The 72,089-nt window shown below is 33.8% G+C and overlaps 3 protein-coding genes and 1 long non-coding RNA gene across 6 annotated transcripts in view; all 4 read right to left on the reverse strand.

The window, feature by feature from the left end:
- Positions 1-3,801, reverse strand: part of LOC107889164 (alcohol-forming fatty acyl-CoA reductase) — a 6,176-nt gene extending 2,375 nt beyond the window's left edge. The window contains exons 1-7 of one of the 3 annotated variants that reach the window (XM_016813516.2): positions 3,669-3,801; positions 1,935-2,021; positions 1,738-1,841; positions 1,240-1,442; positions 876-976; positions 543-714; positions 167-328 (exon numbers count right to left, since the gene is read on the reverse strand). In XM_016813516.2, the coding sequence (XP_016669005.1) occupies positions 167-328; positions 543-714; positions 876-976; positions 1,240-1,442; positions 1,738-1,841; positions 1,935-2,013 (821 nt within the window). In that variant the 5' untranslated portion in view covers positions 2,014-2,021; positions 3,669-3,801. The remainder of the gene's footprint in view (positions 1-166; positions 329-542; positions 715-875; positions 977-1,239; positions 1,443-1,737; positions 1,842-1,934; positions 2,022-3,668) is intronic. The other 2 variants (XM_016813517.2, XM_016813518.2) reach the window with 2 other exon arrangements.
- A 26,609-nt stretch (positions 3,802-30,410) lies between these two features.
- LOC121206133 (uncharacterized) lies at positions 30,411-33,556 on the reverse strand. The gene is made up of 2 exons (XR_005901113.1): positions 32,289-33,556; positions 30,411-30,748 (listed from the first exon to the last, which is right to left on the reverse strand). It is a non-coding gene; the product is annotated as an uncharacterized lncRNA (long non-coding RNA).
- Positions 33,557-36,291: 2,735 nt separating this feature from the next.
- LOC107890054 (subtilisin-like serine-protease S) lies at positions 36,292-40,314 on the reverse strand. The gene is made up of 11 exons (XM_041076188.1): positions 40,237-40,314; positions 40,055-40,146; positions 39,809-39,906; positions 39,468-39,634; positions 39,286-39,425; positions 38,649-39,186; positions 38,405-38,499; positions 37,769-38,008; positions 37,576-37,690; positions 37,240-37,444; positions 36,292-37,128 (listed from the first exon to the last, which is right to left on the reverse strand). Exons 1-11 carry the CDS (start codon positions 40,312-40,314, stop codon positions 36,581-36,583), a joined length of 2,316 nt encoding a protein of 771 aa, XP_040932122.1. The 3' UTR covers positions 36,292-36,580.
- A 969-nt stretch (positions 40,315-41,283) lies between these two features.
- On the reverse strand, positions 41,284-47,679 carry LOC107889165 (protein SUPPRESSOR OF K(+) TRANSPORT GROWTH DEFECT 1). Its single transcript, XM_016813519.2, has 8 exons — positions 46,881-47,679; positions 45,130-45,235; positions 43,433-43,631; positions 42,791-42,859; positions 42,626-42,700; positions 42,377-42,475; positions 41,912-42,067; positions 41,284-41,667 (listed from the first exon to the last, which is right to left on the reverse strand). Exons 1-8 carry the CDS (start codon positions 47,356-47,358, stop codon positions 41,542-41,544), a joined length of 1,308 nt encoding a protein of 435 aa, XP_016669008.2. The 5' UTR covers positions 47,359-47,679; the 3' UTR covers positions 41,284-41,541.
- Between the last annotated feature and the right edge of the window lie 24,410 nt (positions 47,680-72,089).

Consider the following 72,089-nt stretch of genomic DNA (forward strand, 5'->3'; position numbering starts at 1 on the left):
GTAAATTTAATGTTTTAAAAATTAGTGTCTTAAACAATTTCATCATAATATTTGTTATTTTGTAAAAAAATATTTTTTTAAACTTAATTAATGTTAAATTGACTAATAAGATCAAGGTAACCAGCAACTTAAATATAATAATACTAAATTGAATTAGTGTTAATACCTGACACCTTCAATCCAACCAGGGAAAGGTTGTTTGTAAGTGCTTGCAATTATTGTGGGGCGTATTATAACAAGAGGCAAATCCCCTTTGAATCTCTCTAAAAGCATCTCTCCCATTGCCTTTGTAAATACATACGTATTTGGCCACCCATTCAATTTTGCCCTGTATTAATATAAACAAAAACTTGTAATTCATTATTCTTAACCATTATGATTGAGTTAATCATTATTTTGTACTTAAGCAATATGTTATCATTTTTATTTATTACAATTGAGGGTTTTTTTTTCTCTCTTTTAGTTTGTGATCATAGGTTGAACTTATATTATAGGATTTCTGTTGTCATGCATATATATTTGAGGTAAATATAGAAAGAAACCTTTCAAGGCCGAATTCCTTCATTGACGATGTTATTGCTTTATCTGGGATGCACTGATTTTGTAGTTGGCTTAGTTGTTCCTCAGCAAGTCTCTTTTCTTCAAAAATGTTCATGTCATTTCTTCTTTTCAATTTCTCTAATATTATTCCTATCTCTTCGCCGCATACATAAGCTAAAACAATAACAAAAAAATTAATAAAATTAGTAATCAAATATATTTAAATTTATCTAACTAATATTAAAAAGAGTTACAATACCAATTTGCAAAAAAAAAAAATCTATTTTATCATTAAATTTTAGTTATTAAAATAAATTAAGAAAGATATACCATACCGGTTGAAATGTGGAGAAATAATTTTACTTTATCGCATTTCTTTCCAAAATTTAAAACATTGAAAGCTCCAAATGTATTGATGTCCAGCGCATCGTCATACCTTCAAAATGAAGATTAAAACAAGTTGGTAAATTACTAGCATCATTTATATGTTATTTTGTTGTAAATTTATTCATAACTCCAACGCCCTCTAATATTTAAAAGAAATTTTTGAGAACTATTAACGAGCTTTAATCAACATATATGGCATGTTTAAAATTTGGATGCAATAAAACTTAGCATAAAAACATATGAGATGAGGATGGTACCCATCGTTATACCTTTTTTCTTCGCTCCTCTAATTACAACATAATTTTAAAATACCTTTCACTGAAGTCTGTTGAGGCAGCCACATTTACTATAATTTGGATTTCCTTCTGCATTTCTTCTCTTAATTCTGAATCGTTCAATCCCAGGTTTTCAAAAGATATATCACCTGCTACTGCTTTCACCTTATTTGATATCAAAGCATCAAATTTCGAACCCCAATTATTGCAAAGAATCTTAAACAATTCTTTGCTTATGATCTACATGCAAATTTTAATACATGTTAGTTTTATTTTCATTAGGGGCGAAACAGGGCCCACCCTTTAAAATGAAATTTTTTTTATTTAAATCTTTTCAAAATTTTTAAAATTTTAAATTGGTAAATGTAAAATTACATTTTACCCCTTAAAACTGATAAAGTTTTCATTTAATTTTTTAAAAATAATATTTTTACTATCATAAAAACTACAATTTAATTTTGCCCCCCCTAAAAATTATTTTTAGCTTCTCCCCTAATTGGTTGAATAGGTAAAAATAGGTATATGTTTTATATACCTCATCATATAACCGTTGTTTGGCCGATTTGTTATTTGAAGCTCTCACAAGAAGATAAAGCTTATTGACATTCGGTTGAATCCTTAGTATCTTCTCGACAAAAACTAATAACCATGATAAACATTAAATCATTAAATATCAATTTTTTTTTCAATAAAATCACCTTTGGCATTGTAAAGAGGAAGTAAAAGTAATACCCTTGGCCAAAAATCCAGTTGCACCTGTGATTAATATGGTCTTGCCTTGAAAGAACTTGACTGCATTAACCAACTCCATTTCTGAGACTGACAACCGCAAAATTTAAGAGAATATATTACAATGGAAAGAATATATATACTAGTTTCAACGTCACTACATTTGTGATTATTGTAATATTTTAATATAATTAATTTAACAAGTTACATACAAATATTAATCAAGACAATAATATAAGGAAAATTTTAAAGCTGAATTAAAAATATAAATAAATAAAAAATATAATTTAATAGGAATTTAGTTAATTCAAAATATAAACATATAATTATGAAATAAAAATAAAATATGGTTCAAATGTAAATGTAGTAATATGGTAAACAATAAAATACTAATAGAAAATAAAATCTAAACAATGTATATCTTAAATTTTCTATTTAGATATCTTTTTTAAAATTGTCTAGTGTTAAATCATCTAATTTTTTTATATTTTAATATGACACATATTTCATACATTATTATTAATTAGTTTCAAATCATAGATCTCATTATTTATTGTATATTATTTTTAAACATGCGACTGCATTCTAAATACCATGCATATGCATGTAATAGAATTTTTAGTATATTTTAATTACTTACTACAATCTCAGTAGCCAATCAAGAAATTAAAGTCAGAATATTTCTATGATATTAAGTTAAAATAGCAATCATTTTTACAAATATTTTTTTTATCAAATTTCAAAAATTTTAAAATTTGTGAACTAAATACTTTTCTTAAAAAAATTAAGTAACCAAAAATAAATAAATAAATAAATTTATTTTTTAAAAATATTGTGTACATTGTCATGTGACGTGTTAAATAATATGATAATTGATATACACTATTTTGTTATGTAATCTAATCATTAGTGAATAACAACTGGGTGATCAAAAATTTCAATGCCATTAACTTTGGTACCTAAAAATTGACATTTTGATGGTTATATGGTCAAATCAAAACTTTCAAATGGTGGAATGGTCGTATTTATAATTTATCTTTTTGTTATAAATGATATACTACCATGTTCAATGATTACTACTATTATTATGGATTATTATTTAATAATTATTAATATTTAATTATAAAATTTACTACCTTAATTTTTCTATTAATTGCTAATTACAAAAGAAGTATAGTGATAAGTTTAGTTCTTAATGTTTATATTTTTTATCAATTTGAGTTTTGTTCTTTTTTTATAGTTAATTTTGACTCGTTGAATTTGACAATTAACTTTTCAAGAAAAGTTGAATTTGACTAACAACAAAAAAAATAATGATATATACTTGTGAGTTAAAAACTTTTTAAATGTATAAAACTTTTTATTCTTGGTAACCACTTAAGCAAATTTAGACAATTTAGTGATGAAATTTATAATTATGGTTATATCTATAATAGTTTACTAATTTGCAAATGTAAAAGTCTTTATTTTTTATTAATAACATATGTAATTATGCAATTTATCATCATGAAGTTAAGTATATTTAATATTGTTTTGAAATAATTAATGAAGTTCTTTTTATACAAAGCCCATTTATGCTCATAATCTCTCTCCGAAAGAAAGCATATGATTAAGCATAACGAAGTTATCACGGATTAAAAAAACAAAAAATTAAGTAAAAAATTAGTTGAATATAAAAGGAACGTACGTAATAGTAAGTAGGCGTAAAAATAGTATCAAAAGTGGAGAATCACATACCTTGATTGACAAAAAGGGCCGTGGAAGAAGTTATGTTGGTTTGGAAAGCTTAGTAACCTCACTCTTATCACAAGTACCGTGGGAGAGTTTCTAATTTATAGAAGACGGTAACAGGTGATGTGATAGGAAATTTATTCGGTGGCGGCTACATCTATGCTATCTATACCAATATACGTAAATGAAAGGGTAAACAAATTCTCTGGGAATTTGTAAATTTCGCAATTAACACTCCATTTTAATAAATTTTTCATTTTGGTTGCAGTCATTAATTTAATATTATTGTACATTTATTTTAGTCACTCATTTTATGTTCTTAAAAATTAAATTTATTTTTTTTAGAATTAATTTTAGTTTTTTTCTAGTAAAAGGGAAAATCATGAAGTTTTATAAGGAATTACTTGAGGTTTTATAGGAAAAACTTAGATTTTTACAAGAAAAATCATTTTATCTTTTTAATTTTTTTATTCTTTTCTTTTTTAGAATTAATTTTAGTAAAAAAGAAAAGAAAAGAGAAAAATATATGCTATTTTAAATATTTTTTCATTTTTAAAATTATTTTTAATATATTTATATATTTTTTAAAAATTTAAAATTTTTATAATATTTTAAAAGAAATTGATAGAAATGATCACATTTGTCACATAGCATAAACCTAGTGTGCCATTTGACAGAATTAACTGCATTAAAGAGCTTCCACAAAAGGTTAGGATGCGAGAGGTTAGTTGATCATTTAAATTCGTTCTGAATTAACAGCTCAAATAATTATTCAAGTAGGGTATATGGTTGATTGGAATATATATTAGACGCACATGAAAAAGAAGTAAAACATTATTTTATTCGTATAATCCATAATAGACGCATGTTAACCTTTTTTAACGTTAAGACTATTGTATTTAAAATAGTTTATTAATGTAATAGCTTGCAAGCTAATTTAAATTCTGTATCTTAAATGATAAAAATGTATTATGTGTGAAAAAAGTTTTTAAGCAAATGTAAAAATTCAATTAAATTTACATTTAATTAAGTCATTGTTAAAATAAATTGACTGGTTAATTAGATAGTGATATGTTTAATCTAATATTTCTCATAAAAATAATTAAAAATAATAAATAGAAATAGAGATTATTAAAAACAAAAAAATATTGAAATTGATATAAACTTATAAATATTATAAAATTAATAAAAACATATTTAATAATTTTAAAGTTTTATATCAAATTTTGTATTCAATAGTTTTCTTAAATTTTTAACTTTTATAATTATATTAATATTACTATCATTAAAATATAAAATAAGTGTTTAATTAAAATTTGTTAGCCCCGTTAATGCGGGGCAAAAATTATATTTTATGAGCAGTGATTAATAAAGTTATAGGTAAGTTTAAGAGTATAAATGAGATTAGCAACATATTCTAGTTTAATTTGAGAAAAAATCAAAATTGATTTGATAATTATGCAGTTAAATTGGATCTAAAATAATTCAAGTTATTAAGTGAGTTAAATTCAAACAGATTCGATGTATATTAAATATTTTATATTTTGACATTATCTTTTTACCTTTTGTATATATTAGGTGCATCATAGTCTTATTTATCGAATCAAAGTTTAGTTAGTAAAGAGACATCTCTATCTTTGTTTATTAATTGTTAACCAGGAAGATTAACGGAAAATGATGGTTATAGGGTGGACGTATGGAAAAGAGACCTTTTAGTGCGGGAGTTTAGGAATTGAGGAAGAAAAAATTTAAGCATGTAGTGTGTATGAGTTGTTTCTATGGTGTAATTTCAAAGATCAAGCGTCAAAGTGGACTAAAAATAAAAAATAAAAATATTGAAATAAACTTAGCTATCAATTTAAGAGGTTAAAAATTTTATTATCCCATTATTTTACATGGAAATTGGTTGGTATATGTTTATCTTTTTCTGTTGGGAAGCATGATATTTGTAAGATAATGTAGACAAATAATTAATTACAATCTTGGTACTTAACAAAATTATGAATTTTTAAAATTTCTAATTTTCAATAATTTTAAAGATTTTATGATATGAAGGTAAAATAATTAAAACACCAAATGGTATACAAACAATAAATAAATACAATATGATTGCATAAATACATAAAAATAATTATTAACGTGTTACATCTTAAATACATTTAAAGAAATGATACATGATATAAAATAGAAAATTAAAACGTTAATTAGGCTTGAAAATTCTAGAACAATATGACCATGAGAAATAAATAAAATATTAAGAAATAACTAAAAGTAATACTAAAAATATGAACATAGTACAAAAAAACTCATATAAGTATATAATAACTATTATTACATAAATAATAATAATACAAACATGATACAAATCGAATTTTTAATTCATTTAATTCTTAATTAAATGAACAAAGATAAAATTTATGGAATGACTTGAAGCATGACACGGAAGATATTTAAAATATTAAAATAGGTCATGTGAAGAAAAGTAAAATGAGCAGAACAAAAAACATATGCTAAAATTGACGTAAAATGAATTATTAACATATAAAATGTTATATAAATTTTTAATACTTTACACACTTGATACAAACAAAAAAAAATTGAATCATAATGAAATATTATACGCCAGAACATGAATACAACATGAACTATGAAAAATATATAAAGAAAACTAAAAATATGAAATAAATTGCATGGCACGATAATTATATGAAAAATAATTAAACGAAATTTGACAAAATAAAAATAAAACTACATAAATATATACAATTGTGTCAAAAAAATTTACATAAAGTGAACTATCAAAGTGTAAAAGTTTATTTAAATTCATTACATTTTAATATATATATATATATGATCCTATAAACACGCAAAACTAACATAAAAATAAAAATGATATAAAATAACATAAGTACACAAATATATTGAAATTAAGATAAAATAAATTATTAGCATGTATCAATATAATATTGTAATACCCAATATACATCAAACACATCATTTTTTATCCCAACAACTTTTTCTCCAAAAATACTCATATAACAAAATTAATTTTACTAATCCATAATTAACCCTCAAATTAATTTTAGTCCTTCATATTATGTGTCTCAAAATCAGCAAAGTATATCCTTAAATTGAGCTTTCTCATTACTTTTATCTATTCTTATCTATATTAACTTAAAAATTCTTTATATATAAAGTTTATTTTATATACAAATTTTATTGGAGTTCAAGCTTGGGTACTTAAATTCACTTATTGAGCATAATCAAGTGAGCTTGAATTATTTTATTACACCGTGAGGTGAATCCGAGCTTAAAAAATGATAATTGAGCTCAAGTAAAATATCAAACTTTAATTTTTGAATTCAATTTGAGTTCGAGCTTGTTACTATTTAATTTCACTTAATTTCATTACATCCCTAATGAATTGTATGTCCATATTAGAATAAATTCAAATCTAAAAATATATTTCAAAAACATGTACAAAATCGAATTTAATGCACAAAATTTACATATCAATAGGAAAGTGAAATGCTAGACATTGATGCAATCGGGTTCATATTTTCTACAATTTTTAAAGAGTTTGTCCATGCAAGTAAATGAGACTTTAATTATTTTACCTACACAACTACTCATAATAATATTAGTTTTTTATTTTTCTCTTGTCATGAGTTTTCTTTTTCTCTTGCATGAGTAAATAGTCCTCTCGTTCAACGAGTGATCTAGGTCGTAGTTTTCTAGTTTTTTTTTTGTCCATTTATCTCTTAGATTCATAGGGATAATCCTTGCGCATAGGTTTCTATTGCTGATTTTGTTTGTGGACCTGTATTTCTAAGGTGATTTAAATCTTTTAAGGCTTTTTTTTAGTTTTTGGAGTTGACGATTTTTTTTCTCTCGAATGCATTACTGTGTGTGGATATGCTCCTTCATAGAGAGATAGAAGGTAACCACTATGTAAATCTTTTATATGTTTGTTTCATCTTGATTTGATCTCTTGAGTATTGGTATTAATTTTAAATTGGGTATAAGACAAAAGGAAGTGGTGAAAGATGAACGTTGATTGGAAAATTGATTGCTGATAAACAAATTAATAGGAGAGTAGTGGTTAGTGTCATTCAAAATACATGGCCAACGAAAGATATAGTAGATGTGAAGGATTTAGGATGGAATATGTTTGAAATTTTGTTTAGGAGTGAAAAGGGAATGATGGATATTTTGAATAAAGGTCCTTGATTTGTAGTGGGATACATTTTAAGCCTAAAAATTTAGGAGAAGCATATGATTTTAAGGGAGATTGATTTCTCGAGAATTGCTTTCTGGACTTAGGTGCACAAGTTTCCTTTGAAATTGCAGACTCACTAAAATGTGGTGAAGATTAAGGGTGCTAGGGAGACATTTAGATGTGGAAGTTTTCATAAAGGGGAAAGGAATGGAGGTTTTTTTTTTTTTAGAATATTGGTGGACTATGATGTAACAAGACCTTTGATTGCTGGATTTTGGTTTCCTAGGAAAGGAGGTGATAGGTTATGGGCTGAAGTTAGGTATGAAAGGTTGTTTGACATGTGCTATTTGTAACATCCCAAAATAGGGCCTAGCCAGAATAGTGGTTTCGGGACCACAAATCCAACATCAAATATTTATTTTATGATTATTATGATGTTTAGAGTATGAGAATATGCATGTGTTAAAATTTCATGAAGAAATTCTTTGAGTAAGGTGTCCAATTGGAAATTAGGGACTAAATTGAATAAATTGCAAAACTTGGATTCTAGGAGCAATTTGTATGAAATTAATTTAGATTATAAATTAGAAGACCTTGGAGAGAAATTTTCCCAATTTTTAAGTTTTTGGACAAAAATAGGCTTGTATGGATGAAATTTTAAAGAAAGGGCTTAAGGGCATTTTGGTCATTTGGCATTTTAATGAAATAAAATGGGAAAAATGAACCAAAAATCAGCCATCTTCTCCCTTTTATGTAGCGACGTAAAAATTGGTTTCGGGGTCGCTAATTGTGGCGATCTAATGAAAAAGTTTGGAAACTGAAGTTCGATTTTGAAATAAAAGGGGAGTCGCCACCGATCCTTTTTATAGGTGTGATCGGACACCTTATAAATTTATTTTTGAAATGAAAAGAAATGAATTTAAGTCCACGTTAAAATCCAGAGAAAAAATAGGGTTCGGGAGTCAGTTACGCGCGAGGAAGGTATTAGCACCCTCGCGACGCCCAAAATTGGTATCTCATAAACACGTGTTGTCTTGATTTTTAAAAATACGAGTTCAATGTTAAAATTTAGTCGTGATCCAATTAAAAGAAGACGAGAGATTTTAGTTTATTCCGGTTTTTTGAGAAGGGTATATCGCTTTAACACGAGTCAATTGACGTTCACCCAACATAGCGATGAACTCGATGACTTAATGTTAAGTCGGTATATTGCTAGATTGTTGAAATTAATTAGAATGACATGGATAAGATTCTTGAAGTAATGCAAAACAAAATTGAGATGAAATAAAAATAAATAAATGGAAAAATTAAAAATATGCTGAAGTAAATAACATCTAGGGCAATAATGCAAAAATATTAAAAATATATAATATATATAACACATAGATGATATATGCATATACATTAGAAATAACAACAATATAAAAATGGACCTACTAACATACTACGTAGACATATACATTCATAGATATAAATAATAAGGATATTAGAAATACTAAGTATATAATGCTGGACTAAATACATAATATAAAAATTTGTAGAATGTAGTATTAAAATATGTGCCCGATATATATACTTATTTAAAAATAATAATAAAACTGTTGATAATATTTCTCAAATATATATATATACTAAAAATATACATAACGATATATAAAGTACAATATATTAAAAACGTATGTAAAGCATATAAAACGAAAATACATATGTTAAATAATATTAAAATATTTATATAATGCATACATATAGGGAACAAACAGCTAATAATACATGGATATGTACATAGGCATATTAAATATATACATATAATCGATATAGAAATATTAGAATAAAGTAATTAAAAAGTAATGCTATGCACAAATAGATATACACATATATAACAAAATATATACTATGGTTAATGATAATAACAATGACGATATAAAGATGTATACATACAACAACACATTCACTACATTAACAACCATAATAATAGTGGCATTAAAATACGAAGAACAACAATGTAACACAAAAATACTATATATATAAATCTATACACATAAATAGAAGATATACACAATTGTAATAAAGATAATAATAATATGTTATTAAAATATATAGAAGCAAGCATAACATTTAAATATTAAAATAAGGTAGCTAAAATACTAAACATAAATACATATATGTATATACATATAATAATAATGATGATAATCATAATAATAATAATAATAATAATAATATGAAAATACAAGAAAATCTAAATAAGAAATAAAGATAAACGAAAAAAGGACCAAAATTGGACTAAAATCGAAGTTTTGGGGCCAAATCTAAAATAAAAATAAGCCACGGGGTCGTATTGCAACATGCGCGAAACATGGGGGACTGAATCAGTAATATTCCCGTTCTATCAAAACGCAGCGCATCAACAGGGAGTAGATTGCAAGTCAGATTAAATTTGAGGGCCAGATTATAAACAAAAATAAACCTGATTTAAAACACTGAAAATGCGGAAGGATCTAATGCGCAAATATACCATTGAGTTAAAAACACGCGGATCTGACCTGGTGCGGGTCGGGTCGACCCGACCCACGTCCAAAACGGCATCGTTTTTAGTCGAAATGGAGGGGTCCAAAACGGTGCGTTTTGGACCCCTATATAAGTCAATTTTTTTTAAAAAAATTTCATTTTGTACCGTGGAGAGAAAAAAATGAGAGAAGGGGAGAGGGAAGAAAGAAGAGGGAAGAGCACCGGCCATGGGGGCCGGTCACCGGACGGCCACCGGAGGCTCGCCGGCGCCGGCGCCGGCCACAGCACGCGGTGGCCGGAAAAGGTAAAAAATATTTTTTTATTTTTATTTTTATTTTTTATGTTTATATGTATATGCGTATATATATATTCGTTCGTATAAGAAAATGAGAGAAAAAAGAAAAATAAAAAACCTAGAACTCAAAATATGGAGCGTCACCTTCTATTTCCGATTCTGATTCTTGTATTCTGATAGTCAATACTTTTGGTGTTTTTGATAACTGAGATCTATTGCTCAATATCGTTGAATGTCTTGTTTTTTACTTTGAAAAAAAAAATCCCCTCGCTTTTTTACAACCTTTCATTCGGGTTTTATAACCCTTTACATTTTATTTTTATATGATTTCTGTCTTGTCCGATTGCAGGAGATGGGCAAACGGTGGAGGTGACTTCAGACGGCATGGGCAATGGCTAAGTTGTCAGAGGCGTGCGTAGCAGAGTATGGGGCTAGGGTTTTTTTATTTTTTTGTTTCTTTTGATGTTGGGTTACTTTAGTTATTGGGCTGGTGGTATTTTGGGTTTGACGGGCTTTAGTGTAAATGGGTCATGTTGGGTTTGTGGGTTTTGGGCTATGAATGTAATGTATCTGGGTTTAATTTGTAATGGGTTCAGGTTAGTTGGGCTGACGGGTTATTGGGTTGTTTGGTTTAGTGGGTTGTTTGGTTTAGGGCCCAAAATTGGCCTGTACATTGTACCAACATAAATTCTCAAGCCCTCCATAGATAGGGTTTTCAAGCTTTTCAAGCTCATTAGTAAGTACTCTCAAGCCCCATTTTTAATGTTCTTTGCGTTTTTTAGATCCCGATAGCTTGCTCTCTCCATTTCTACCCATATTTCATGCTAGGGTTTAAGTTTAAAAATTTACCCATGCATGAGTTACTTGTATTTTGATGGTTTATGGAGGAATATGAAAGTTGGATATGTGTTAAACATCTTTTCCTAAGTGATTTTCATGAAAAACCCCTAAAGGGACCTTTTTACAAAAGTTGTTAAATGTGTGGTAGAAATGTGAAAATAATGGAAAATGTGGGCTGCCATAAGAGGAAAAAAATTGTTCGTCTAGGCTTGGGTAAGATAGAAATTTCATGTGTTTCATTATACGAGCCTAGGGACTAAATCGTAAAAATGTGAAAGGTTAGGAGCACAACGGTCATTTAAACCGAGCGTGGAATTTAGACTTGAAAAGTATAATGTAGAGTATTAATGATTTAATTCTGTTGTTATAGAGCCCGAGGAACAAATTCCAGAGGTCGATCGAGGAAAATGAAAGGTTTCGAAATAACCGAAACACGACACCGAAACTAATACCATGTAAGTTCGGATAACTTAAAGTAAGCTCCTAATATGCCTAATTATATGATTTGTGAATGAATGATTTTTGCATTTATTGATGACATCAAAAATTTCATGAAATGCATCTTTGACAATGATATGTTGAAAAATATCTCGGTTGAGGTTTAAAAAGGGAATTCGATGGATAAACCATGATTTACAAGCGAATTGAGATCCTGCATGTGTTGTAGAAAGGATTTAACTCGGACGGGTAATCCGTTGATCTCAATTATAAAAAAGATCCAGCTTCCTTTGGATGATCAAGCCTCCCGAAGAATACATGTGCATTATGGATTTAGCCCGGACGGGTAATCTAATTAGGGTCTGAATTTAGCCTGGATTGGTAATTCAGATTCGAGCTCAATAAAGGTGTTTGTTGTTATAAGGGGATTTAGCCTGGACTGGCAATCCTAACATCACCTTATGAGTTTTGTAAATGGGAGATTTAGCCTGGACTAGTAATCCCGCCATAAAATGTGAGGTTCACGGAAATGCACACTTGAAATGATTATCCTTATGAATTGATGGTTAATGGATATTGCATCGAGATTTCCTAGAAACTCAACGGGATTAACATGAGAATGATGTATATCAATGAAACGATGGATGATGAGTTCATCTAGGATAAATTACATGGTGCTTTGTTATATGACTAACTCATTGATTGAGTGCATGTGATAGGGAACCATTTCATACTTGTTGGTTTCATTATCTATTATGGATGTATGCTAATTACTTGGTAAGTTTACTTTCCGGTTATTCGATCTTACTAAGCATGTAAATGCTTACCCCTCTCCTTTCCCCTATTTTACAGAGCTCGAAGACTTGTAAGGATTAGAAGACAGTTGGAGAGTCAGCACACTATCAACTAGACCAGCTTTGGTATAAAGACATTTCTATTTTGTTCAATTGCATGTATAGGACTCTTGAGTATTTTGTTTTATATGTCAATTGATTTTCCAAATAAAGGCATGTAAAGATGTATCTATCTTTTTATTTTATTTTATTTTATTGTATATAGCCGTAGGAATTGGCTTATTTTGAAGTAGGTTATGACCTACAAAATTTCCATACATGGTTATATTTATATATGATGGTTTGTTTCCAATTGGCAATGAGTCATAAGAACGAGCGAATCTTTAATGTGTTAAAGTGACATGGAAACCCATAAATACAAGATGGGAAATAACCTGGCCTGTGTGAAACCAATGATATGAGGTTTTTATGCAATAAGTTTTGCCAAGAACATTTATAAGAATATAATCATGTTTTGCTTTGCATTTGATAATCGTTAAGTATAAGTGTTGAAAAGGGTGACCAAAGGCTTGGAAAATAGCCTATTAGGGTCTATACGGTTAGGCACACGGGCGTGTGTGACACACGGGCCACTCCTATGGGTGTGTGGTATGGTCGTGCATCCCCTACACCTAAAAGTTTAAGTCAGTGTCGTACATGGGCAGGCCACACGAGCGTGTGTCTTGGCCATGTGCCCCTAATTGTATGATAAGGTTAAAGTCAGTGTTGTACACGGGCTGAGGCCATGGGCGTGTCCCAAGCCACACGGGCATGTGTGATCACACAGCCCCACCCACACGGGCATGTGTGATCACACAGCCCCACCCACACGGGCGTGACACTTCAGAGTAAAAGAAATTTTCCAAGGTACCCGAAGTTTATCGAATGTCTCCGGTTTTGTCCCGAACTACCCCTAGGTATGTTTTAGGCCTCGAAGGCCTGTTTAAGGGACGAGACGTACATGTTTGAAAAGTTTTAAATTTGAGTGAAACTCAGTGACCTGATTTAATATGTTTGTGAATGTGAAAACCCAATAACACCTTAAACCCTATCCCGACGTCAGATAAAGGTGAGGGGTGTTACGTTTAGTGGTATCAGAGCTACGGTTTAGTTGGTTCTGGGACTACCATAGAGAGTATTGAGGCTTGCTATACATGCCATTTTTTGAGTATTGATAGTGTGACATCTCCTAACTATTTAAATTGTTTTGAATATAGTAAATGTCTTCCAATCAAGCATAAGATGAGTCTGAGGGAGCCATGAGCCATACTCCAGCTTCTGTACAATGAGATGTATCTAGTAGTAGTAGAAGGCTTATGTTGAAAGGCCGAGAAGAGGCTCGAGCTGCCTTCTTTGATACGATGGACGAATGATTTGGGGATTACTTAAAGAATCGCCCCAACATACCACGACTTCCCCCGCCCTCTAACCAACTTGATGAGGATTTGCCACGAGGTATAGCACCGGTAAGAATTGGTAAGGCCCCTGTAGATAAGCTTAGAAAGGATGGGGCTGAGGAATTTAGAGCTAAAACCGAGGACGATGCTGAAAGAGCCGAGTTCTGGCTCAAGAATACTATGCGAGTGTTAGATGAATTGTCGTGCACAACCGAGGAGTGTTTAAAGTGTGTCGTGTCCCTCCTGAAGGATACTGCATACCACTGGTGGAAGACTCTATCATCGGTAGTGCCAAAGGAAAATATCACTTGGGATTTCTTCCAAGCAGAGTTTAGGAAGAAATACATTAGCCAAAGGTTTTTAGACTCGAAGCGAAAGGAGTTCCTAGAACTCAAGTAGGGGAATAAAACTATAGCAGAATACAAAAGAGAGTTAGTAACGCTAAGTCAGTACGCAACTGAGTGGGTCCAAACTGAATTGGAAATGTGTAAACACTTTGAGGAAGATTTGAATGAGGAAATCAAATTGTTGATTGGGATACTTGAAATACGGGAGTTTGTCGCATTGGCTGATCGGGCCAAAAGGGCCGAGGAGCTTAATAATGAAAGAAAGTAAGCTAAGAGAGAGGCTCAAGTTGCAAGCAAGAGGTCTAGCGGTAAAATACTCTCGTTTCCTACAAAGAAATCAATGAGCCAAAATGAACGCTCCACTTCATTGGTAGGATATTCTGGTAGAGCAAAAGGCTCTAAACAACGAAGCCAGAAGTATTCCTCCCCGATGGTGACTAGTGTAGGGAGTGTAGATAATCAAAAGCCAAAGTGTAAGAGTAACAACAAATTTCACTTTAGAGAGTGCCGAATGAAGAGTGGTGCATGTTTCAGATGTGGTTCTCTTAACCATTTTCTTAGAGACTGTCTAGAACGAGTCAAAAAAGAAGCAGAAGTAGCCCCGAAGTCGAGTACTCCTATTTCACGGGGTAGACCTCCAAGATATCCCGGAAGTGCTAGTGGAAATCGAGTTGCGGCTAAAGATGCTGCAAAACCAGAGGCTCGAGCCCTGGCAAGAACGTATGCGATATGCACTCGAGAAGAAGCCTCTGCTCCTGACATCATCACAGGTATTTTTTCTCTTTTCAGTACATGTGTTATTGCCTTAATTGACTCGGGGTCGACGTATTCATATATTTGCATTAGATTGATACCTAGTATGAATATACCCATTGAACCTACAGAATTTATTATTAGAGTGCCGAACCCACTAGGCAAATTAGTCATGGTTGATAAAGTCTGTAAGAATTGTTCTTTGACGATTCAGGGTCATTATTTTTCGGCTAACCTTATGTTGTTACCATTTGATGAATTTGATGTAATACTTAGTATGGATTGGTTAGCCCTGCATGATGTAATTGTAAATTGTGGTAGCAAGTATATTAAATTGAAATACCCAGATGGTGAGATTCTACAGGTTGATTCAAGAGAATTGGGTACGCTACCAGTTGTAATCACGGCAGTGGTTGCTTAGAGATATATGAGAAAAGGGTATGAAGCCTATCTTGCATTTGTATTGAACACTAAGGAGACAGAGTTGAAGATTGAGTCTGTGCCGATAGTATGTGAGTACCTAGAAGAATTAACCAGATTACCTTCTGAAAGGGAGATAGAGTTGGTATTAAATTGGTGCTAAGAACAACTCCCATTTCAATTACTCCATACAGAATGGTGCCAACCGACCTGAAAGAGTTAAAAGCCCCGTTGCAAGAGCTGATGGATAAAGGTTTTGCAAGGCCAAGTTTTTCACCTTGGGGTGCCCCCGTACTGTTTGTAAAGAAGAAAGATGGCTCGATGAAGTTATGTATAGATTACCGCTAACATAACAAGGTAACTATAAAAAATAAGTATCATTTTCCAAGGATCAATGATTTGTTCGACCAGTTGAAAGGAGCCACCGTGTTCTCTAAGATAGACTTGAGGTCTGGCTATTATCAACTGCGAGTTAAAGAATCGAATGTACCTAAAACAGCTTTCAGAATGAGGTACGGTCATTATGAATTTCTCGTCATGCCATTTGGGTTAATGAATGCACCGACTGTATTTATGGACCTAATGACTAGGATCTTTCAGCCATACTTGGATAAGGTTGTCATTGTGTTCATTGATGACATCCTGATTTATTCCAAAGATGGGACAGAACATGTAAAGCACTTGAGAACTGTGCTGCAGACCTTGTGGGAAAAGTAACTGTATGCTAAATTTAGCAAGAGTGAATTTTGGCTCCAAGAAGTCGGATTTTTGGGTCATATTGTTTCAGGTGAAGGCATCCGAGTTGATCCAAGTAAAATCTCTGCTATCGTCGAGTGGAAACCACCTAAAAATGTAACCGAGGTTTGAAGCTTTTTAAGCTTAGCCGGTTACTATCGAAGGTTTGTGAAAGGATTCTCCATGATAGCAACTCCGATGACGAGATTGCTACAGAAATATGTTAAATTTGAATGGACGAAAAAGTGTTAGCAAAGTTTTGAGAAGTTAAAGACACTGCTGACTGAAGCTCCTGTTTTGGTATTGCCTGAGTCGGGAAAAGAGTTTGTGGTCTACAATGATGCATCCTAAAATGGATTGGGTTGTATACTTATGCAAGATGACAAAATATTAGCCTATGCTTTACGGTAGTTGAAACCGCACGAGAAGAACTATCCGACACACGACCTAGAACCTGCCGCCATCGTTTTTGCTTTAAAAATTTAGAGGCATTATTTATATGGTGAGACTTGCCGTATATTCATAGACCACAAGAGTTTGAAGTAGTTAATGACTCAAAAAAATTAAATTTAAGACAACGGAGATGGTTATAATTAATTAAGGATTATGATCTGATCATTGACTATCATCCGGGAAAGGGGAATATGGTCGCCGACGCGTTAAGCAGAAAATCCTTGTTTACATTGAGGGTCGTGGATGCTCAATTGGCATTGTTTGATAATGGTTCAGTCTTGGCAGAGCTAGAGGCTAGGCCGACATTTTTTCAAGAAATCTATAATGCTCAAACTAATGATGAAGACTTGCAAGCTAAAAGGACTCAATGTGAGCCAGATATTGAATCAGATTTTCGGATTGGTTCTGATGGATGTTTGATGTTTAGAGATAGGGTTTGTGTACCCCAAGACAATGAACTTATACAGAAATTCTTGCAAGAAGCACATAATAGTCATTTTTCAATTCACCTGGGAAGTACCAAGATGTACAACGATTTGAAGAAAATGTACTGGTGGAACTGTATGAAAAGAGATATTTCTGAATTTGTATCAAAATGGCTGGTATGTCAGCAAATTAAAGCTGAACATCAAGTACTTTCAGGTTTGTTACAGCCTGTGATAGTCCCCGAATGGAAGTGGGACAGAGTTACTATGGATTTCGTGAAAGGATTACCATTAACTCTGAAAAAGAAAGATGCCATATGGGTTGTAGTGGACAAGTTGACGAAGTCGGCTCATTTTATTCCGATCAGGACAGATTACCCTCTTGATAAGTTGGCCGACTTATACATTTCTGAGATCGTGAGATTACATGTGGTACCACTGTCGATTATTTCAGACAGAGACCCGAGGCTCACTTCAAGATTTTGGAAGAAATTACAAGAAGCCTTGGGTACGAAGTTGAGCTTTAGTACAACTTTTCACCCGTAGACTGATGGTCAGCCTGAACGAATGATTCAAATCCTTGAGGATATGTTGCAATGTTGCATCCTCGAATTTCAAGGCAGCTGGGAAAAATACTTGGCGTTGGTAGAGTTTTTCTATAACAACAGTTTTTCAAACAAGTTTGAAGATGGCACCTTAGGAAGCCTTATATGGCAAGAAGTGCTGAACTCCATTGTACTAGACAGAACTCAAGGAAAGTCAGATTCATAGAGTTGATCTGATTAAGGAAACTGAGGAGAAAGTTAAAGTGATACGAGACTGTTTAAAAGCGACATCGAATAGGAAAAAGTCGTATGCTGACCTGAAAAGAAAGGAAATTGAGTTCCAAATTGGAGATAAAGTATTCTTGAAAGTATCTTCATGGAAGAAAATGTTAAGATTTGGTCAGAAAAGCAAACTGAGTCCATGGTTTATCGGACCGTACAAAATCACTGAAAAAGTTGGACCATTAGCCTATCGTTTGGCATTGCCACCTGAACTGGAAAAGATTCACAATGTGTTCCATGTATCTATGTTAAGGCGATATCGATAAGACCCCTCTCATGTGATTTAGCCGGCAGAGATTGAAATTCGACCAGACATGACCTGTGGAGAGGAACCAGTTAAGATTTGGGCCCGTGAGATTAAACAGCTGAGGAATAAAAATGTGGCTTTAGTAAAAGTTTTATGGCATCGACATGGTGTAGAAGAGGCTACATGGGAGCCAGAAGAAACCATGAGAAGCCAATATCCAAACCTGTTTCCGGTAAGACTTTGAGGACGAAAGTCCCTAAGGGGTGGAAATGTAACATCCCAAAACAGGGCCTAGTCGGAATAGTGGTTTCGGGACCACAAATTTGACATCAAATATTTATTTTATGATTATTATGACGTTTAGAGTATGAGAATATGCATGTGTTAAAATTTCATGAAGAAATTCTTTGAGTAAGGTGTCCAATTGGAAATTAGGGACTAAATTGAATAAATTGCAAAAATTGGATTCTAGGGGCAATTTGTATGAAATTACTTTAGATTATAAATTAGAAGGCCTTGGAGAGAAATTTTCCCAATTTCTACGTTTTTGGACAAAAATGGGCTTGCATGGATGAAATTTTAAAGAAAGGGCTTAAGGGCATTTTGGTCATTTGGCATTTTAATGAAATAAAATAGGAAAAATAACCAAAAATCAGCCATCTTCTCCTTTGTACCAGCCAAAATTCTCAAGCCCTCCATAGCTCAGGTTTTCAAGCTTTCAAGCTTATTAGTAAGTACTCCCAAGCCTCATTTTTAATGTTCTTTGCATTTTTGAGATCCCGATAACTTGCTCTCTCCATTTCTACCCATATTTCATGCTAGGGTTTATGTTTAAAAATTTACCCATGGATGAGTTACTTTTATTTTGATGGTTTATGGAGGAATATGAAAGTTGGATGTGTGTTAAACATCTTTTCCTAGGTGATTTTCATGAAAAACCCCTAAAGGGACCTTTTTGCAAAAGTTGTTAAATTTGTGGTAGAAATGTGAAAATAATGGAAAATTTGGGCTGCCATAAGAAGAAAAAAAGTGTTCGGCTAGGCTTGGGTAAGATAGAAATTCCTTGTGTTTCATTATACGAGCCTAGGGACTAAATCGTAAAAAAGTGAAAGGTTAGGGGCACAACGGTCATTTAGACTGGGGGTGGAATTTAGACTTGAAGAGTATAATGTAGAGTATTAATGATGTAATTCTGTTGTTATATCCTCGAGGAATAAATTCCGGAGGTCGATCGAGGAAAACGAAAGGTTTCGGAATAACTGAAACACGACACTGAAACGAATACCAGGTAAGTTCGGATAACTTAAAGTAAACTCCTAATATGCCTAATTATATGATTTGTGAATGAATGATGTTTTCATTTATTGATGATATGAAAATTTCATGAAATGCATCTTTGATAATGATATGTTGAAAAATGCCTCGGTTTAGGTTTAAAAAGGGAATTCGATGGATAAACCATGATTTACAAGTGAATGGAGATCCTGCATGTGTTGCAGAAAGGATTTAGCCTGGACAGGTAATCCGTTGATCTCAATTATAAAAAGGATCCAGCCCGGACAGGTGTTCTTTTGGATGATCGAGCCTCTCGAAGAATACATGTGCATTATGGATTTAGCCTGGACGGATAATCCAATTAGGGTCTGAATTTAGCCTGGACTGGTAATTCAGATCCGAGCTCAATAAAGATGTTTGTTGTTATAAAAGGATTTAGCCTGGACTGGCAATCCCAACATCACCTTTTGAGTTTTGTAAATAGGGGATTTAGCCTGGACTGGTAGTCCCGCCATAAAATGCGAGGTTCACAAGAGTGCACATTTGAAATGATTATCCTTATGAATTAACGGTTAATGGATATTCCATTGAGATTTCCTAGAAACTCAACGGAATTAACATGAGAAGGATGTATAAATGAAACGATAGATGATGAGTTCATTTAGGATAAATTACATGGTGCTTTGTTATGTGACTAATTTATTGATTGAGTGCATGTGATAAGGAACCATTTCATACTTGTTGGTTTCATTATCTATTATGGATGTATGCTAATTACTTGGTAAGTTTACTTTCCGGTTATTCAAGCTTACTAAGCATGTAAATGCTTACCCCTCTCTTTTCCCCTGTTTTACAGAGCTCGAGGACTTGTAAGGATTGGAAGACAGTTGGAGAGTCAGCACATTATCAACTAGACAAGCTTTGGTATAAAGACATTTCTATTTTGTTTAATTGCATGTATAGGACTCTTGAGTATTTTGTTATATGTGTCAATTGATTTTCCAAGTAAAGGCATGTAAAGATGTATCTATCTTCTTTTCTTTTATTTTTGTATATGGCCATAGGAATTGGCTTATTTTGAAGTAGGCTATGACCTACAAAATTTCCATGCATGTTTATATTCATATATAATGGTTTGTTTCCAATTGGCAATGAGTCACAAGAACGAGCCAATCTTTAATGTGTTAAAGTGACATTGAAACCCATAAATACAAGATGGGAAATAACCTGGCTTAAGTGAACACAATGATATGAGGTTTCTATGCAATAAGTTTTTCCAAGAACATTTATAAGAATATAATCATGTTTTGCTTTGCATTTGATAATCATTAAGTATAAGTGTTGAAAAGGGTGACCAAAGGCTTAGAAAATAGCCTATTAGGGTCCACATGGTCGGGCACACAGGCGTGTGTCTAGGTCGTGTGTGACACACAGGCCACTCCCATGGGTGTGTGGTATGGCCATGCGTCCCCTGCACCTAAAAGTTTATGTCAGTGTCGTACACGGGTGTAGGTCTTGGCCGTGTGCCCCTAATTGTATGATAAGGTTAAAGTCAGTGTTGCATACGGGCTGAAGGCATGAGCGTGTCCCAAGCCTCACGGGTGTGTATGATCACAAGGCCCCACCCACACGGGTGTGTGACACTTCAAAATAAAGGAAATTTTCCAAGGTACCCAAAGTTTATTGAATGTCCCCGGTTTTGTCCTGAACTACCCCTAGGTATATTTTAGGCCTCGAAGGTCTATTTAAGGGACGAGACATACGTGTTTGAAATGTTTTAAATTTGAGTGAAACTAGATGACCTGATTTAATATGTTTGTGAATGTGAAACCCGGTAACGCCTTGAACCCTATCACGACATCGGATAAGGGTGAGGGGTGTTACACTATTATTGTGGGAGGTTAAGGCACATTAATAGAAATTGTTCTTTCAAGGAAGGTGGGAATGGAAGATTCAAGTGGGTTAGTGAGAGAGTGGTAAGGGATTTATAGTAATAATGGGAAATGAGGAGGCTGAGAATTCAAAGAGAGGTGATGAGTGTGAGGAGAGAGGGGTGGTATTAATAATAAGGTGAATAGGGTGGAAACAAATATTTTGGAGGAAAAATTGATGTTTTGTGTAGAGAAGGGTGATGACAATATAAGAAGGGATGTAACACCCCTTACCCGTATCTGTCGTCGGATTGGGGTTATAAGGTATTACCAGACCTAACACAGTTCGATACAATTACTCAATTCAAAAATATTTATATAGAGATCTAATGCTTAACTTATAACCCGATACAATTCATTTCATAATCATTTCACTTCAATGCTAACCAAAATTTGTATATCATTCTCCAAAAACAAACATATTAAATAATACACATATACCAAAATGGGTTCTAGTCATATGAAAATATAGTCGAATACATTTTAATACCAAAACATGATATAAAATATACTTTTCAAAGATAATTTAATCATCAAGTATGGATACATATGAATATTCAAGACACAAATTCCATGAACCATATTTAAAAGAAACATATAATATATCTCCTATCATATTCGGTCATTACAATATATTTATTACCAACTCATTTATAGCACGTTAACCTAACATAATAACCTAAATTTCTTATATAACTTTTCCTAATATAAACCACGTCCAAGTTGAGCAAACATATTTATACATGTATTATGACCATTTCATTTATCAACCAATCTCAATATGCAAACACACATCACAAGTTCTAATCATCCAAGGTATAAGGCATAATAACTAAAATAGACTCAAACCATTATTTAACCAAAACATACTCGATCTTAGAGATTAAGCCATTTTCGCATGGCCTTTATACATAAACCAAAATACAACATTCCAAAACGCATTCTAGCCTATACATGCCATAGTTCCAAAATGTAACTTATAAAATACCGAAGACGGTTGATAGTGTGATAGACTTTGCTGATGATCCCCGAGCTTGTAACTTGAATCCAAAATCTATAAAACAAAATGAAAATGAAAACACAAAGTAAGCTATAATAGCATAGTAAGTCATTAGCAAATAAACATCCTAATGATATAATCAAGTCATTTGAAACTAATCCAAATTTCATTATCATTATCAAGCTTAACCTCAAACTTAAAAATGAGATAAATAACACATTTTCATACACAAAATCTACCTTGGTCGAATGCTCACTTAATCAATTTGACCTAATATTATTCATCTTTCAAAGCCAAAATGTCTTAATATAATCAAACATACACATACGTATTTATATAAACTCAAGAACCATAATATAACATCATGTACATATACCACTTATATGGTCGAATATACATGATCACATATATGCACATATCCAAGAATCAATTCTACAATATTCATACCATTTATTTACAAGGCCGAATACACATACTAAATTCACACGAAATCTTCATTTGTATCACACATAATTAGTAACAAATATCAAGTTACTTATTTACCTTATCTCAAGTAAACAACAAGCTAACTCATACCTAATCATTTAGCTCGTTAAACATATTCAATTACCACATCAGCATAAAGTCTTTTAGGCATAAACTTATAATAATTCACCGACATGAAGCCTGCTAGGCCTAAGCCTGTATCTCACACTGGCACAAGGCCTGCTAGACTCAAAGTCTGATTTTATACACCGACAATAAGCCTGCTAGGCATAAGCACGATTTAATTCACTAGCACAAGGCTTGCTAGGCTCAAAGCCTGAATATCACTATTATAAAGTTATCTCATAAACAATTCATATATAAAAAATTCCACATATTCCATATAGTTTATATGGACTTTCAAATGTTATAACTCAGTCGAATTAAACTTAAATACATTATTTCCAAGCTTAATCATATTCGGCTAAATTTACTATAAATCTATGAATTCTAAATCAGCATATTAAACTAAGTTACATTCAAAATTAACGATGTTTAATTTCTTAAAGACTTACCTCGGATATCGACGAACAGTATTAATCGATTATTTTACTATTTTGGTCTTCCCCTGATCCAAATCCGATTTTCTCTTTTCTTGATCTAAATTAATATAAATTAAACTTATTAAATCAAATATTCAATCAAATTCATCCAAAAACACACAAATGGGCAAATTACACTTTTACCCCTAATATTTCACATTTTTAACGATTTAGTCCCTATTGCATAAAACACAAAATACACAAAATCTCACAACAACATAGTTAGGCCAAATCTTCCTTATACTTATAATAGTCCATATATTTCATTTATTTCATATTTTAGTCCCTCAATTTATTATTTTTGCAATTTAGTCCTAATTACTCAAAATCATCAAAAACTCCAATACAAAACATGTTAATCTAAAACATATCTTTCATATTTCAGCATTAAACAAAAAAAATCACAAGCTCTCATCAATGGCATAACTCAAAATATTCATCAAAATAAAAAAATTAAGCATGGGCCGGATAATACTCGAAGCAACGATATCAAAAATGTAAAAATTATCAAAAACCGAACAAAAACGAACCTTGATTGAGCTTGAATAAATGTCGAATCCCTAGCTTGTTTTTCTTTTCTTTTGTTTCAAAAAAAAACATAGAAATAAACACATATTTTGGCTTATTTTATGTTTTATGATATATATTATAGTTTATTATAACTTAAAGTTTAATTTACAATTATAACCTTAATGATTTATTATAAAATCTTTATAACATAAACCTATTACTGTCCAACTAATATACAAATGGGCTATTTACAACTTAAAGACTCCAATTTAGAAAGCCATTAGCACTTAGTTCCCTTTTAGAAATAACCACCAAATTTCCCTTTTACGCGATTAAGTCTTTTTACTTAATCGGATACCTAAACGACAAAATTAAATCAAGAAAATTTAACAGATATAATTCACACAAAATAAACACAGAAAATATTTTTTAAATATTTTTTTGACTCAGATTCGTGGTCTCGAAACCACCTTTCCGATTAGGGTTTAAATCGGGTTGTTCCAACTCTTCCCCCTTAGAGATTTTTGTCCCCGAAAATCTTACCAGTGAATAGGTTCGGATTACATTCTCTCATTGCATCTTCTAGTTCCCACGTTGCTTCCTCAACTCTGTGTTTATGCCACAGTACTTTAACCAACGAAATTTTATTATTTCGCAACTCTTTAATCTCACGAGCCAGAATACGAATCGGTTCTTCCTTATATGTCATATCGGGCTTAATCTTAATCTCAGACGGACTAATCACATGTAAAGGATCATATCGATATCTACAAAGCATCGAAACATGGAATACATTGTGGATTTTTTCTAGCTCAGGTGGCAACAACAGTCTATACGCAACTGGCCCAATCCGCTCTATAACCTCATACGGCCCAATAAATCTTGGACTCAATTTGCCTTTACGACCGAATCTGAGTATTTTCTTCCACGGTGAGACTTTTAAAAATACTTTATCCCCAATCTGAAACTCTATATCTTTTCGTTTCAAGTCCGCATAAGATTTCTGACGATCCGATGCTGCTTTCAGACTTTCACGGATTACTTTCACTTTCTGTTCAGTTTCTCTGATCAAATCAACCCCGTGTATCTTATTTTCACTAAGCTCAGTCCAATACAATGGTGTACGACATTTACGACTGTTCAAAGCCTCGTAAGGTGCCATTTTGATACTCGATTGGAAATTGTTATTATACGCAAATTCAATCAGAGGTAGATATCATTCCCACGTACCTTCAAACTCGAGAATGCAACATCTCAACATATCCTCAAATATCTGAATGATTCGCTCAGACTGACCATCTGTTTGCGGGTGGAAAGCGATGCTGAAATGCAATTTCATACCCAATGCATATTGCAGTTCCTTCCAAAACCGCGATGTAATCCTCGGATCTCTATTCGAAACAATAGAAATAGGGTATAGATCCGATACAAACCGCTAGCTTATCAAGCGAGTAATTTGTATGTATCGGAACAAAATGAGCCGATTTAGTCAATCTATCAATAATAACCCAGATTGCATCTTTCTTGCTCGATGTTAATGGTAAATCAGATACAAAATCCATAGTAACTCTGTCCCATTTCCATTCTGGTATCATAATCGGCTAAAGCAATCTAGAAGGTACCTGATGCTCGGCTTTTACTTGTTGACAGATTAAACATTTCGAAACAAAGTCAGAAATGTCTCGTTTCATACCATGCCACTAATAAAGCTATTTCAGATCATTATATATTTTCGTACTACCTGGGTGAACAGATAACCGACTGCTGTGAGCTTCGTTCAAAATCATCTGAATCAACTCTGAATTCCTCAGGACACATATTCAGTTTCAAAATCTCAAACAGTCATCAGCATTGACTTGAAACTCTGAATCAACAGTTAAATCACATTAAGCTCGTTTTGCTATCAACTCATTATCAACTTTCTGGGCATCATAAATTTGTTGAACAAATAATGGTCTTGCTTTCAATTCAGCTATTATCGAACCATCATCAGACATAGCCATATGCGTATTCATTGCACGCAAAGCAAACAGTGATTTTCAACTTAAAGTATCGGCAACAACGTTAGCCTTTCCCGGGTGATAATCAATCATAAGCTCATAGTCTTTTAACAATTCTAACCATCTGCGTTGTCTCAAATTCAGATCTTTCTGAGCCATCAAGTATTTCAGACTTTTGTGATCAGAATAGACATGACATTTCTCACCCAACAGGTAGTGGCACCATATCTTTAATGCAAACACAATAGCTGCCAATTCTAAGTCGTATGTCAGATAGTTTCTTTCATGTGGCTTCAACTGTCTCGAGGCATAAGCTATAACTCTGCCTTCCTGCATCAAAACACAGCCCAAACCATTTAAAGATGTATCACTATAAATAACAAATTCTTTACCCAATTCTAGTTGAACTAGTACTGGAGCTTCGGTTAAAAGGGCTTTCAACTGATCAAAACTTTTCTGGCACTTTTCTGACCACTCGAACTTAACATCTTTTTGTAGTAGCTTGGTCATCAAGGTTGCAATCATCGAGAACCCTTTCACGAATCATCTATAATAACCAGCAAGTCCCAGAAAACTTTAGACTTCAGAAACATTCTTAGGAGATTTCCAATCAAGTATAGCTGAAATTTTACTCGGATCAACCCGAATACCTGATGCTGAAACAACATGTCCCAGAAAGCTAACTTCATGTAACCAGAACTCACATTTACTAAACTTCACATACAACTATTTTTCTCGCAAAGTCTGTAACACAAGTCTCAAATACTCAACATGTTCGGTTTCATCATGGGAGTAGATCAATATATCATCAATGAATACAATCACAAACCGATCCAAATACTATTTGAAGATCCGATTCATCAAATCCATAAAAACAGTAGGTGCATTAGTAAGTCCAAAAGGCATAACCAGAAACTCATAATGTCTGTACCTCGTTCAGAAGGCAGTTTTTGGCACATCAGAGCTTTAACTCACAACTGATAGTAGCCAGATCTCAAATCTATCTTCGAAAACACTGTAGCCCCTTTTAGCTAATCAAACAAATCATCAATCCGTGACAACGTATATTTATTCTTTATGGTCACCTTATTGAGCTGTCTATAATAGATGCACATTCTCATAGTTCCATCTTTCTTTTTCACAAATAACACAGGCTCACCCCAGTGGGAGAAACTCGGTCGCGCGAAACCTTTATCTGTCAACTCTTGCAACTGAACTTTCAATTCTTTTAATCATTAAAATTTTACCATGGGTAAAATCATCAAAAGTTTATTGGGGATAAAATAGGTATGACAAATTCATTTTATATATAAATTTAAAGTTTATTTAGGGAAATTGAAAAACTGAATCGGGTTGGATCACATTATAGGGTACTGGTAAAAAAGGCCTAGGAATTAATCGTAATTGGACCCGATGTGAGAGAGGTCTAAAAACCCTTTATGGACATGAAGGGGGCGCAACCCTAGTAGGAATACTAGGGTGTGTCGTCCACCTTAGTCTTATTCTAAGTAGGACTTTTTTTTTCTTTTTGAAATAAACTACTACAACTTAACAAGGGTTTTACCTTCTCTTCCAATAAATAGATGGTACCGGTAGAGCTATTAACACAACTTTGAGTGATTTTTATTCTACCAAAAAATATAGAGAATTTATTCTCAACTATTACATATATTTTTTTCAGAATACAATTCTACTAGTTTCTATTAATAAGAGAAAATTTTCGTTTTCACCCTAAAATGAGAGAAAAATTTTTCTAGTTCTGTGTTTCGATTCATTTGGTTCGATCCTACACTTGAAGCAGTTCGTGTTATGAGAATAGAGAAGAAGACCATTTGGTTGAAAACCAAGAACAATGAACTTCCGCTAAGCCGAAAAGACAGGTACAAATTTGGTTAAGGTTTATTGCTATAAATATCACAAACTGGGTTGGTTTTCAAAATTTTAATTTTTCACTGCACAAGAAAATCATTTTCAACCGAATTTTCTACAACATTTAGAGGGTGAAGAAATGAAGATTTGTTGGTGAGGTGAGATTTTAAATGATAATAAAGAGTTTGTAATGAATACAAGGGTGATTAATTGTCACACCAAGAAATTGGAGTTAGAAGGATTAAGGTTTGCAAGTTTAGTCAGAGGTCACAGTTAGATGTTTAAGTTTAACCTTGTGTTCTGGAGATAGAATGAGCCTGCTGATTCAATGGTAATGAGTGAGTTTTTCCTTAGGTATTATGTTCGAATCCTTGGGTGCACTAAGTGGAAATTATTTTATTTTTGGTTTCAACTTTTAAAAAACAATCTGATAGGTTAAGGTTTTCTTAAATTTTATCTTTTTTTTATTTTTATTTTTTGAAAAAGAAAGTGTCCACATTTTCCTCTCATGTTTTACCACTTCTTCTCATGTCAATTTCATTTTCTTTTTCCCAATTTTCAGATTTTTGATCCTTTTTCCACTATACTTTCTGTTTTCCACCATTTTTCTTTGAAGATCTTATTTGATTCCTTAGTTTTTCTTTTGTTCGTTGTTGGTATATGCGTACATTCGAGAAAATCTTGTGTTGTTTTTCTTTTGCGGCTAAATTTTCGCCTTTGTCATTTCTTTAGAATCTTGATTACTTTTCTTTATTTTCGCTTAACAAGGATATGAAACGGGTTTAGTGTAAGTGTTGCTTTCTTGAGTTTTTAATCGTTTCTTTGATTCTATTGTATGGATTAGACCAAAATTCTTATAGGTTTAGTATGCTTGTGAAAATTGAGTTTTCAGATCGGTAGGGTAAAGGCAAATCAGTCAATTTTTGGTGCTTGGAATCGCGTTTTAAGTTTATTTCTTAAACACTAGTGACTATGGGTGTTTTTAGGCTAATTTTCGTGATTTGCAACAAAATTTGGTGTGGGTTTTAGACCACACGGGCAGTCCACACTACCGTGTGTCGTTTCAAAAACTAGGGTAATTTTCGAGTCACAAGGCCTGAAGTGAGTCACACAGACTGGCCACATGGTTGTGTGACCACTGTTGGAGATTTTGTTTATTGCACACAGCCTGGGACGTTTACACATGGTCTAAGACACGGTCATGTCTCCCCTGCTCTTTATTGTGAAATTTTGTCACACAGACACAAAGAGTTATACAGTCAACCCACACGACCATGTCTCTCAACCACATGGCCGTGTCCCTCAACCATATGACCATGTAGCCTTGTCACACGGTTTGAACCTTCCTACATGGCCATGTGGTCCTATTTTGTAGTTTTCTTTTTCTCTATTTTGCAAATTGATTTAGTCCCTGAGTGATTTCTTGCATGTTTAAACCTCTGTAAAATGGTTTGAGACACTAATTAATTGTAGGAAGTCTAGAAAAGGTGTATTATTAAGTCATCCAATTCGTTTTAGTTCACCACATAGGATATTAGTACTAAACTGTAGAAAACTATTAAGTCATCCAATTCTTGTCGTATTACGAGATTACTTTACCTCTCTATAAATGGAGGCTTGATAAGTGTAACACCCCATACCCAGTCCGGTCATCGAACCTGAGCTATAAGGTGTTACAAGTAAATACGAAACATTTGATTACATTTTATAGTCCAAATATAAGTTCAACATTACTTTGTTCATATAGTATCAAGTACAACATGCAATCCAATCAATTTCGGGTTTATATCGAGCTTACAAAAGCTTAAAACCAACTCGGTATCAACTAGGGATCAAATCGCAACAAGAACAAAAAGATAAGAAAATTTTACAAATAAGGGTCAAATAATCGTTTACCATGACGGTGTGAAAGGTTGAGGCAGTTTGGGTATCACACGGTCGTGTCATTGGGTTGTGTAACAGACTGTGGCTGTGTGCACTAAAATCGCCTTAAACGTGTAGATCAGACGACCATGCCATATGCGCGTATGTGGCACATGACCGTGTTCCAGGTCATGTCTACCTATAGATATATTCCAAAACAAGCATTCTAACCTTAAATCACTTATACCACAAGAAAAATTTTATACCAAGTTTCAACCAGTTCAAAAGCATCAATATTATACCAAAAATATCAATCTAAGTGCCTATCCAATATGCCACGTCTGGCACCTCAATTCAACAATTCAAGTCCAAACATAACATTTTATTCAAACATATCCAATATGCCATCAAAGGCACCTCAAAACAATTAATATAGCAAACATCATTGACCATTTTAATCACCTTATAATAACACTTCCTTTCAACCATTTAAACATGCACAAACCTTACCTAATCCATTCAAACTTAGCATACACATGCCATTCATTTGCTAGCATGTTTATAACATATTACCTTATCACCACATAAGCATTATAACATACATACCTATACCATCAATAAGGATTACCTAATACCAAGATCATTACCAACGTATAATTATATACATATTCACATAACATTCAAATTGTTAAATTCATCCAATACATAACATATTCAACCATAAAACTCTCCTAGATATATGCCATGACCAAACCAAAATTATCGCAAAGTCTTGAGTCTGGGATTGCCACTGGATGTTGAAGTCGATATACAGGATCATATACTTAATGTAACCTGTGAAAGAAAACAATTGAACGTTGAGTAATCCACACAAATACATCGCTATAACCAATATCAATATGAGAAGATTTTAAGAGAACTTTCAAGGTTTTATTAAAACATAACATTATACCAAATGTATTAATTATACCGTAATGACATACCATACCCCAATTTTATACCAATCTTTCAAAATGAAGAATTTACTCTTGATGCTCATTGATACAACTGGCACCTAGTGCCTCATCAGATAAATCGAAGTAACCTAATTGCGCCTAGCACTCATCAATTTAATTGGCATCCAGTGCCTTAACAGGTAAACAAAAGCATTACTTGTACATTCATTAAGTAACGAATTCATAGAATTTTCAATTATATCCCAATAACCAAAATCATAACTCAATTAAACAAGTCATCTCATAACATAACAATTTTCAATCCACACAGTTTAGTCTTTCATCACTAGAATCAACATTTCACAACAACTTGATTCCATTAATTATTTTCAACTTACTTTTACCTCTGATCATGTTAAGTAAGGAAAGTATATAGAAATTTAAATGAGTTAATTTGTGAAGTTATAAACCACAAATTCCAAGCTATGCATATACTTTTAAACTATGTAATATCATTATATACATATCAATTTCATAATCAAGCTCAAGATCCACTAATTTCCATTCAACTAAACCAATGTACCTCACTATGGTACCCAAATTATACTAATTCATTTTGTACAAATCTAACCTGTATTATATAACATTCACCCTTTTATAATCCATTCAATTCTATAGTATTTACTTCATACCATTAATCAATTGCTACCTAGTCTATATCTATTCCATGTATAGATATTTCATATTTTTCGATTTAATTTTTTTTATGCCTAAAACATTAGATAATAACAATTCAACTATAAAGCAAAACAAAACAATACAAACATATCGTTGATTAATAAATTAAATCCCTTATGAACTTACCTAACCAACCCAACAACAAATACAACACCAATGACTATTTCGTAATTTTTTCCTTTTTCTGCAATTAAGCTCCAATTGGTTCAATCCTTGATCTATATGGTAATTAAATTCAATTTATCAATTCAAATATTTTAAAATACTCAAATACATGCATAAGACCTATTAATTTCATTTTACAAATTTTTTAAAACTTTTACATTTTATTCAATTTAGTCCCTAAAATCAAAACTAGCATAACTTTCACATTTAAGCTTCGATTTTTAAACCCATTTCAAACTCATTCATATAAAGCCCTCTATTATCAATAATTATAGAAATTTCATGCCAATTTTGAATTATTTACACTTTAGTCCCCATACTTAAATTTTAACAAATTTCACTTTACAAATTAGTTCATAATCAAATCTAAGCTTATAAACAAACTATTTAACAACAAAAACATTAAAAAATCATCAATGACAATATTTTAAAAACTTTAACATTTTTACGATTTAATACTTGGGTTAGCTAGATTAAGCTACAACGATCGCAGAAACATAAAATTTACAAAAAAAAATGAGCTTAGAATTAATTACCATGCAAGGAGAAGAAGATGACTGAATGTTTCCTTAGTTCATTCATGATGAATTCGGTTGGTAGAAGAAAATGAGAAAAGATGATGATTTATTTGTTTTTCTTTTATGTTTTTATCTTATTTTAGTATTAATTAAATATTATAATTAACATATTTCCACTTAAAACCATGTTATAACCATCGACTATAATAGAATATGGCATGATTGTCATTTAAATCCCTTCCATAATACTATTTGACTCGTTTAGCTAATAAAAATTAATAAAAATTAATTTTTTTATTTTTACGATTTAGTCATTATACCTCAATTAGTTATCCAAATACTAAAATCTCCATTCCAAAATTCAATTAACCTATAAAAAAGCTCTATAAATATTTAATAAAAATATTTATGAGCTCAGTTTACAGAAACGAGGTCTCAATACCTCATTTTCCAAAACCACTTAGTTTTGAACCGATACACTTGTACCTTGACTAACTTTCTAAATAACCAAATTTAATAAACCAGAATTCAATATAATACTGTAATAACCTTGTAAATTTTAATAAGTAATATTTACGGACTTGACCATTAGAGAATGGGTTCCGAAACCACTTTTTTCACCACTACTAGAATCTGGGTCGTTACAATAAGTGTCTTCACTTCATCAAATTCAAATCAAAGAAATTGAGTACTATTATGGATGCTGCAAACAAGATTTCTAAAATTGCTATCGAAATGAGGCAACTGCAAAATGAAATTCAAAAACACCATAGATTGCTAAACTTCCTTTTGAGAAGTGTTAGAACAATAGATCTGTTATTAAGGGTGAAATGCCACTCGAACCCAAAGCTAGCTGATTCTCTTTGAAATACATTGAGGCGCAACAGTTGACTGGACATCTAGATGTAAAGCATTTTTTCAGTGCAAGCCTCAAGAGTGGTACCAAATCAAGGCAAACTCTGAATACTATATATGACCTCAAAATAATAGGGGTCGAGGTCGGGGGAAGAAAAGGAAGAACTGAAAGAAGTTCTCTAGTAAATCAATAAGATGAACCCGTAAGTAGAGATTTATAGGCTATCTATGGCCAAAGATCTATTGTTCTAACACTTCTTAAAAAGAATTTTAGCAATCTACGATGCTATTGAATTTCATTTTGCAGTTGCCCTATTTCAACAGCAATTGTAGAAAGCTTGTTTGCAGCATCCATAGTAGTACTCAATTTATTTGATTTGAATTTGATGAAGTGAAAACACTTATCGAGCCTCCATTTATAAAGTGGTAAAGTAATCTCGCAATGCGGCATGAATTGGATGACTTAATAGTTTTTTACGTTGTAGTATTAACATGCTTATGTGGTGAACTAACTATCTTGAGAAGTAACAAATATGCCCTCCAATCATGTTGCCTATGTGAACAAATTAAAAAAATTTGCATAACCAACTTAATTAAGTAGAAAAACCTAATCTATAGTTGTTAGGATGAATCACACGTGGGAGAGATATGAAATCTCTGAGTAGACTTAAATCCCTTACTTTTCCATTCTTTGTAGAATAGGATTTTGTTTAATATCATAAGGATGGACTCAAATCCGTTCATGTAGGAAAGTCTTTGATAGGCTTTGAATTTTGATAAATTCGGCAAGCCTTCTTGCACGGACTTGGGCTTGCTTAATGGCTTCACTGAGGATGGGATTCTCTATCTGATGAGTCTGGCTAGGCTATTAGGAACCTTTAGGCTAAGCTTTCTCAAGCTTATCCAGAAGTCTGAAGTTCCGTCTACAGAAGGTCTAATTCTGAGTCAAGGCTCTATTTATTACCCTATTCCCTTTTCTGATCAAAGTCACTAATGAAGGGTCGGAACAGACTGCAATTCATTTGAGCTTAGTCTTCTCTTCTAAGACGATTGGAGGTTGGGGAAAGGGTACTCTTAAATAAGGCCTATTGCTGTAGGGGTGAAAAAACCTCCTTCTCTTATAGGAGATGGGCTATTGAATGAAAAATAAAGTCTTCTAAAATATAAATAGATAATAAGTAAAGTAGCCCCTAGGGGCAAGGGTCGCCTCTCCCTCTGCCTCATCACCCGTATATGGTATGAAAAATTCGAAAAAAGCTTTAAAGGCTAAATCGATTCCCTTACCATATGGTTTATCATATGGAGCTGGTGTCGATCGAGTATGGCTTGTGTCTTGTTGGTGGTTTGCCAATAGCGAAACACGGACTATAAGCAGGTAGTTTTAATTGATTTACAATTACCATTCATTCAATTTGTCTACCCCAACTGGTTTGGGCCTCACAATTATATTCCAACCAGTGTCATCTTGTCACTTAGCCTCTAATAGTTTTCCTTACAAGCATTGCTCATTAAGGTGTTATCAGCTACCATGAGTACACACAAGGAGAATAACATTCCTTTAGGTGGTTCATTTGATCACTTATGATATTTTAAGTAGCATATCGGACTCAATCAATCGTGTTATAGCTATCGACTGAAGGGGGAGGTTAAAAAAAGAAGAGAAGAAGGGACCGACCAAAAAAAGGGTTTAAAAGAAGAGAAGAGAAGATGTTTCGATATAAGCAAGAGTAGTCGAAGTCGAGTGAGGGGACTATTGGCTATAGCACCCGAGTGTTCCTGCACCCTAGCATTCCTGGTGTTAGCTATCCTTTAGTTAATTAAAGAAGTTCTTATTAAGGTTGTTGCAACTGATATACCTGTGTATTTTATGCAGTGTTTTTGTATTACAAAGAATGTATGTGATGAGATTAATTCAGCTTTAGCAAATTTCTAATGGGAGCAGGGAACGAAGACTAGAAAAATCCATTTGATGAGCTGGTTTAATTTGACAAAAATGAAATAAGAGGGTGGAATGGGTTTTAAGGATCACCACATTTTCAATAAGGCTTCGTTGGCTAAGCAAAGTTGAAAGGTTCTTAATAATGAAAATGATTTTTGGGTGAAAGTTTTGAAGGGGATTCATTTTCCTAATTGTTCTTTCTTTGAGGCTAAGAAAGGGGAAGGGCCTTTTGGGCATGGTCAAGTATAATCGAAGGTAGGGATTTTTTTAAGGAAAATATTCAGTGGCAAGTGTTGAGTGGGGAACATATTAGGTTGTGGGATGATAAATGGGTTCAAGGTAAAAATTTGGATATATGTGTTGGAAAAAATCGGTTTAGAAAATGATTTTCTATCACAATGGAAAATTAAAATTTTGAAAATCGAGTCGGTTTGTGATATCTGTAATAATAAACTTTTTCTTAGAAAATACTTGTGCTTTTTGTGAGACGAATGCTAGGGTTCTTGGTTTCCAATCGAATAACCTTCTCCTCTATTCTCATATCACAAATTACTTCGAGTGTGGACTCGAACAATCACGAACCAAGCACAAAACTAGAAACGATTTATTACTTTCAGTAGGAAAGTAATTTTCTCTCAATAGAAACTGGTAGAATTGTAATTCTTAGAAAATAAAATTTATTCTAAGAAAATAAATTATCACTCTTTTCTGATAGAATAACCATATTTGACTTATATATAACTTGTGTTAATAGTTATATCAGTATCATCTATTTATACAGAGAGATAAGAAAATTCCGATTAAAATAAAAAAACATAAATAATATTGAAATAAAAAATTTATACAGCACGAAAAAAAAAACTAGTATAGGAATATATTAGACATTTTATTCCACGTTTTATTCCTAAAACATTACGGTTTAAATGTTTGGCAACATTAAAAATCATTTCATGCTTATATATTTTTTATAGTTATTTCAAAAGATAATTTATCCTTATTAAATATATTTAGTGTTATATCTATTTATCCTTATTAATTATATTTATTCTAACATTTTAAACGAAATCTCAAATTATTTTTATCAAGTAAATGTTATAAAACGTAATTATACTGTATATTGAAGTTTGAGATTTCGTTTAGAATGTTAGAATATTTTCGTCATATTAGTATATTTTTATTTGTTATGTTCTATGATATTTTATTTTATAGTGTAAATGATGAGTTTGATCAATCACATTAAATATATGCACTTATTAAACCGGAAATAAGAAGATTAATCCGAATCCAAATGAAGCAATAGGATAATGCACCTTCCAAGCAATTTCTTAAGGATGATGGTGGTAAACTTGAATATCAAGCAATTTCCTAGATAGAAACTTGAAACTGATCAAAAGTATTGATAATAAGATAGTAATTGGTAATCGTTGGCTACACATAAAGGCTTTGAACAGGACAGTCCATGAGAAAATTGAACTTACATGAACTCAAATTCAATGATGCAGTAAATAGTTTGTCCCTAAACAGAGAGCACATTGAGACCAATAGGACTTCTAACTTTGTGAATGCCATTGCTCCATGTCAAAGCCCCAAAGACAAAGCTTCCACTACTGTTCATGTAGGGGATGAAATCAACCTTGAAGCTCATCTTCTCTCCAGTCTTTGTAAAGCAAAGTTTTGAAGGTGTAACCTTAACTTTAACACCAACTGGATGGTCTACATATGCATAATAAACCGTCGGGTCTTTTCCATAATATGTAACTGTTCGATAAACAGATAAACTTCCATTCATGTTGGACACACCAATTGAAGGATAGTTTAAATTATAGGATGGTATAGGAGGATTTTGGCAGTAAGTTAGTTGGCCAGTGAGGTTTTTCAGTTGTGCAGGGTTTCCACCTATACTGCAAAGGAAATTGATGATATCAGTTGAATCAAGGTCATAAATTAGACCAGGTTCAAGTGCTGCTGTTGGGTTTATGTGTCCAGATCCATAGTCAAAAGGCGTAGTCTCATTGCCAAAAGGTTGTCTTCCAATCAGGTGTTTGGTGTTATCAAGGACAGTAGCTGTAGCAGCAACAAATGAAGTTTTAGATGTAAAACAAGACCAATAAAAAAGGCTATATTTGAAGCATCAACCAAGTATACTGATACTATTCATTGAAGAAAATTGTTAACCTGTTGTCATTATTGCAGACTTTATGGCTGCTGGACTCCATGAAGGTTTGATAGATTTTATAATTGCAGAAACCGCAGATATATGAGGACAAGACATTGAAGTTCCAGAGACAATGTTATAATTGACAGAACGTTCAGCAGTGGCTTCAATTGCTACTGGAGACCATGCTGCCAGAATGTTCAGTCCAGGTCCTGTTATATCCGGCTGCAAGAAATTTACACCATGCAGTTCAATCTTATGGATTATAGTTTCCTCATTAAAATTGTTTGAAATAGCAAAGATAATGTCACAATAAGGCATGAGCAGAAAAGTTTTGAGAATGTTGTAGAAGTTACTTTAAGGATCTCTGGAGTTATAATGTTTGGTCCCATGGAAGAAAATCCAGCCACTGCTGGTGCCGGTTTAGTGTCTAGAACCGTTATTGTTGGGTAGATTTTGGCTACTGGATTCCTGTAACAATGTAAGTAGTTAGTACCGTTCAATTCTGAAATAGTAATGCAGTGTGTGTTTAATTCTCAAAGTACTCACTTTTCAGTTTCCATATATTTTTGTAGCAGTGCTGCTTCTTCTTGACCAATTACAGTACCTGGGAGCACAAACTGGAAACCGATGTCTTTTGCCAATGGATCAATAAGTATCATACCAACTCCGCCACCTTGTCTGATAAATATGCTTTTCTCTCTTCGGTTATCAGTTAATGTCTCAATTGTGCACACCACAATCTTCCCCTTGATTAAAGTAGCATCTAGAGTATTGTTCTTGCAAAAGCTAGAACATAGTAGAAAACGCATCAAGTGAATTTTGAGAAGCCATTTGTCATTATGCTTAATCCTAGGCCTTGTTCCAAGCTTTGATCTCTAGACCATTTGCTTCATAGTATCGGGATGTAGAATGTCGATCTTCTAACCTATGTCTACCTACGGTTTCTGAGTTAACCAGAGGATTGTTTTCCAGGTATCTTGGTTATAAAGCAATCACATGGCATGCATTCTTATAAAATTCCTTATGGGGAAAATATAGAAATGAACCAAGAGGGAAAGAATATTTGGTATAATTTGTGTGATTATATGCATTAATCGATATTGAAATGCAATTATGAGGCATATGATGATCATGAACATGTTTCATATATGTAATGCTGCAGAGTTGAAGTTTTAGGCATACCTAGCATTGGATGGTGGAACTCCTTTGGCAGCTGCTGCGCTACCAGCTATCAAACCATATGAGGTTTCCATTTTCAGAGGGTTTAAAGAGAAACCCTGAGAGCATAAAAATATCCTGGTAAAATATCAACCTTATATGCAGGTTCCAGATTCTTTTTTACTTCAGTTTTTGTGTTCCTTTCAGGCTCTTTTTTTTTTTCTTGTTGGGAGAGGGTCCTGAGTGCAAAATTTTTTACAGAATTTACCTTCAAAATTCTTGAATTGCCAAGATATATGTTAGAGATGAAGATCCTGTCCACAGAACTTGCAGCAACTGTGAGGATCCAAGGAGCAACATTACTTGCAGTGCCTGGAAAAAATGAATTTCCAGCTGAGCAGGAAACAAGAATTCCTTTTTGGAAAGCATGGAAAGATCCAATGGAGATAGCATCTTCAAAGTATATAGATTGCGGTGGATCAGGACCGAGGGAAAGAGAGAGGATATGGACACCATCACTAATAGCATCGTCCATTGCCAAGAGAACATCAGCATCACTACAAAGGCCAAACCAACAAGCTTTATAGATTGCAAGCCTGGCACTGGGAGCACCACCTCTTGCAGTGCCCCCAGCCATGCCAAGTAAGCTGACATTTGCTACAACTGATCCAGCAATGGTTGATGCAGTGTGGGTTCCATGACCATCACTGTCTCGAGCTGACCGGAAGAAAGTGCCTCCTTGTGACTCAAGAGACCCATATTCTGCTTCAAACCCTTTGAAATAGTACCTTGCACCTATAATTTTCCTGAAAAATTCAAGGCCATGTATCATTGGAATCACAGTTATTCCGTACTGTTTTCTTTCGTATAATACATTAAGCTTCGTTGATGTGAATCATCGTTACCTATTGCAGTTAGACAATGCAAACTGTTCTCCAGTTACACATTCTCCCTTGAACTTGTCAGGCACAGGACCGAATCCTTGATCACTAAAGCTCTCTGACTCAGGCCAAATTCCTGAAGAATAAAGTTTAATGAGTAGGAGCTATGAATCGAACTTTCAAGAATCAACAAAACAAGCAGATGCCTGCAAATCATTACCACTATCAATGACACCAACAATAACATTGGAGGATGAGTCCATTTGAAGCTGCTTATATTGTTGAATGGAATCTATTCCTAGAAAATTCCATGTACGTGTTGTATGGATCTTACTTGTACCGCTTTCGAACACAGAAACAACCCCATCGCTCTCTGCAACGCAAGTGCAATTGGTGAGAATTTATTACGGCTATGGACTGCATGGTAAAACTCTTTTCTTATATATGTAAACATGGTCAATAACTATAATTTTTCAGCTTTATGTTTCACACTTTAGTGTTATTTGATTTATCAGAATGAGCATATTAGAGTTTTGCAAAACAACACCTGCAACTCTTTTAGTTTGTTCTGGTGTGAGCATGGCTGAGAAGCCTCTAAAGCTTTTACTGTAATGGTGAAGTGCAGCTTCCTTTGCTACTTCCAAACTGAAAATTACATACCAAAACTTCATTAACAATGATTTGTCACAGTATCTGTGAATAAATTAAATGGTTTGTATCTTCATTACTGAGAACTAACAAGCTAAACAAACCAATAATTTCTGAAACAGTAAGTAATTAGCTTAGTGCATGCCTTCCAGTAACTGAAGCAAGCATTTCATGATTAGCTCTGATAACAGATTCCGAGTTGGGATGAGAATGTTCCCCCATGTATACAATATAATGCTGCAAATCAAACAAAAAATGCAATGGAACACTGTCAGATTAGGCACCTAAAACAAATCATCTAAGTTCCCATCAGATTTTTCTCCTTACCTTGGCGTTGCTACTGGCTCCATGAACCAGAGATAATCTAATGAACAATAAAAGAGTTAGAACTTGAGCAAGTCTCATGGTGATGAACCAGAGTTCAAGTGATTAAAAAGCAAGAGAATATTAGCTTAAAGCTGGAAATGATGATTAACCATGACCAGTAAAATGCCCTTCTTATAGCAGAAGAAAAGAAACTTAAAAAAAAGGTTTAATGCCGGCTTGATTTGACTATGGTTGAATAGTTCAGTGTATAAGAAGCCCAGAATCTGTTTTTGTTATAATGATTAGCCGGCTTTTCTTGTATTATTTCATGCAGGACCTTACATATCATGAATTCCCATTAGAAAACAAAGTCTGGTTATTGGAATTATTCAATTGGATAATGTTGAAAGAACAAGAACATAAATGTTCATTGGGGCATCCAAGATCAGCAGAAGTGACACACAAACAACTCCCAAATGGAAGTTTCTCAACTCTCTGAAGTTCAACTTGCTTACATACAAGTTATATTCCGATTTACTTAAATGAAGGTAGTTTTCTAATATAGAAACTGATGGGGTTTAAATAAAGCTAAAAACCGTATCCTACAAGATTAGTCAATTTGAAGGTCCATTTACAACTAATGATTTTGGACACACATAATACAACAAAAATAATTAAATAATGAGAAAGTTTCACAAGATATCAAACCTACTTAAATATATCAAAATCTATATACTATGAATTATTGACATATCGAAATTTATATGAAAAGATGATGTTTTAAACACAATCATGACAACATCAAATCTACCTCGCATTGAAGGAAAAGAAACAAGTACATTTAATAGAAATTGATGACCAATATCATGAAAAAGCTAGGTTTAATTCATGTTCATTAGATACCTTTTTATTTGCTAACAAATTGTATATTTTCCCTTTTCAAGCCATCTGAAAGATGTCTTCCTTATTCTATTGAACCTTCTTTTTATTATTGAACTGCGGCATGTACATACATACCCAAGAGAGGAAGTTTGAAATAAGAAAACATAGAAGAAAACGGTCAACAAATTTAGGCATAAAAGGGCACAACTCATATTCAAACATTATATGCCAAATTACTTGGTTATCTTCTTTACACTGTAAAAGGAGAAAAAAAAATGCAATTCCATTCTTAATACAGGAAATGGGAAGTCAAGCCACCTTCCCCACTTGATTAAGCTAAACCCACATTTCATTGGACGACAAGCTGGTTATGAATAAAATACAAATTACAGTGATAGCACCTCACAACAAGAGTATATCAATGTGACAATTTCATCCAATCCATCAACCTTCCTCTCCAAACTCCTTCGTAAATCTTTCATGGACCTCAAGATCAGCTTTGCTCACTGTTGGCCTCTGTCTTGCAAGCACCTTATCGAAATCTGATCTTGAAATAGGTGGTGGAAGGATCTGCATGGCCATTAATCAATGAAATAGCAATTTAAGTTACAATGGTAAGGATGTTCCAAAAGATTTATTTATTGCATATGGCAATAATGCTCCAGCATGCGTTCTGGATAATCCAATCTTAGACTCCACACATTTTCCGAAACGAACGATAAATGCATAGCAAAAAATATCAGAAAATATAGAAAATCAAATTGTACATAGGAATAGGTACAAAAGGTAAGAGCTCAAACAAGCAACTTGATACCTGTGCTGCAAGTCCTTTGGCTGCCAATTCCTGCATGGTAATTTGGACAGCACCTGGTTGCTTTGGTCCACATGGCATCCACATATTATTAGGTGTCTTGAAGAAAAACATGGCATCTTGGGTTTTACGAACAGGTTCAAAAAGAACATCCTTAACCTGCCACGATAAAATAAAGGTAAAAACACGCACAAGTGAACATCTCTACATTGGCCATCCATTAAAAGATCATTCAGAGAAAGAGAAGGATATAATGATTGAGCACGACATTAATCCTAATATTCATCTTCTTGTAGTACCCATGTCCAATACTCATGTTTCACGCATATTTATATATTGATATAGGGAGATGATCCTTTGAGGATCCTCCAAATACATGGAAAACTTAGGGAAATTAAATATACCCATATCAGACACCCAAGACCGAGTAACATAAGATCAAGTATCTCATATAGGTGATGCACTTACACAAACAGATATGTCTGACCCTGAAAATCCCTCTGTCCGGCGAGCTAAGTTTTCAAAATCACTTTCAGTCAAGTTGTGAGGAGTATCACCTAGGTGCACCTGTTGTAATATGTTTTACCAAAGCAAAGTAGCCATGTCAAAAATAGCAGTAGTTGAATAACAATTGTGAAAAAGAAGACAAAACAGCCAAGCATTTCTCTTCTTTTTTTTCTTTTCAATGTTCAGAAGAGACACATCAGAGAAAAGTACTTTGAACATATGTTGCCGAGCCTTCACGTCTGGGAGAGGAATGTAAATGCGCTTATCAAAACGCCGGCGGATGGCCTATAAGAATAATTGATTAGTAAAAGATTGATATCCACCTCTGCTGATTCAAGGTAAATCTATGGAAATTATATTCTAATATTATCCTACCTGATCAAGAGCATAGGGAGTATTTGTTGCCGCAAGAACTAGGACTTTCTGATCATTATGTCCAACACCCTAAAACATCAAAAGCACAAAGTAAAAAAATTCATTCATTAACATTGAAAGTGAGGGTATCACACACACACGTCACAATCTAGCAAAACATAATTAAGGTATGACTATGAGTATTGTCAGATCCAAATACTGTAACATGAAAATTTCACAAAATTATGATACAGATGCTAGCATGCTGCAGAACACTACAAAAGAAAAAAGTTATCTTACATAAATTTATATTGAACAAACTCAAAACAATACACACTTAAAAGTTTTTCTAAATGCACAAGATTAATTGAGAAAATTTGTGCTATCATAACTTCCCAAGGTACTTTGCTTATCATGCATTCTTCCATAAATGAGAAGAGAGGTGTTCAAATTTTTAACAGGTATTGCATATTTATGAAGTGCAAACTCCTCTTCACGAAAACTCAAAATAAAAACCATAGAATAAACATAAGTCCCAAGATAAAATTGAAAACTGGTCAGGAATTATAAGAACGTGTATCATAAGAAAATAATATCTAGAAAAGTTTTGGGACAAAGATGTTTGAGGAATTTGTTCCAGCATTTAAATGCACTAACAAATACCTGCATCTGCACAAGAAGTTCAGTTTTGATACGTCTTGAAGCTTCACTCTCATTGCCCTCTCCACGCTGGCCGCACAAGGAATCTATTTCATCAATGAATATGATGGAAGGAGCACTATCACGCGCCATCTCGAAAAGGTTCGAGACAAGCTTTTCACTTTCCCCCATCCACTTTGATACAAGGTCTGAGGAAGAAACACTAGCAGAAAAAGAGGGAAAAGGATTAGAACAATGAAAGAGAAATAAGCAGAAACATAACGTACGAACATAGACGATGAAATGGTATATAAGAAATTAACTACAACAAAAATATTTTTAAAGCAAAGTTAGGTGAGCCAAAAAGCTAAACTTATCGTAATATATAAATATGAAAAAAATTCGAAACTAAAAGCCTCAGTTTACAACTTCAAAACAAAAGAACAACTTCTAAGAAACATTTTTCATATCTTTATGGGTTTCCAGAGTAGGAAAAAGCAAATTAAAGTTGATGAAAGAAAAAGCAAATTGATGTAGTCAGTTCATAGGTAGAAGAGTGACCGAAACTGATTAATCCGGTCATCAAAGCTTACAGAAGCAGCAAAATTAGGACTCAGTTCATAGGTAGAAGAGTGACCGAAACTGATTAATCCGGTCATCAAAGCTTACAGAAGCAGCAAAATTAGGACTTACTTGTTTTATCTGAAAGCCTTAGTAGTGGGATTCAGTGTCAAAATATGCAAGATTTAGAGTTTGGAAGTATAAGAAACAGGATTTAGTTAGATGTCAGAAGAGATTTAATTAGTTCTCAGAAGAGATGAAATAAGATAAAAGGGACTTGATTAACTGTGTCATCAACAGAAATCCAAAACAACTACAGCAATTGAAAAGATGAAAAGAAAAAGACCAAAAGAAGGGAACACGAGTTCCTAGGTGTCCCATTAGATTGGTATTTTCATAAATCAAAATGCCAGAAGAATATGCACATTAGATTGGTATTTCTAAACTCTTATACTTCTTAAATTCAATTAGAACTGGGATTCATGACCAAAAAGAAACCATAAACATAAAAGCAACTTAGATTCCAAGAAAGCTAACCTAATTAATATAAACTCAACAAGTATGACAAGCTGGGTTAAAGAAAATAAAAAAATATAGTTCTTCCTCCGACTGATACAATCCCTAGAATTCATGATGTAAAAACAGAAGAACATTATGGGGCTCTGCAGAGGCTGTGTCACCATTATTACGTTATAGATATCATAACACAATTCCCACATAAGTAGTCAAGCACTGCAGCTGTAAATTCACCTTAATAGAACAGAAACATGGAAGAGAGGAGGAAAATGCGGTGAAGTCAGAAAGGCAAATGATTATCAGCTCAAAGAGTTTAACTGTTTTAGCAGCAGATAGAAGCCACAACCACAATATGTGAATAATGCCACCTATCTGCCATTAAAATCCAGTGACGCATACATAGGAGTCCATCCTTACTACTGCCACCTATCCCTTTCTCCCAATAAAAGGAAGGTGGCAGCTGCATCACTGAGGAAAGCTAGATAACACAACAACAGTACATGTCAAAGGTGAATTTTCTTTACTTGTTTTCATGATCAATATGCATCTTAAAAATTAAGAAAAGTGAAAATAGCTTCAGAAATTAGCAAGTGTTTTCTTAAGGGCAGATAAATGGGTCAAATATGAGCCACTCAATATAGTACCTAAAAAACGTAGAGTCAGCTTCAGTTGCAACAGCCTTGGCCAAGTATGACTTCCCAGTTCCAGGTGGCCCATACAACAGAAAAGCTCTCCATGGCCTTCTCTTTCCTAAAACAGAAAAAGTATGAAAATTTTACAAAATTACCCTATTTATATCCCTGCATATGTAATGTTGAAATGGGAATGAAGAAAACCGTTAAACAAGGGGAATGAAGAAAACCGTTAAACAAGTGCTAAAAGGGGAGTAGAGATTAGATTGAGTTTGTTTCTATCCAACCAATAATACAGTTGAAGCAAACAGCAAACATAAAAGAAATTCTAGCAAGACCAAGAGGATATCCAAACACATAAAGATGAACATCGGTGGAACTATATAAACTTGATGGATATCGAGCCCTTTTCCTACCAAAACACAAAACCTCATCTAATCCAATACATTACTTTGATTTGTTCCACATATCATAAGACAATCTTGGATAGACAGCAAATGAGCTGAGCTTAAGTTGAATTCAACAATCCTACTCAAAAATAGAACAGATCTATAAAATTAATTAGAAGCTTTTAACTTTAAAAACCAAATTAATCTTGTATCATGTGGCTAAAAATGGCAGCTTCAGAAGAGGCGGAGTCTTATATTGGTGCAAGCAACATTTTCTAACAAGGAATTGAGACTAGTAGGTGATGTCATAGATTGCATGTAACATTCTATGTTACTTGGATTCTTGTGAGTATGGTAATGTTAGATTTTTCCATGTTTTTCCATGTATTTGGAGGATCCTTGGAAGTCATATCCTCATCCATATGTCAAACATGGGAACCTCAAGAAAAATGAAGAGTCCGAGCAACATATGTTACATTTATGTGCTGAGAAGTTGAGCATTAAAATCATGAAGTTATTAGTGTGATTATTGTCATGAAAAACTATGTTCATCAGATTAACTACATAACAAAGGGGAATTTCACAAGCATCTATACATCCCCAAATAACTCATTAATATCACAGAGGTCACAGGTGAGCAAAATCTTTTGCTTTGTTGCTTGTACTATTCTAGGACTCAATTCAAGCATTGCAAGAAACGATAGCAAAGGACACCACAAGTGGCTATATCAATAACTTGCTAAAATCTTATTGCATACAACAGGAACAGTCTAACAAATATATAGCAGGAGCTATATTTAGAAAAAAGAATAGAAAGCATGGGATGAATCTATGGATATTCAAAACAATTACATTTAGGACAAAATCTCAAGCAACATTAAATCGCAAAAATTAGTTAATGTTGCAACAAAATTAGGCATTCTCCCCTATCACAAACAACTTCAACAAACAAGCATGATTATCCTATCAAATATCAATACCATAATCACATTTTCCTATTGGAACTACCAACTAACCTCTTTTCTAGACATATACAGTCAAGAAAGAATAAGTTTCTTAACATTTTTTCGCCAATTGTCAATGAAGCAATTTCACTATACACTACGTATTGCAAAAGTCAAGCAGGCCTCACTAACTTCATAGCTAAAAACCAAAATCATCCTTAACAAAGCATATAAAGAAAACCACATAAAACCATAAGATTCATGCGTAGTTTAACAATCAACAATTAATCCATTTCATTATCCACTACCAGTTACTAAAGTCCACCTAAAGTAATCAATTTTACAAATGTATATGGTATGCTCAAAATCATACTCATAAAATCAAATATCAAAAGCCCCTAAAATGCCCAAACAAGAAAAAAAAACTAACCAGTAAAAAACTGAGGAAACTTGACAGGCAAAATAACAGCTTCTTGCAAAGCCTGCTTAGCACTTTCTAAACCAGCCACATCATTCCACTTAACGTTAGGCTTTTCTCTGATAATAGCCGAATTAAGCCCAGCTCTCAACTTAGCCTGCTCTGGATCCTCCCCATCACCGCCTTCTCCACCACCACTCTTGGGCTTACTTTTGGGGCGGGTGGCAACAGCAGCATCCCCATTAGAAGCCGGCCCAGGCCCTCCTTCATCGAGAACGGCACGGATCTCCTCGGCACGGCGTAAATACTCGGTGAATTTCTGGGTAATAGCCTCCCTAATTTTGGGGTTCTTCTCGTATTTCAAATGGGTCTTGAAATACTCGAGTGCGTTCATGTATAAAGGAAAGGCTTTGCTGTAGTTCCCTGCATTATCTTCTTGTACCGCTTGCTTCACATACTCTATCGCTTGTTCTTTGAAATTGCTATACATATCGTTTTTTTCCTTTTTCTGGATACTTTTATTTCTTCAATGAAATCTCATGAGATAGATTAAAGATCTCTCCGGTTTTTTTTTTTTGTTCTCTTTTCCCAAACTGGTTATTGGAGATGTTGAGATGTAGAAAGAGGGATCCGAAGACAAACAGAGAAAATTTGGATATTTGATCGTAGAAACAGAGCTCAAAAGTAACCGTGTGAAATGAGAGTTGTTTTGTTTTCCTTAATTTCCTATATGTCTAATTGGGCTCATAGCTTAGGGGTTAGGAAAAGTTTGTAATTCTGCACCTTTTGTCAACTCGTAACAGTTAGGCTTAATACATCAGTTGTAACACCTTTTTTTAGTTGACATAGGCTATTTTCCCTCTATTTCTTTAGAATTTGAGATTTAGTCCTTAAAAATTGAATCCTCTTACTTCTTCAATTTAAACTAATCATTATCGGGTAATTTCTACCAAAATTTGTCAATTTAATATATTTATTTTTTGCCAATCATATGTAATGTTATATGAGGACAGTTTATTCAACTAGCCAAGTTGATAAATTTTAACAAAAAATACTAACGATGTTAATAGGTAGAGATGTCTATGGGTTAGGCTGGGCCAAGGCCCAACTCCAACCTAGGCCCATTTTCACCAGCCCGCCCAAAAACTCATTTTACTATTCAAAAACTAGTAAAATATTAAAATATATTTCTAGTTGATATTTTTTATATTTTTATAATTAAATTTAAATGTAAGAAATCTTTTTTAAATTTAGATTGAATTCAGACTAGGCCAAATCAGTCCGAGGTGAAAATATTCTCTATAGGGCCAAGCGAGTTACTCGGCCCTTAGATAAGTCTAATGATAATATTGAGTTTTAAAATCAAAAAAGAAAAATTATATAAATTTTAATTTTTTTTAAGTATATGGACTAAATTTCAAATTTTATCCAAGTATAAAAATTAAAACCATATTTTGATTTTTTTTTTATAGAGAAATTTTTAAAATTAAAATGCCACAAAAGGCAAACAATCTTTCCGAGCTTTTAAATATTTATTACTACAATTCAAAGAAAATTTGTCAAAAATAAGATTAATTAGCTCAAGTTTCAATCCATGATAAGAAAATCTATTAACTTTGGGTTGAGTTTTAATGTTGCAAGTACACAATGGTGAAATTATAGTATAGGAATTACAACAAAATATTTTGATAAATACTCTGATGATCGTACCTTAAAAAATTAATTGTGGAATCAAGTTTATAATTATTCGCAATACTCTAAATTAGTGATTCAATTACCATTCTAATTGGATAAAGGATTATTAGCGCAATCAAATTCATTAAAATTAAGGTTAAACTACTTATTTGAAAACACTAAATCTACAATTTCAATTCTCAACTACATCTTCAACAACAAACTTAGGTATTGGCTATCGTCATCCACCTATTAGCTAGTTAATAGAATGTTAACTTGACTACCTATGTAATTGCTAATCCTAGGTTTCGATTCGATCTTTTGACTCAAGTTGATCTTATAGTTCACTACTAGAACAGAAACTCTCGTTTCTAGACCCTAGCACACATTGAGTCTCTCAATACAACAATGCTTAGCAAGGTTGACCAATCCAATTAACTAGAGTTAGTTTCCATTTTTCCTAACCTATTTTTATTAGAGTTTGTTTCCAATTTCCCTAGTCTAAAATTTTACCAAGTTTGTCAAGTTTAGGCAAATTAATTACAAATTATTAAAATAATTCGTCAAATTAACAAGTAATCCAACTTGACAATAGCTTATAGATTGCATAATTTACCAATTAACAATATTACCAAAACATGCAAACAATAACAAAGACAATTTCATTAAGATCTAATATTTCACCACAAAATAAATGAAGGAAGTTTAAGCAAAGATTAAGAAATCTCAAACACAAGTGATGAGGAGATCTAATCCAAGCTCCAAATTTTCCATAACCAAGTCTAAGCTTGTAACCTTCAGCTTAATTGAAGATGCAACTCAAACTTACAGAAAAAAACTAAAAAGAAACTAAATCTAAGCTAGAATTTACAAGTCACTATTTAATCTAATTACAAAGATAAAACCAAATCCTCTCTAGGAGGTTATAAAAGCTAAAACTAATTTGAGAAAATGAACTCTCTCCCTTTTAGTTTACAAGAAAATTAATATTTACATCCTAAACTCTAAAGTAGTAAAATATCTCTTTTATCCTTCATTAACTAGTCTTCTGTGACACAATGTCGCAACGTCCATTGCACAACATAGTGAGGTTGCTAAAACTTTCCAACTTTTGCTCTTTTGTAATCACCATTGAATGGGCAATTATGGCCTCAATATCGTAATGTTCATTGCATACCATTACAAATTCTATCAATTTAGTCCTCAAGCACATCTTCATTATAAATTTCTCACAAAATTAAAGCTTTCTACATGTTAACTACAAAATAAAAATTCATTGTCATCGTTATGTTTCTAAGCTTTTTTATTTTATTGAAAATTAATGAAAAACAAATAATTATTTTGCTTTAAATATAAAATTGGAACACTCCAAACCCGGCCTAGATGTTATGGTCGTATCCGAAGATGTCACAGAGAAGGGTTTTTGAAAATAGAGTCTTTATGATAAATTATTCCAGTTTTATAACTTATATTCGTTAAAATCTACTGTCGAATGCGTTATTCAATTAACTTATTTGCCAAAACGTAATTTAGAGCGGAAGTCATAGAAAACACTTTATTTGGAAATCTCATTTGTAACTTTGGAAAACCTTTGTTTCAGTAAAAACCATGTTTTTAGATATCTGTCGCAAATAAAATGTTTAAATGAAAATCCAAATCCCAAAATTAAACCAAACTGTCTAGAAAGTCCAATTATTACAAAACTCCCAGAATTAAACCTTAGATTAAAACAAAAACCATAATCTTAACAGTTTACGAACTCGTGGTCACTGTGAGGCTCCGTCACGCTGGTCCGCCTAAGTCCGTAGATTACTTGAACAAAATAGACAGACAGAAATGAGTTTTCGTAAACTCAGCGTGTAACCCAACAGAAATAGACATGCTATTCATACAAAAATCACATATACAGTCAGATTTAGGTTCGGACCTAAGTCCTTTACTGATACAGATAATAGAATCAGATATGTTGAATAGATATATAGAATCCTACCCACATCCTCTACACACCATGTGGGGTTTAAAACACCCGCCCATCCTTACACGCCATATTTTCTCGTTATGACACATATTAGATAATATGTAACCAAGCTACCAGAATATAGGCGAAGGTCGCCATTCAGAACACTTCCTCCACATATACAAGTCCCTCCTCAGACATAATTACAGATTACAGATGCAGAAATATCATGCTTAACATGCTCGCATACAAATATCAGACATATATATATGGCAGAATAATCAGACATGCGTATAGTGTCCTACTCAAAGCAAACTATCAGAAAATCATATCACATAATCTAAGGTTTGGTTTGCCCTTACCGACCCTATGGTAGGCCCACAGTCGATTAGAACATCATGTGCAACCCTAGGAAAAATTTTAGAATTATGGGATCACACACCCGTTGGGCCCACGCGCTCAGATTAGCCTTGCTCGTGTGGCTCACATGCCCAATATAGCCTAGCCCGTGTAGCCTACACTGCCACACTTACACCACTACATGGCCGTGTCTTGCGTACGGTTATGCTCTCGTCAAACACCTGGTCGTATCTTGCACACAGTCAGGCATACGCCGATATGGCATCGACAGAATGCACTTCTGGCTTTTGTCAGAGTTCAAGTTTTCATGTTTTGGGTACACACCTGATTTTATTTTAATACGAAAACACTCCCAAAACCACCAGCACCTAAAATAGAATACCCAACACCTTTTAGCAACCATTATCGAGTTCACAAAAACTAAATCGATCAACACCTAAAAACTTACCACCGTAAAACGACCACACGCAATAAGCTAAACCATTGGAGTGACAACCACTGCCTCGCCGCCTTCTTCTATACAACAGAACTTATCGATTACTTACCAATTATCGGCTATCACTAATATTGCCCACACTTTCAAAAACCAATCATTAAAAATAAATAAAACTTCACTTACCAAATAGATTAAAGAACCCAAAAATTGCAGTAGCAATAATTTGAAAGAGAAAAACGACAACAATCAGAAGAAGGAAACGAAAAATTGAAAGTGGAAAATAATGGAGGAGAGAAAAACATCAGGAAAAAAATTTGGGAAAAAAACAAAAATTAAAAAATCAGAAAAATGATAACCTCCCTAATTTTTCTCACACTAACCCACTAACTCACAACCACCTCAGAATTTTAGCTCCACCGAAACTCTATTAGTCAACCAAGCAAAAATTAACACCCTCGCCCACGCAAGAATTCGAACATAGGACCCCCAGCACACCACCTCCTTACCATTTTAACCAGCAGACTTATCCTGATATAGATTAATAGACAATTTTATATAAGGAGACTTAACAGGGATAAGGCTTGGATCTAAAATAACAAAATTTTAGCAAAAAGGAGACTTGAACCCAAGACCTCACACACAAACCCAGAACACTTAACCACTGAAATAAATACACAGTTGTGTTAGATATTTACGAAAACAGAAATGAATTATTCAAAGCGTTACAACTCCACCCACTAAAAGAAATTTCGACCTCGAAATTTACCTGATCCGAACAGATGAGGATACTGCTGACGCATGAGTCCTCAGGTTCCTACGTGGCTTCCTTAGTGCCATGATTCTGCCACAGAATCTTAACTGACGGAATGGACTTCCTCCTTAGAACCTTAATATCACGATCTAAAATTTGAACTGGCTTCTCTTCAAAAGTCAAATCTGGTCTAATCTTGATCTCATCAACAAAGACAACATAAGATGGATAAGGCCAATACCACCTTAACATCGAGACGTAAAACATATGGTGGATACGGTCTAACTCTGGAGGTAGCTCCAACTGATAAGCGACAAGTCCCACACGCTTTAGAATCCGATATAACCTAATAAACCTAGGCTCAATTTGCCCTTACAACTGAATCTCAGAACTTTCTTCCATGGAGAAACCTTAAAAAAATCGAAGTCACCCACAAAGTACTCAATATCTCTCATTTTCAAATCTGCATAAGACTTCTGTCTATCAGAAACCTCTTTCAGACGATCCCGAGTCAGTCTAACCTTATCTTTGGTCTCAGAAACCAACCCAGGACCCAAAATCTGTTGCTCACCCAACTCAGTCCAACATAGTGGAGTACGACACTTATGACTATACAGAGCCTTGTAAGGTGCTATCTGGATGCTAGCCTGGAAACTGTTATTGTAGGCGAACTCAGCTAGTATTAAAAAATCCTCCCAACTATCTTAGAAATCTATCACACAACTCTGGAGCATATCCTCCAGTATCTGAATCACCCTCTCAGATTGACTATTGGTCTGAGGATGGAATGCAGTATTGAAGTCCAATCTCGAACCTAGAGCCTCATCTAGTTTCTTCAAGAACTGAGAAATGAAGCGAGGATCTCTATAAAAATTACTAGAAAGAGGAACCCCATGCAGTCTTACAATCTCGGAGATGTGTAGCTTCGCTAACTTTTACAGAGAGTAGTCCATTTGAACCGGAATAAAATGAACGGACTTGGTCAATCGATCCATGATGACCCAAACAGAATTCTTCTTAGTGGATGTCCATGGCAACCCACTAACAAAGTCAATCGTCACTCGTTTCCGTTTCCATTTCCATAAAGGAATCTAAACATATTGGAGCAAATTCGAAGGCAACTGGTGCTCAACCTTAACCTGCTGGTACATTAGACAACGAGCAACAAAATTCGTAACCTCTCGTTTCAAACCTGACCACTAGTACAATTCACAAAGATCGCGATACATTTTATTACCACCGGGTTGCATACCATAAAGGCTACTATGTGTCTCCCTCAGAATCGACTGCCTTAGATCAAAATTATTCGATACTCAAACTCGACCTCAAAAACACAAAACTTTTCTTTATTAAGCTCAAAATTAGAAGTACTGGCACTCTCAATCTGACAAAACCGCAAACCCAAATACTTATCCCATAACTGCTTATTCCGAATCTGATCAATCCAATTCGGCTTAACTTGTAACTCGACTAACAGACCTCCATCATTTAACAGACTACGAACATCGCTCTCAAATCAGTCATCACTCTATGACTGAGAGCACCATCCACTACATTGGCCTTACCAGGATGATACTCTATCGTGCAGTCATAATCGTTGAACAGCTCAATCCATTAACGTTGTTTAAGATTCAACTCCTTTTGAGTGAGAAAGTACTTGAGGCTCTTGTGATCAGTGTAGATGATACACCTCTCACCATACAGATAATGCCTCCAGATCTTTAACGCAAAAACCATAGTAATTAGCTCGAGATCATGAGTCAGATAATTCCCCTCATGTAACTTAAGCTGACGGGACGCATAAGTCACAACCTTACCATCTTGCATTAGTACACAACCCAAACCAACGTATGAATCATCACTATAAACCACAAACTCTTTACCAAATTCAGGTTGTATCAGAACAGGAGCCTAAGTAGAATAGACTTGAACTTCTCGAAGCTCTATTATTATGCATCATTATAGACAAAAGGAACACCCTTGCGCAGAACCTTGGTCAAAGGGGATGCAATCAAATAAAAACCCTCAACAAAACACCGATAGTATCCCGCAAGACCTAGAAAACTACGAATCTCAAATGCATTTTTAAGTTGTTTCCAATCAAGCACAGCCTCAATCTTTCTAAGATCAACTCGAATCCCCTTAGCAGAAACCACATGACCTAGAAAATTTACTCACGCAACTAGAACTCATACTTGCTCAACTTAGCATAGAGCTATTTCTCTCTGAGTATCTGAAGCACTACTCTAAGATGTTCATCATGCTCATCCTCTGTCTTAGAGTAAACCAGAATATCATCGATGAAGACCACGATGAATTGATTCAGATATGGCTAAAAGACTCGATTTATCAGATCCATGAATACAGGCAGGGCATTCATCAAACCAAAGGGCATAACTAGGAACTCGTAATGCCCATAACGAGTCCTAAATGCAGTCTTATGAACATCGACTTCCTTAACTCTAAGTTAATGATACCCAGATCGAAGATCTATTTTTGAGAACACTGAAGCCTCTCGGAACTGATCAAACAAGTCGTCGATCCTCAGAATTAGATACTTATTCTTTACAGTCAGTTTATTCAACTGCCGATAGTAGATACACATCCTTATAGTACCATCTTTTTTCTTTACAAACAAAATTGATGCCCCTATGGAGACACACTAGGATGGATGAAACCACGATCCAGAAGCTTTTGAAGTTAAGCCTTAAGCTTTGTAAGCTCTTTCAGTGCCATTCGGTAAGAAGTGATAGACACATGAGCTGTACCTGTTAAAAGTTAAATGTCGAACTCAACTTCTCGATTCGAAGGTAAACCTAGTAACTCATCAAGAAAGACATATAAAAATTCCCTCATTATTCTAATATCCCTGACAGAAGAGTTCCTAGAATTTGAAACACTAACGAATGCCATATACGCCTCACACCTTTTCCGAACCAATTTCTTAACCACAAGAGTGGAGATCACATTGGACAAATAATCTTGATGCTTACTAATCACAACCGCCTCCTTATCATCCTCGGTCTTTAGAACGACCTTCTTAGTCGCGTAATCCAAACTAAATTAGTGCTCAACCAACCAGTCCATACCCAGAATTAAGTCAAACTCTTCAAACAAAGCTCCATCAGATTTGCCAGAAGTAATGTCCATTGCTCTTCTAACGGAACATTTCTATAAATTCTATTAACCCGAACAGACTGCTCGATGGACTCAGTACAGTAATCTTACTAGAAGTGCTCTCAACAGAAATCCCAAGGTTTTCAGAAATAGTACTAGCTACATAGGACTGAGTAGCTACATCAAAAATAAAGAACGTACTTGTGATAACATCAGGAGCATCTCTATCCTCTCGACGTTGAGCAGGATAAACCAACGCAAGCTACCTTGCCTCAGCCTAACTAGCACCTCTTCCCAGTGCTCTCTATCTTTGGCCCATATCATTACCATCCTTAGCCGGTCCATAGCCCCTAAGTGGCTCCTGAACTGCCTTCTGAAGCTATACATAACTCAGTCTTGAAGCTTGCATATGATCGGCCCACTGTGAACACTCTCGAATCCGGTACTCCAAAGACCCACACTTCAGACAAGCCCCTGTCCTCCTCTAACACTCATCCAGATAGCGCCTATCACAATCACCACATGGCTAAATCCCAGTAGAAGAAACATGAACCCCTACCCTAACAGGCCCATAAGGTCTAGCTTGTTTCTTAGGCCTCTAAATAGAACTAGAGGTTCTGAATCCCTCTTATTCTTGTCTATCTCATGATCCCTATTTTGGTGCTCCACGTGCTTAACCTTATTGGTGATCTTCACCTTATCTACTAGAACCATGAACTCTCACTCCTTCTATAGAGTAATCAACACCCTCAAATTATCCCTCAAGCCATCCTCAAAACTAACACATTTCTCATACTCAAACGTCACCACGTCTCGAGTGTAGTGGCTCAACTTCAGAAACTCAGCATCATACTCAACCACAGATCTATTCCTTGTGTGAGATCCATGAACTCATGCCTATGAGCATCAACATAGCTTGCGCCAACATACTTCCCCTGGAAAGCTGTCTTAAAATAGTCACATTTCAGACGATCAAGCTGAGTACCCTCCTCAACTAACAACCACTACTGATACGCCTAATCGCTAAGTAAAGAGACTGTGCCATTAAGTATCTGCTTAAGAGTACAGTCGATGTCGTTTATGATCCTTTTTGAGGCCTTCAACCAATACTTGGCCACAGTAGGGGCGATTTTAGTGACACCCCTAAACAGCTCAGCTCCATTGGACCAGAGACGTTCAGTTACTAACCCACGGCCTTCAGATCCAGGATAGGGTCAGCGACCCTTTCCAACACCCTCAACATGGCTTGAGACAGTGCATCGTCCCCAGCCGAGCGACTTTGAGACCCAGTCTCAGTAGCAGGTTAAACCGGTGTCTCACTTGTGTCTAAGTTTGAAATATTGCCAAGAGAGGAAGACTCAGCTCGAGCCCTCTGTGGCTTTTACCTCGCCCACAAATACCACGACTGCGAGTTTCACAAGCGCTCATTGTATATTTCAAATTTTATCTACATTATAAAATTTGATGTATCAGTTCCAATATTTCTTAGCAGATATTTTATGCGTAAATTATCAGAAGTTCAGAAATATTTTCAGATATTTCAGTCTCTAACTAACTCAGTATAGTTTCAAAAAGTACTAACTGTAGTGTTTTCAGATTATTCTATCTAAGTTCAAAAATACTTACAAGATTGGCGCCAGACACTCGGTATACCGCATATTTACTTAGAATAATCCAAGTTATTTAAAACCAGTTCTTTTTAAAACAAAATTGTGAAACCCAAAATTTCACAGATTGAGTTTTGTAATTTGGTTCTGATACCACTAAATGTAACACTGTAACAACCCATTTTTGATAAAATCAAAACAGCAGTTTTGGAACCACAAATCCGAGTCCGAAAAGAAAAAATATTTTACTACTATTTTATTATCTACAGTGTGATAATAATATTTTATGAAAATTTCATAAAGAAATTTTACCAATTACATGTTTAATTTGATAAAAGGACCAAATTGCACATAGTGCAAAAGTTGAGTTCTTATAGCTAAAGGGATTAAATAGCTATAGAACTTTAAATTGGAGGTCATTGTATGGTAATTAGGCCATTAATGAAAAGTTAGTGGATATTTTTGGATGATTCATCCATGGAAAATTAAAAAAAAGGTTAAGGACTAAATTGAAAAGTGATAAAATTAAAAGATGATAAAAAATTAAATAAAAATAATTTTATATCATCTTCTTCCCTAAATATTCCATGGAAACCCTAGGAAAGAGAAAGCAAGCTTTCTTGGCCAAATTAGGTAAGTATTCAAGTCCCGTTTTTAGTAATTTTTATATTTTTAAAAGCAGGATAGTTTAATCTATCTATTTGGGGAATTAATTTGAAAAGTTATCAAAGTATGAAATTTTTCCATGGATGAATATGCTGAAATTGTGAAATTTATGGTAGAATATGAAAGGTTGTTAATAGATTAACAATTTTTACAAAGTGAATTTTGATGAAAACATGATTTAGGGACTAAATTGTAAAGTTATAAAAATTGAAGAAAAATTCTAAATTTTATAGAATACATGTGCTGTAAATTTTATATTGAAATTTTGGTTAGGAGTGGAATAAGGAGTAAATTGCATGAATTTCATTTTTCTGAGCTTAGGGACGAAATCGTCATTAATTAAAAGTTTAGGGGCAAAATGGTATTTTTCCTAAGATGTAAATTGGACCGAATTGAGTTTAAATTGTATTAAATTTATGTTAAACTCTGAATAGACCAAATTCAAAGTTAGAACGAGGAAAAGAGGAAAATGTCGGATTAGTATATTTGACGTACACGAACATTTGTTGAGGTAAGTTCGTGTAACTAAATTGTATATTTATATGCTTGAATTAGATTTTGTGTATGTAATTTATATAAATATCATATATATATGACATTGAAAACATAACCGAAAAAGCCCGATCAATGATAATGCCCGATAAATGATATATGATAAAAATGTTACTTTTATGCTTGAAATGAATGTGGAATGTGTTTATTTGAATTATATGAATGTTATAGATGTATGAAATAATCACATACCTGATAATGCTTGAAAAATGTTAAATCTTGTTTGAATAAATGAAAATCGACGGATAAATGTGATTTCCCTTATTGAATGAGGTCCTACATTTGTTGCTGACGGGATTTAGCTCAGACGAGTAATCTTATTGACCTCATTACAGAAAAGATTTAGCTTGGACTAGTAATCATGATATAAGCCCTCTTAAGCATATGTACAGATAGGATTTAGCCTGGACAGGTAATCCTAATTAAGCTCTTGTGAGCATATGTTGAAAACAGGATTTAGCTTGGACAAGTAATCCTGTTATATGATATGTGGCTCGAAAGTGTGCTTTCTGATTAAGTGCCTTAACGGTTACCCTTGAATATGAACTGACGGATCATGATTTGTACTACTTGTGTATCCATAGATATTTCAGATAAATTCAACGGGTAAAAAAATCTTGACATGAGAAGATATGAATAAGAAATGAGTTATTACATGTATCTGCATGAAATATATGAAAATGATAATACACGATATTTAATATATGGAAATATGAGATGATTATATTTGTACATAGAATTTATTTGATTAATATGTTTATCCTTGATTATAGATTTGTACACCTTGATTGTACTACTCGTGTGACATTGATATTTCGAATAATATGAGTAAAGTTCTAACTTGAAATAATCTGAACTCAAGATGAATTATAATGAAAATGTACTTGTAATATAAAGATATGATTTATACATGTTAAATGGATATGTGATGTGGAAAGCATATGTGTTTGAAAATTTGATTGTTTTGGAATCATATATGTTTCTTGATAATATTGTGGAATGTTTAACTAACAAGGGTAATGAGGATATATGTAGGGCTTGAAATCAAATTGATTGAATGTGCGTTACATGTTTATCTTGAAATAGAATGAATGGTAAGTTAAGTACCATTTTATACAAACTTACTAAGCATTATATGCTTACTTAATTTTATTTTTCTGTTTTATAGTAAATCAGAAGCTCAACGGATTGGAAGCTTGGCGGAGATCACTCACACTATCCATCGGCCCATTTAGGTACATATAGTAAATCAATTATGGTTATAATGGCATGTATAGGTTACATGGCCATATTGGCACATAAATGGTTGATTGTAATCTAGCCTTTGGAATGGCTAGTAAAGATTTGTTTTGGTAAAATTATAAGGTTATACCATGATGAATATCCATGTGTTTAGTGTGGTTGATTAAATTATGTTAACATGTATGTTCACAAAAGGGTAAGATTATAAACATGAATGCATGTAATAATGTACCATGTTAGACGTTAGAATTAACTTGGTTATGATGCTTGAATTGGTTGGTATATGAATGAAAATTTTGGTGTAGGTTATTGGCAAAGTTTGGGTAAGAAATAAAGTTAGAAAATGGCTTTATTTTGTCCATACAGGTAGACACATCAGCGTGTGGTTTGGCAGTGTGTCACCTGCATCTTAAATTAGAGAAATAGAATGCTTAGAATTAAGTACACGGGCAGAGACACGAGCGTGTGTCTCAACTGTGTATGCTACACGACCTGGAACATGGGCGTGTGTCTTGGCCGTGTGAAAACTGCACTTTAATGTTTTGCAAGTCAGAGAGTTACATGGGCTCGGAATAAGACCATGTGACCTGTTTGGTCGTGTGGCTCACACGGCCTATCCATACGGCTGTGTGATCCCTATATATGAGAGAAATTATGAAATTTTACGAAAAATTACCTGAGTTTCTGATTTAGCCACGACTTGTTTCCAACGTTTATAATGGGCCTCGAGGGTCCATTCAAGGGACAATATGACTAGTTTCGGAAATGAACAGTATTTAACATGAATTATCTGTAATTATTCTGTAAACATCAGTAATACTCTGTAACACTGTTCCGGCGACGGATACGGGTTAGGGGTGTTGAAAACACCCCAAACCCGGCCTAGACGTTATGGCCGTATCCGAAGATGTCACAAAGAAGGGTTTTTGAAAATGGAGTCGTTACAATAAATCATTCCAGTTTTATAACTCATATTCTTTAAAATCTATTGTCAAAAGCGTTATTCAATTAACTTATTTGCCAAAACGTAATTTATAACGGAAGTCATAGAAAACGTTGTTTTTGGAAATCCCATTTGTAACTTTGGAAAACCTTTGTTTCAGTAAAAACCATGTTTTTAGATATCTATAGCAAATAAAATGTTTAAATGAAAATCCAAATCCCAAAATTAAACCAAATAGTTCAGAAAGTCCAATTATTACAAAACCCCTAGAATTAAACCTTAGATTAAAACAAAAACCATAATCTTAACAGTTTACGAACTCGTGGTCACTGTGAGGCTCCGTCACGCCGGTCCGCCTAAGTCCGTAGATTACCTGAACAAACAGACAGAAGTGAGTTTTCATAAACTCAGTGTGTAACCCAACGGAAATAGAGATGCTATTCATGAAGAAATTACATATACAATCAGATTTAGATTTGGACTTAAGTCCTTTATAGATACAGATAACAGAATCAGATGTGCAGAATAGATATACAGAATCCTACCCCCATCCTCTACATACCAACTTCGACCATCCCATCACACCATGTGGGGTTTAAAACACCCACTCATCCCTACACAACATATTGTGTCATTACGACACATATTAGATAAGATGCAACCAAGCTGCCAGAATATAGGCGAAGGCCACCATTCAGAACACTTCCTCCACATATACAAGTCCCTCCCCAGACATAATTACAGATTACAGATGCAAAAATATCATGCTTAACATGTTCGCATACAAATATCAGATATACATATAGCAGAATAATCAGACATGCGTATAGTGTCCTACTCAGAGCAAACTACCAGAGTATCAGATCACATAATCTAGGGTTTGGTTAGCCATTACTGATCCTAGATAGGCCCACAGTAGATCGGAACGACCCATGCAACCCTAGGAAAAATTTTAAAATTATCGACCCACATACTCGTGTGGGCCCACACGCCCAGATTGGCCTTACCCGTGTAGCCCACACGGCTTGTCCCAAAACCCACACGCCTTGTAACAACTCGATTTTGGGACTAGTCAGAACAGTGGTTTTGGGACCACAAATTTGACATAAGAAAATTTAATTTTATTAGATTTTTATGGTCTACAATTTCACGGAATGATCTTGTGAAAATTTCTTTCGCAAATTTTGACGATTGGGCACTCAATTTAGTAAAAAAGACTAAATTATAAAAAGTGCAAAAGTTGAGTTCTACATGTTAAAGGTGTCCATCTGCTATGAGATTTTAAATTAGAGGTCCTTATATAAAATTAGACCATTTTATATTTTTGTAGACAAAAATGGACATGGTGAGATAAAATTTTAAAGTTTGACAAAAAAGGCATTTTGGTCATTTGGTAAATAAAAGAATAAAAAGGGAAAATCAAGTCAAAATTGTGTCCATCTTCATCTCCAAGTGTCGAAATTTAGAAGGTCACCATAGCTAGGGTTTTATCCACTTTCAAGCTTGATAGTAAGTGCATTCTAGCCCTGATTTTAAAGCTCTTTACGTTTTTGAAGTCGTATTCATCCGATCTTTCCATTTCTACCATTGTTTTGAAGTAGGGTTCATGTTTAAAAATTTACCCATGTGTGGCATGTATGTGTTTTGATGTTTAATGGTAGAAAATGAAAGTTTGATGTGTAATAAACAACTTTTACTAAGTGATTTTTCATGAAAATACCTAAAAATGACCTATTTGTAAAAAGTTATAAAATGGGCATTAAAAATCTAATTTGATGAAAAATGTGGGTTGATATGAGCATGTTTATGGTTCGGTAGGCTTGGGTAATAAAGAAATTGAGTGCATTTCCGTTTTACGAGCCTAAGGACTAATTTGTAAAAATGTGAAACTTTAGGGGCAAAAAAGTAATTTTTTCATAATGTAATTTTTGGAATAATTTGAGTAATATGAATATTAAATAAGATAAATTTATTATTATAGATCAAGAAAAACGAAGTTCGGACCTTGATCGGGGAAAGAATAAGATGTTTGACGATTAAACCCTTATCTACTATTTTTGGTTCCGAGGTAAGTTCGTTTGTTAATAATGCATTGTTTATTTATGTTTTAAATACTTTAATATTGTATGAATTTATGATTGACTCTTTGGATGAAATCGACAATGGATGACGAGTGGGAAATATCCCGGTTGAACCTTAGGAATAGATAGAGGATCCAAATGTCATGACATTAGGGTTAGTTGAGATTACGTGTAAGACCATATATGGGATATGCCATTGTTATGATACACTATCAAAATTTCATTTTGGGTACTTATGATTACATCATTTTGAGTTATGGCATGAATAGGGACTTGGTCATTTTGTTATGTGTCATATTTGATTTGGCCAAATGTGTTAGCTTATAATGATTGATAATTCATTTTGTAAATGGCCATTGAAATTGGCTAATATTGGCTTAAGTATATATACATATAATGATGTCCTTCATGGATGTGAATATTGCATGGTTTGAGATGATAAGTATGAGATGTTGAATGTGATAGAAAATAGCATGTAACTGATATATGAATGACTTGGTTGTGGCTGATTTGGTTGTATGTATATGCTTGGATTGGTGTTGCTTGTTTTTGTATAGGTTGGTGCAAGTAAATGTGGCAAAATGGCTTGGTAAATAGCCTTATTTTTGTCCACACGGGCAGAGACACGGCTGTGTGTCTTAGCCGTGTGAAGGACACGGCCTAGGGACATGGGTGTGTGCCCAGGGCGTGTGAAGTCCGCACCTATTTTATGAAAAATTATGAAAATTAATTCGCTCACATGGCCTAAGCACACGGACGTGTGACTTGGCCGTGTGACTTTAATTTGTTGATGATGTCATAAACAGAGAGTTACACAGGTTAGGGACACAGGCGTGTGTGACCACACGACCAAGCCACACAGGTGTGTCCCAAACCACATGGGCGTGTAACCCCTATTTTGATGAAAAATTTTCTAAGTCTTGAAAAGTTTTCTAAAGTTCTCGGTTTAGTCCCGAACCACTCCTAATACATGTTTTGGGCCTCGTAGGCTCGTTTAAGGGACGATATGAATGTTTTTGAAAAGTTTTGAATTCGAGCGGAAATTTATGTTTCGGTTTTGAATGTTTACTTGTGTTTAAGTCTGGTAATGCCTCGTACCCTATTCTGGCATTGAATACGGATAAGGGGTATTATATGCCCAATTGGCCTTGCCCATGTGGCCCAGTCCATGTGGCCCACACTGCCACACTCACACCACTACATGGCCGTGTCTTGCACATAGCCATGCCCTTGTCAAACACACAGTCGTGTCTCACACACGACAAACCACACGGTTAGGCATATGCTCGTGTGGCATCGACAGAATGCACTTTTGGCTTTCGTCGAAGCTCAATTTTTCGTGTTTCTGGTACACATCTGGTTTGGTTTTGATGCGAAAACACTCCTGAGACCACAAACACCTAAAAATAGAATACCCAACACCTTTTAACAACCATTGTCGAGTTCATAAAAACTAAATCGATCAACGCCCAAAAACTTACCACCGTAAAATGACCACATGCAGTAAGCTAAACCATTAGAATGACAACCACTGCCTCACCGCCTTCTCCTACACAACGGAACTTATTGATTACTCACCAATTATCTGCTATCACTAACATTGCCCACATTTCCAAAAACCAATCGTTAATAATAAACAAAACTTCACTTACTAAGCCGATTAAAGAACCCAAAAATCGCAGTAGCAACAATTTGAATGAGAAAAATGATAGCAATCAGAAGAAGGAAATGAAAAATTGAAAGTGGAAAATGATAGAGGAGAGAAAAATGTTTGGAAAAGGAAATTTGGGAAAAAAAAATTTTTTTTAAAAAAAAATCAGAAATCTAATAACATCTCTAATTTTTCTCCTACTAACCCACTAACTCACAACCACCTCAAAATTTTAGCTCCACCGAAACTCTATCAGTCAATCAAGTAAAAATTAACACTCTTGCTCATACAGGGATTCAAACATAGGACCCCCAACATATCAACTCCTTACCACTCGAACTAGCAAGCTTATTCTAATATAGATTAACAGACAATTTTATATAAGCTCACTTAACAGGGATGAGGCTTGGATCTAAAATAACAAAATTTTGGCAAAAAAGAGACTTGAACCCAAGACTTCACACACACACCCAGAACACTTAACTACTAAAGTAAATACACAGTTATGTTAGATACTTACAGAAACAAAAATAAATTATTTAGGGCATTACAAAAATTATCAAAGATGAAACGCAAATGTAAAACATTATTCTATATGAACTAGACCAATTTTGGAAGAAAGGGAATATCTAATTAATTAGAATGTATTTTGAAAATATAAAAAACAGTTGGTCACCTATCATTCATTAGTTTTTATTTCTTATTTTGGGTATCAAAAATAAAAAAAAAACTTAGAAAAAGGGCATTATCATTAACAAATCATTTTCATTTTGTATAATCATTTTAGCCACGCAACTTTAATAAGCTTACATTTACTCAATCATTTTTTTTAATTTTCTTTGTTTTTTAGAATTGATTTTAATTTTTTTAGTAAAGAAGGAAACCTAACTATTATAGGGAAAAACTTGGGCTTTTATAAAAAAAGTAATAACTTCAATTTTTATATAGAATTTTTTTATCTTTTCTAATTTTTTTGTATTTTTTTTATTTTTTTAGAATTAATTTTATTTTTTAGTAAAAGGAAAATTTGTAGGTTTTACAAGGAATAACCTATAGGAAGCAATTGGATTTTACAATAAAAATCACTTTTATCTTTTTTATTTTCTTTATTTTTTACTTTTTAAAATTACTATTAGTTTTTTTCTAAGAAAAGGGAAAAACTTGGGGTTTTACCGTCATTAATCTAAGTTTTTATAAGGAAAGCATTGGAATTTTACAATGAAAATTTATTTCTTTTAGAATTAATTCTAGTGAAAAAGAGAAAATTTAAGTTTTACTAAGGAAACTTAAGTTTTTATAAGAAATTGAGTTATAGGAAAAAACTTGGGTTACATCTCTGCAAATGAACAACTCAATTCCTCGTAAAAATTTAGTTTTTTTCTTTCTTTTTTTTGGAAAAATTAAAACTAATTTTGAAAAGAAAATAAGTGACCAAAATGAAATTTTTTTTAAAGTTATATTACAAAATTAGCGTACAATAATAAAGCTTAACCCCAAATTAACTACGAGTAAGCAAAATGAAAACGGTTTATAACGATAGTGCCCTTTTTGTAATTTTTTTATTTTTGATGCCTAAAATGAAAATATGAAAAAATTGGATGACCAACTATATAATTTACCCATCAATTAATTTTAAATATGTAAATAAGAGCAACCAAGAATGAATATTAATAGAATTACAATCTTCATTGAATTGATTAATCAATTTCAATTATTTGGATCAATTAGAATACCATCGAAAAGATAATCTCACAAAATATAAATTCGATGTTCACTATAAGTGCTATCGGACCTTTTCTCTTGATTAGTAACAAAAATTTTCTCATTGATAAGAAAAAAAAAATAGTCTAGAAGATACTTGCGCCTGCCATTTATAAAAAGTTCAATAATAAGGAAATTATGACTTTTCGTTCCAAAATAAATATTAGCAAATTGAATCAAAAAATTGATAATATTCATGGCGTATGAGGTATAAGTTAGGGGCACAAGTCAATATTAATCCATTTTTTGAGGAATTAATTATGTATTGTCTTATATTATAAATGGATGTGGCATACTAGGATGGAAGTGATGGTTGTCTTGCTATTGATGTAATGTAGTGTAACAATTTGATTTTTGTCAATTTTGAAAAAAAGTTACTTCTAGATCGAATTTAATAAGTCAAGTTATTAAAAAATTGAATCGAGAAAGTTATGAGTCCAATACGGAATTAAGAAATGAAATTAGTTGAAAATTTAATTTATTTAACTATAAAATAAATAGTACAGGAAGTAAATCACAAAATGAGTTAAATGAGGAATTTTGAGTGAAGCATAGAATTAGGTCCTTGGTTGGTAATTTTCCATGTCCTTAAAAAATAAATGTCCCAAATTTAATATGACATTAGTGCTTCAATTTATCTAAGCCGTAGGTTGCCGCTAATATTGGCATTTAATTTTGATAACATGTTTGTAATTAAGTTTAAGTAATTAAATTAAAATAGATATATGTATAGTGGAATGAAAGAGCAAAGAATTCTTCTCTTCCTCCGTTTTCGGTGTTAACAAAGTAAAAAAGAACAGAAATTTTTTTCTTAAACTTTCATAGCATTGCCGATCCAATTGCTTAAGGTAAGCATAATTTTTTGTTAAATATGACTCCTATTTTCAGTTAAATTTGAAAAATAGTCTTTCAGTTAAACTCTGTTTACTTGTTTCAATCAAACACTGATTAGTTTAGATTATTTTATTATTATTTGATTTATGAATTTAGCCTATAAATAGGCTCTTTTACAACCTTAGAAAATACACCCATTAGAGATTAGAACTCATAATACATTTAAAGAATTTTGTGTTTACGTTTTGAGGGTTCTTTGTTTTCGGGTTTTCGGGGTTTAGTCTTAATGTCCATCTTTTGTACTCTTCATTCTTTTGCCATTATAGTAAAATTATCTTTGCCCGTGGTTTTTTATCCTCTTTGGAGGGGTTTTTCCACGTTAAATTTGTGTGTTCAATTTCTCAATTTATTCCGCTATTTTACTTGTTTGCTGCTTAATCGGGTCGAAATCCTAACATTTTTAATTGAAAATTTTATGGATTTGAAGTATTGAAACGTTGGCATGTTCAATTCAATGTTTGAATTTTTCAATTGTTGAAGTTAGTACAAGTTACTATTGTTGAGTGTTAGCAAAATATAAACTTCGAAATCATGAATTCCATAGTAATATAAGTTTGGTTCGGTAGAGAACATGCTAGATTATATGTGTTTGAATATGTGAATTAGTTTGTTAGACAATGATGCATTGATGGTTATAATTTAACAATGTTTGGTTGTGTTTATATATGTTAAATTGATGATTCTACATTGAGGTAAAGTTTAGGCATATTTAAGGTATATTTTGGTATGGTTTGATCATTTGAAAATGTGAGTTTTGGGTCGTTTTGCCATTGAGTCTCAAGATGGAATAAATGTGTCTCGAGACCATAAGAAAAAAATTTATCTTATTGTCTATCTATATGTTTAATGTCTCGAGACATTATCTAAATTGTCTCGAGACAATTCCATTTAGGTTTAAAGACAATGTGGCCTTTGTCTCGGGACAAGAAAATATTAAAGCCAATTAAGTTTTGCTTTGTTCCAGGCCTCAAGACAAGAACCCCTTGTCTCGAGGTATTCAAACATCGAAGCTAAAATAAGAAAATAGGGGAGGTTGGTCTGGAGACATAAGAGACCATGCCTCGAGATTCAATTTGTAATGTCTTAAGACTATTTAACTTCAAAGAAAAAATACTTAAAATAAAATGAGATATGTCTCGAGATAAGAAGTCCCCTATCTCGAGACACAACATAGAAATTTGAAAGTTGAGTCTAGATTCTAGCCCTAACTCTAAATTTGACCTTTCATAACTCTATAACTGATGAATTTGAAACTTAGACATTATGAATGTGTAATCATGAATTTGTGTAACACCCTACACCCAGCCTAGACGTTATGGTCGAATCTTGAGGACTTACACAAACTCATTTTAAAACTCCAAGTGTTAAACTTGATAAGTGTATGTTTCGAAAATATCAACTTTGGCAAATCTCTTGCAATTTTCTAGGAAAATATGTGTTAAACTTGTTTATTTATCAGAAAACATTTAATTTGTTACTTAATTTTGCAGTAGAAGTTTTAAAGTTTGTTAATTTGTAAACCGTGATTTCAAAAATGTGAATACGTAAAATTTTCAAATTATCGAAAGCATAATCCAAAAGAAAATCCAAAAACTGAAGATAATGTCCAAAACGGTTAAACAGTCCAAAAAGCCCATAATTAAATTTAAACTCATAAATCCTCTTTTTATTAAACGAGAATCTAATCCAAGCTCCCGCACGTTGCCCGATCCTAAGTTTGCTGATCACTTGAGAAGATAAAACCTTGGGTGAGCTACTAAAGCTCAGTGTGTAACTCAAGCCAAATTCTAGACAGAAAATAGATAGTCATACAGAAATCAGTAACCAAACAGATATACAAGGCAAAGCATAACATGTGATGCAATATAGTAACATATCAGATACAAATGGCATGATATTTTATACAATGCAACACTTTAAAAATATCAGAATAGATCGTACCCACATCTACTACACACCATCTCTATCTCACCCAACACAACAAATAGGGTAATTAATACACTTCCAACCCTACACACCAAACTAGTGATCGTATGTCACTCTACAGTAATGTGCAGTCAAGCTGTTTGTAACACCCTGAATTTGGGCCTAGAAGTTTTGGGCCTTGAGCATGGGAGCGGTTGAAGGTAGCTTATAATATTCTGTTGTGCGTGAAAATTTCGTTAATGAAGGCTTGGTTTAGTGGTTAAGTGTGATGAGAAGTGTTGGAGAAGTCCTGTGTTCAAACCTGGACTCTAGCAAAAATTTTGGTTTAAGGTGAATCAACCCTGGGTGTAGTAGGTAGGCCTTAAGAATATTGTTGGAGAAATTGTGACACAAAAAGCCTTGTGGCTTAATGGCAAGTAGCGTGTGGAGCATTTAAGGGGAGGCATGGGTTCGAATCCCATGGCAAGCAAAGAGCATTTATTTTGCTAACAAGGGGCGGCAAGAGTTGGTGTTGAATTTAAACTCTGATGATGGAGGGATCCCACATCGGGAAGCTAACTTAAGAGTGGATGCAAAGCTAGCTTTAAATATAGAGAACCATGAAGAGAGTAAAAGTACCTTTCTTGGCTGATCCCTTTCGCTTTATGGCGTGCTCGTTTGGGTTGGGCGTCGGCTAAGAGTGCTCGAAGCGTGGATTAACTGCAGTCTCCAATCAGGTGTGTATTTCTCACTACTCTAGCTATAGGATGGCTACTTCGGGCCGCGATGGGTCGAAAGGGGCCATGTGGGCCCAATGGGCTTACGGGCCCAATTGGATAAGTTGTTTGATTGTGTAGTAAATATTGGACTAGGCTAGGTGAATCTCATATCTGTGGCTAGATTTGGGCTAAAAGGGCTACACGAGCGTGTGGGCCCATTTGGGCCGAGAATAGGTTTTAGGCACATTCGTATTGTTATCCCTGTTTAGAATACTTTAGTTTACCAAATTACTGAAATGCCCTCGATTTATAGAATTACCATTTTACCCTCGATTTATAGAATTACTATTTCACCATCGATTTACAAAATTACCGTTTTACCCTCGATTTACAAAATTACTGAAATACCCCTATAGGGTAGAATTACCGAAATACCCTTGTAGGGTAGAATTACCGAAATACCCTTGTAGGGTAGAATTACCGAAATACCCCTGCAGGGTAGAATTACCGGAATACCCCTATAGGGTAGAATTACCGAAATACCCCTACATGGTAGAATTATCGCAATACCCCTATAGGGTAGAATTACTGAAACACCCCTGTAGGGTAGAATTACCGAAATACCCCTGTAGGGTAGAATTACCGAAATACCCCTGTAGGGTAGAATTACCGGAATACCCCTGTAAGGTAGAATTATCGTAATACCCCTGTAGGGTAGAATTACCGAAATACCTCTGTAGGGTAGAATTACTAAAATACCCCTGTATGGTGGAATTACCGAGATACCTTGTGGGGTAAATTACCATTTTGCCCTTAAGGTGTTAAATGACTGTTTTGCCCTTGTGGCTAAATGACTAACTTAGACTGTGTGGTTGACGAATTTGACTGTGAATATATGTTGGTATATGAATGACTTGACTGTGATTGTTTGATTTAAATATGGGCATGACATTCTGCATACATGACATGTTGCATGGGTTGGGATTTTGTACGGAGGAAGATCTAATCTGTTAGGATCGCATGGTTGCTTGACGACTTTGGATCCACCGAAGGCTTAAGAGCCGTATATTCGTACTGATTTGATAAGGTCGCACGAGTCACCCAAGACGACTGTGGACCGATCAATGGCTGAGTGCCGATCATATTTACCCGAGGCTGTGTGCCGACTATATTACCGTCGCTGATGGCTATGTGCCTAACATGATACAGCTACCGATGGCTTAAATCCTTCTGATTATGGCTTTGTGTCAACCTACATATGGCTCTGTGCCAACTTGATTATGGCTGTATGCAAACGTATTTGCCTAAGGCTATTTGCCAATATATGGTTATTGATGACTCTGTGTCGATCACATTTACCTAGGGCTGTGTAACGGTTATGTTACTCTAGTTGATGGCTATGTGCCTAACATAATGCAGTTATCGATGGCTTTATGCCACGTATTCTGTTAAGTGGCTTTGCCACATTATCTGTTTCTGGTGGCTATGCCACAAATATCTATTCTGGTGGCTCTACCACAATATCTGTATCTGGTGACTCAGTCACAATATCTGATAACTGAGCAGCAATGCTGCAACTGTGGAGTGTAGGGCTGGGTGGGTTGAGCTATTCCCCACATGGAATGTAGGGCTGGTACGGGTGGAGCGTAGCAGTTAGTTATAGGCTGGATTGGGTTGGGATTGCATTCACATTCTGATTTTTGATTCTGTTACCTGATACTGATTCTGATTCTATCACCTAATTCTAATTCTGATTCTGATTCTAGTTCTGATAATGTTTCTTATTCTGTAATGGGTTAAAGCCCATCTAGTACTGTCTGTTAAAATGGGCTAAGGCCCAATTGATACTGAAACTGTAAGTACGGCTGGGGCCAACTTTTAATTCTTTTATATAACTGACTGTTCCTTTTATATAGTAGGGGATTTCACACTGATTTTTCGTAAACTCACCCCATTTATTAACCTTTCAGGTAATTTCTAGCCTTAGATGGATCGGGGCTGCGAGGGGCTCGGAAGAAGCCAACACACTGTTTATGTTATAGTTTTGATTATTGCTTTTAAATGTTTTTATGTGGGTTGTAGTAAAGCCGTTGTAATTTTTTGGATTTCAAATTTGGAATTTTATTTATTGTTCTTATAATTGCTAGTATTAGAATACGGTTTTCCAAAGCAACTACTGTTGTTCAAAACATCACGTAACCGCAATTGTTTTTAAATTAAGCTTCCGCAACTACCAGGATTTTTTACAAAGTTGTTACGAATGTTATTCAGCTGAGGTTTTCTAATAAGGTTTAAAAAGGGTACAAGTTTTTAATTATGAAGAAGGGTTTTTAATGGAAACATGGTTTCCGAAAAACACTTCAATGTGACACACCAGATTCGAGCCAAACTTCCTAGCTGGGTTTGGGGTGTTACACTGTCAAATATAGCGCGGCAGAAATATGCAGTGTTTAACTACCATATACAAAATTATGCAAAATGTGTCTACCAGAACTTCCTCCGTCACATATCATAACCTACCCCAATGCACATGCAATATCAACTTAGCCAAATATTCAGATTGACACAGATTAGTCATACTTTACATAAAAGAAACATGTAATGATATACTCAGAATTTCAGATCAGATACAAAATTTATACGAATAACATGCTTTTAGAAATTACACATACAATATCAAATTTACAGACTAAAGATTTCATTTATTAGAATCATGCATATCACTTAACAAACCTTACAATTTAGCTGACCTCGAATCACTTTTCAAAACATGGCCCCAACCTAATTTTCTCAAAATGGGACCACACGCTCATGTGGCCTACACGACCTACCTGGCCCACACCATAAGGATTTTAAGGACAAGAAGTACTATAACGCTAACATTAATACCAGCGCTTCCACCACA

Source organism: Gossypium hirsutum, chromosome A09 (assembly GCF_007990345.1).
Source record: "Gossypium hirsutum isolate 1008001.06 chromosome A09, Gossypium_hirsutum_v2.1, whole genome shotgun sequence".
Taxonomy (NCBI): Eukaryota; Viridiplantae; Streptophyta; class Magnoliopsida; order Malvales; family Malvaceae; genus Gossypium; species Gossypium hirsutum.

Coding starts and splice junctions, on each gene's coding strand:
- LOC107889165 (XM_016813519.2), bottom strand. CDS start 47,358: ATGTATAGCAATTTCAAAGAACAAGCGATAGAGTATGTGAAGCAAGCG. Junction 45,236..46,880: donor GTTTCCTCAGTTTTTTACTG/GTTAGTTTTTTT, acceptor TTTCTGTTTTAG/GAAAGAGAAGGCCATGGAGA. Junction 42,860..43,432: donor AACTTCTTGTGCAGATGCAG/GTATTTGTTAGT, acceptor TTGATGTTTTAG/GGTGTTGGACATAATGATCA.
- LOC107890054 (XM_041076188.1), bottom strand. CDS start 40,314: ATGAGACTTGCTCAAGTTCTAACTCTTTTATTGTTCATTAGATTATCT. Junction 39,907..40,054: donor CTTGCTTCAGTTACTGGAAG/GCATGCACTAAG, acceptor TGTAATTTTCAG/TTTGGAAGTAGCAAAGGAAG. Junction 37,691..37,768: donor AAATATATGGAAACTGAAAA/GTGAGTACTTTG, acceptor ACATTGTTACAG/GAATCCAGTAGCCAAAATCT.